At 39.8% G+C, this 60,948-nt stretch overlaps 2 protein-coding genes across 4 annotated transcripts; one reads left to right on the top strand and one right to left on the bottom strand.

Annotated features, from left to right (window-relative positions):
• Positions 1-5,584: 5,584 nt before the first annotated feature.
• On the bottom strand, positions 5,585-27,147 carry armc1 (armadillo repeat containing 1). 3 transcript variants are annotated; one of them, XM_012964565.3, is made up of 8 exons: positions 26,963-27,147; positions 25,517-25,580; positions 21,171-21,368; positions 20,831-20,922; positions 16,509-16,698; positions 12,815-12,931; positions 11,903-11,977; positions 5,585-9,411 (listed from the first exon to the last, which is right to left on the bottom strand). In XM_012964565.3, the coding sequence occupies exons 3-8, from the start codon at positions 21,330-21,332 to the stop codon at positions 9,220-9,222; spliced, it is 828 nt and encodes a 275-aa protein (XP_012820019.1). In that variant the 5' UTR covers positions 21,333-21,368; positions 25,517-25,580; positions 26,963-27,147; the 3' UTR covers positions 5,585-9,219.
• A 372-nt stretch (positions 27,148-27,519) lies between these two features.
• On the top strand, positions 27,520-58,222 carry mtfr1 (mitochondrial fission regulator 1). Its single transcript, XM_002940557.5, has 9 exons — positions 27,520-27,744; positions 42,816-42,917; positions 46,950-47,095; positions 47,544-47,642; positions 51,422-51,531; positions 52,264-52,496; positions 53,512-53,773; positions 54,130-54,292; positions 54,711-58,222. Exons 3-9 carry the CDS (start codon positions 47,030-47,032, stop codon positions 54,774-54,776), a joined length of 999 nt encoding a protein of 332 aa, XP_002940603.2. The 5' UTR covers positions 27,520-27,744; positions 42,816-42,917; positions 46,950-47,029; the 3' UTR covers positions 54,777-58,222.
• The last annotated feature ends 2,726 nt before the right edge of the window (positions 58,223-60,948 follow it).

The raw sequence follows: 60,948 nt of genomic DNA on the forward strand, positions 1-60,948 counted from the left end.
GAAAGAGGAGGGCCTAAATAGAATAAGTATTAATAAGTCATTATAACAAGAGTTATAACAAATATTCTAACAATAAAACTGTAGCCTTATAGAGCAATAGTTTTTTTTGCTGCTTGAGCGAGTGACCCCCATTTGAAACAGGAAGGCAAACAATTCAAAAACTATTTAAAAAAAAAAAATGAAGACCAATTGAAAAATCCATTTCTACAATTCTAAAAGTTAACCTGAGGGTGAACCACCCCTTTAACTATCGCAATGTACATGCAGCCTAATATAAACCTGCTGCTTAATAATCCCTACTCCAAGGACATGCAGCTTTTTGCACCCCAGCAGCCCCACCCCACCACCTTAACAATGCTGACAGCTGTAGTTTTAGCCATCAGCGGGGCTGCTGAAGTTTGCCTGACCCAGTAAGATCATATTTTAGAAGGCCTTAAAGGATTACAGAGACAGAATACTATTGGCAGCATTTGATTTCTAACATAAATTTATACTTTTTAACACTCCAATCTGGAAAAACAGGAGCCTTTTTGTAACATCACCCAGACTGCCCTGGCACTGCCAAGTTATGCCCAGAATTTAGTTTTGGGGTAAAGGTCTGCCTTTAAGACTGCCTGCAAGAAAAGAATCCTCTGTGAGTTGAGATCCTTTTCATTTTTAAATATACAAATATAGTACTTCTCATTACATAGCCCATTTCCTATCCTGCCTTACCTGTTGTTGAGAACTGGGAACTTCATGGGAATTATGGGTCAAACAAGCCATCACTTAGCACTTAGGCTCATTGTTTACCTGTTTAAACGCAAACATCTTAGTTGCTATGGGTTACTGCTCCTGGAGTTTGTGCCCTGCATGTGTGTGGCATGGTCAGGTTTACTTTAACAATCCAGCAGCATAAGTTAGTTAGCCGTGGATGAACAACTACTGCTGAAAAGTTTTTCATTGACTTCTGATTTTATGTGGCTTAATTTTTTTTTGGTCATTTTTTTTGTTAAATGGCACGCAAATTGTAATTGCTGTGATTTTGCACAAAGCCATGTGTGACTAAGATTTTTCATGAAACAGCCCCATAGCCTGTATGCAATTCATTCCTTTATCTGGTTAGGTACAGGGCTCCCTGTGCCTGTAGGTACTGATGTCTATGTACATATGTGCCCATGTCTCACCAATGCGCTGCCCCATCCCCTGCATTTTCTCTAACCATGCAAAACTTTGCACCCCCCCAGGCCTAACACAAGCTCAAATGCCAAACTGTGGTGGCTTTAATTTAAACAATAATTTTACATTGGGAATAAAAACAAAATCATGGCTAATTATGGCCACATTCTTGAATTTTGTGTTCCGTTCATTAAAGATGGTTGTAGACTGTCTCTACTCAATGAAAATGGTACTTTCTAAAACAAATAACCATTTGGAAGAGAGTCAGGTCATTTGGTGCCCAACAACACGCGGCAGTAGACTTGTTTACTATTAAGTATTAAGATTAATATTAACATTTTTAATGTGCGGCTCTTTAGTTTGGATTTACATTTGAGGGGGAATATAGGCTGAATGGAAAGTCAAATTCAAAAACGACAAACCTAAACCTAAAAACTAAACTGCATGTTCCTTAGATTATATTTTGATTGAACTGCTATGGTATAGACATGTCGCCCCCCTTACCATGGCACATTTTCAGTATATTTTGATAGCAGGATATTTGAGTCAACCATCAACTTTGCCAAGAGATCTGTATGTGGGATTAAAGGGCTTTGCAGGGTGAGATCTAAACAAAGGCATAAGAACCAACATTTACCCCCATATGTAACAAAAGGCACTAATGTGCCCAGTAGCAGTAACCCATAGCAACCAATTTGCTTTTAAACAGGTGACAAGTAAATTCTATCAACTCATTGGTGGCTATGGGTTACTGCTCCTGGGCAAACTTAGTGCCTTTTATTACATAATCCCATTAGTATCTAAAATTTCTTCACATTGAAACAGGGTGACTTATACATGTTTGAGGGCATCTTAAAATCCAGCATTATTTCAAACAGTGAATTTATACAATGTATAACAATTGTACTTCTGGGGTCCTGTGGCACATATGGCCTTTTGAATAGCATGGGGCTCCATAAAAACAGTGGCAGTCAAAATCACTTGTGAGTGCTATCATAATGCTCTGCTGTGCATTGGTGGCGTCAGCCTTCCTGTAATGGCAGGGGTCCACCATAAGGAGACCCTATCCTATGATGTTTTATGGGAAGCGTTGATCAAGGGAGTTTTTGTCAGAGGTTCTTCTGAGGCACTATAACTTATAAATGCCACGTGTGCCATAGCCCAAGTAAGCGGTCAGCCCAATAGGTTTTTATCTCCAGAGGTGTTAGGAGTCAGTAAGTATAAAATACTGCTCACTAACTAATTACAGAATTATAAAAACATAATAAAGCACTGCTGCAGGGATATCTATGTGAATTTCCTCCTTTTCCCTACAAATTTCCATTTTGCAGTTGCTTATAAGAACAGGTCAGACTGTATCAATTGCTCCAAATGAGCTGATTTGTCTCAATTACAGCACATTTGCCACAATATTACTCACTGTATATTAAGAATAATTAATGTGAGATGTAAAATGATAACTGCAATCAACTAGAAAGCAGATAATGCACTATGGGACAAGTGGAATGCATAAGCGCTGATTATCACCAAAATATTGATATTTTTTAATGGGGAGTTTTCTGTTAATAGCTATATATTACATAATTACACTTAGCACTATGACAAGGCTCCTAATACTGCCAGCTACAGATAGAACAATCATCCTTCAGATATAAAGGAGGCTGGTGCAATAAAGAATACACAGTATATATATATATATATATATATATATATATATATATATATATATATATAAAACAGTCCACACGACAGCACCACACTCCAAAATCTGCTGCTCTGCAGTTGCCCCTGTGCACGGGATATCATATAAATATCAAAATAAAACAGCCAGCACCAAGGGTCTTTGTGTTTCAAAAAATCTCTCGTGTATTAAAATTGCATGTACAACCGACGTTTCGGTCCCTTTTGGGACCTTTTTCACATATATGGAATTATGGAATCTATGACAGCATATCTGAGGGGCACTGTGGATTGTTTTGTGGAATAACTGGGACATATATTTAACTATGAGAACGTTATAAATATTTTAGAATGTAAAAGGACCTACATAATGTTAGGAAACTATGCTCATCATCAGGGAACAGTGACTCTACATTTGTATGCATACTGTTAGCTTCACCATATACACCCCTTTTTTGTTGCTGTTTATGTATATGCATATAGCCATGATTATTGCACTCTTCATATTTGAATTTTCGTGAATATGACAATGTCCACAACAATGCTGAACTTTCATCACTGGCTGTATTGACTTGTATGAGACTAAAAATTCAATAAAAATTATGTTATAAGTAAAAAAAAAAAAACAACAAACAGTATGGCGCACATATGTATGGTGGGAGCCAGGGGTCCTCAATATTATACTTAAAAACAGGTATGGGATCCCTTATCCGGAAACCCAATATCCAGAAAGCTCCGAATTACGGAAAGCCTGTCTCCCATAGACCCCATTTTAATCAAATAATTCAGATTTTTAAAATTGATTTCCTTTTTCTCTGTAAAAATAAAACAGTACCTTGTACTTTATCCCAACTAAGATATAATTAATCATTACTGGATGTAAAATAATCCTATTGGGTTTAATTAATGTTTTATTGATTTCTAAGTAGACTTAAGGTTTGAAGATCCAAATTACGGAAAGACCCCTTATCCGGAATACACTTGGTCCCGAGCATTCTGGATAACGGGTTCAATACCTATATTAACAAATGGGCACAGAGAGGATAATGCATGAGCCAGCTGTTGGTAGGATGCTGGGGAGCTGCAGGTATGTTCACAATAGCCGGAGGGATGTGGGCTAAACATATACTAATAACTGCTAGCAATATAGTAAGACTTTTATACTTGCCTCCTTGTTTTCCCCCATAGGGAACCCAGTGATTCTGAAGACCCAGGCTAATGTTCGCTACCATATAATAAAACCCCACATCAGGACATACAGGCGTAAGTAAAATAAGTATACACACTATGATGCCTCGCATTAAACCAGTAAACATATATAAATATCATGTGGGAACTTACCTATTCTATGTACTTCAGTGTAAAGCTAAAGGCAGTGATAACAAGTTAAAAAATCAATAGCATTTCTCTGCTGCCATCTAGTGGATTCTAAAGAGAACAAGATGGATTTTTAGGAAGAATCACCAATTAATATATGAAAAACTTTATCAAGTACTATTAGCAATACTATGTCCCTGCTATTGCTAGGATGATTTGGATATGATTGCTGCAATCTATTTTCCTGCATAATGTGTATATAGGCCTCTATGATCCACATATTTTCTCGTGCTGCTTTATGGTGCAAAATAGCTTTAAAGTCAAACAAACTGCTGCTCCTCTCAAGCAATATTAGACTACAAAGTATACGGACACTTGCCTGTCCAACATCTCATTTTGGATATAGTGGCCTCTACAATTTTGGGAAGGCTTTCCACTAGATCTTGGAACAGTGCTGGTGGGATTTGCTCCCATTTACCCCCTCATTAGCAAGGTTGGGCATGGATATTGGGGATTGGGTGTGGTTCACAGCCAGCATTCTAGTTAATTTCACTGGTGGTGTTGGGTTGAGGTCAGGGCTCTGATCAGACCAGTTAAAGGGGGTTGTTAATCTTTACATTAACTTTTAGTATGATGTAGAGAATGCTATTGAGACAATTTGCAATTGGTCTTCATTTTTTAATATTTATTATTTGCAGTTTTTAAATGATTTAGCTTTTTGTTCAGCAGCTCTCCAGTTTGGGATTTTAGCAGATATCTGGTTGCTAGGGTCTGATTTAACCCAGAAACCAGGCTATGGTTTGAAAGAGTCAGAAATAGTAAGATAAGAACAAGAAGTAAGTAACAAGAACAATACATTTGTAGCCTCATAGGGCAATAGTCTTTTGACTGCTGGGGTCAGTGACCCCACTTGAAAGCTAGAAAAAGGCAGAAGAGGCAGGCAAATAATTTAAAAAAAAACACAGAAGATAATAATGAAACCGGTTAAAAAATTGCAAACAATAGGCCATTCTATAACATACTAAAAGTGAACAGACCCTTTCAAGTTCTTCGCCCATCACTGTCCAAAATGATAGGAGGATCCTAAGGGCACCTAAAAACCATCTTCCCACCAACAAGGTGATTTCTTTTTTATATAAAGCTCCTGAAACATGTCATAATAGGCACCAATAAATTGTGAATTGCAGACCTCAGTGCTGCTGCGCCCTGTGTGTTTCTACTTTGCGTGTATTTTACCTTACCCATGCTGGTTGGTACAATTACTTTTACCTTCCCCCGGAAGAAACCTAAGCCACCCCCATCTTCTTACTTACCTAGGATTTCTCTCCATACACTACGGGATACACTGTCGCTGCTTGTTACAGTTCCACCTTTGGAATGCTGTGGGATGCAAAAAGTAAAGAAACACAGAGGGCAGCAAAAACAGAACTTCATTATAGAACAAAACCTTTATTCACGATCAATATGCACAAAATAACAAGTTACCATTATGTATATTAAACGGCAGTGCAAAGTCAGACAGCAAACTGAACGGCTTTTCCAGAGCAAATCAAAGGTAGGTAAATAGGCACGCTTTCCAAAGGAACCGCCACTTGGCTTAAAGGAACATTTCCTTACTTTGTAAAGCCGAGGGCCTTTACACACAGAGGTTTGAATGTGTGGCTACTGCAATGCATACCCAATGTGCCAAAACACAGGTTGTTTATTTTTCTGCACATGCAATTTTGTGCAACATGTCTTCAACTATTACATTATGAATGTGCTAAAAGCATATCAAATGCATTATGTTTTGTTTTAAACAATCAATGGAAAGAGACTGTACTAAAATGCAGATGTAAGGGCTGGAGTGTAGAACTAGAACCAGTAAAGCACTTTTATGTACATCTGAACCTGAAATGCACATCAAACACATCCATGTGTAAGGGCCCTAAAGATACAACTCATGTGCATATTCATTATCTCAACACAACCATTTAAAAAAATCTACACACTGTTTGTCAGCAACAACTGCCAGTGTCCCTTGTCCCAGCTGTTGCCTTAGCAGCATTTGCTAATATAAAAGCAGAGTGGCTGAGAGTTTTAGTCCGGCACTGGCTATCCACCATTGTCCTGTGACATACTACGGCCTAAGGAAACATGTTTGCACATTAGAACTCCAGTGCCATTGATTGTCAGTCAGTGCGGCTCTACACCAAGCATGGCCAACATATGCCAATCCAGATGTCCACTGGCTGCATTGTGGGAACTAGAGTTGCAGTGCAACAACATCTAGAAAACCACAGGCTGCCTTTTGTCTGCTTTACACCCAAACAGAAACACACCACCCCTCACAATGCCCAAACCTCATTCCACCTGCCATGATGTGGTATTATTCACAAGTCTGTAGCTTTCTATGTACACTTGCACTTTAAGGCTGCCTCAAATACAGTGTAATTCATATGCACAGCTGCCTTCTTTACATCTCAGTGATCCGCTGGCTTAATCTATCCAACCATTCTTCTGCCATAATAAAAATGTAAGTACACAAAAATGTGCTCAATGTGACCAAAATGTGGTAAATAAGATAAGCTGCAAGTCAAACACAACCAAATAATACTTGCAAAATCTGTTCCAGGTCTTGACTCCAGGTTAAAATCCTGGACTGACAAATTATAATCAACACAGGATATGTTATTTGTTTATCTATAAAAACTTTGTTTAGCTCACGGGGTGGGGATGACCCCTGTGTACTGCCTGACAGATAAGCGGCATTGCTCTTGGAACATGCCAATATCAATTGCCTGTTAGATAAGAGCAGCAGCTTTGGGCAAAAGACCTGCGCCATGGTCACCCCATTACAATGGAATGCAAAGAGGGTAGCAGGAAGGACATTTCACACTGAGCTAAACAAACTTTTTTTTTTTCAATTTGGGATTCATTTAACACAAGGAATTAAAGGATATCCTATACTACAGCAGATGCAATAGTAATGGCCCTTGCGCCATATAAAAACCGTACTCTATAGCAGACAGAAAGCAAATATAATCATGAGTTTTAGCAGCTTGCAGAGTGACTGAAACGCAAAGGACGGATAGGTATTCCGCTATTTAACACTAAAGGATTTTTTAAGTATTCTGAAATTGCATTTGGTGTTACTATATATACATAATCATGTTGCAAATAGTACAGCAGCTTAATTTAATCAGACACTTTAGCTTTTGGGGATGGATGCTAGAGGTTCGAGTTAAAAACCAGTGTATGCAAGGCAGGTTGGATAGCCCGACTAAGGACATGCTTCTGTATAACAGTTGAACCTTCGGCTTAGTTGGAACGATAAACGTTCCAAGAGAAGAAATAACTATAATGTAGTGGTTTATGAAATAAAACTGCATTACAACAGGGATTTCTACAGATGCAATCTATCTGCCTTATGGGAAAGAGTTAAGTTGAAGGTGCCCAAACACAGGTAGATATTGGCTTCTGAATCGCCATTCTTTACAGAATCAGCAGCCAATTTTCTCATACATGGGTCGATAAATACAGCTGACTCCAGAGTCAGCATCTTATTGGCCTATTTATGGGGTCATTCCATTGTCCTGCCTGCCGGATATCTGTCCAAAAATAAGCCAGATATTTGTCAAGCAAAGGTCACATTGGTGCATGAATTCGGTCCTCTCCCAAAGGGTCTCTGTAAGGCTCCCCTTTTGAGGCCCAATTAAACTTGGCAGACATTGGTAAGATTGTGTTAAAGGCAGATCAACTAAGCACCATGCTGGGTCATGGTTGTGACTGGTGGGTCTACATGGGCTTCATGCTCAAGGACCTAAAATATGCTTACTTATAATTTCCCTATATTCATAGATATATAGCCACAAAGACACCAGTAAAGCACCTTATTAATAAAAAGGTGATTAGCGGTTTTGGTGAACATTACCATGGCAAAGCAAGAAATGGAACCTCAGTATTTATTTTATTTTAAAAGTGTTTTTGGCTATTTTCTGGCCATTTTCTTAAAACTAGGCTACTAGACTCCCTGATGTCTTTACAGATATTTTTATTTAGTGATTACACAGCAGAACCTGTATTGAGCAGCAAGGAAGCGGTTTAACAGAAACTTAGTTCTATGAGTTCTGGCCAATATATAATTTGATATAATAAATAACGGATTATTTTAATCTATGTAAGCATCATATTTCCACAACTGGTTAAATGATTAAAAGGTACATACGTATTTACAATAGGAAGTTACAGCCTACAGCCAACCAACTAATGTTTAACATCATCCCACACGATTTTGGGAGTTGTAGTTTAACATTTGGAGCTCTGCAGGCCAGACAACCTTGATGCAAATCCTAGATTATCTTTATTTGTGCATTTGGAACAATGTGCTTAAAGCAGGCCTCATCATCACTAAACGATATAACCATATCTGTTCACTGCAGTCTATAAATAATAAGTACTTTGTTACGGCACATTAGTGGTATGTAAAGTATAATTTTACATGTTTAGTAATAAAGTAGGCAGAAGCATTTTTCAGTTTAGGAAACTGGTCACTTTTTGTGACATAAAATTTCATTTGCATTGCTCATGAGAATTAAAAAAAAAAAAAGTCACATATACCAGATCAATAACGATTTATGTAGAGATAACAGAATAAGGCCAAAAAAAATCTTAACGGTGTTCATGCACGGCTAATTTAATGAGAATATACGTCCTGAGAATTGAGGTGAAAATGGACTTTCCTGCGTATCAAACGAATCACCGACTTTAAGGCTGTCAGACAGTAACGCGTGTTTACTATCACAATTATTTGGCTTATGACAGGACAGTGTAATAGCAAACCATGGACCCATTTACAAAGTGAGGCAACACGCAATAAAATGGTGCAACATCTCCTGTGCCCTTTGTCCTTGAAGCTGCTTTACAGGCTTGGCTTTTGATGAATAGGAAAACACAGCAGAGTTTGCGTGGTTTAAAATATTTTTTTTCTGGTGGTATCTTATTGCAAGTTGCTCTTTGAAGTTCATTAGGCAGATGGATAACTGTCTTCAAGTCACTGAGCAGTCTTTTCCTTCCAAATTTCGGTCACCAATAGAAGGACCTTGATAAAAAGTTTGCTGCGGTGCTGAGCCAATTGCTTGCACCATCCTGGTGAGCCCCCACTCGAGACACTGCTTTATCTTGTTCTTTCATAGGGCTCTCATCCTCGGGCAAGTAGTCTGGTAAATCTGTATTCTGTTCTACTTCCACAGGAGAGTCTTGAAATGCCACCAGCAGCTGCCATGGTAAAAGCAAGAGCAAGATTACTGTAGCTACTGTCTACTCTCTACAGCCATCCTCTACTATTACAGTGAGATTAGCTTTAGCCAGAAATTATAAATATGAAGAATTATCTTCCTAGAGTGTGTTCTGTTTCTAAGATAAAGCACACCTCAAATTTAGTTGTATCATCCACATATATTGAAGGCAGAATACAATACAATCATTTAAAACTAAAAAGAATAAATAGATCATGAGTATATACACCATGACAAAATATAGCTTTAAATAAAATACTTTTTGCTGTGTATTTTTAATCACGAGTGCAGTAGTTTTTTGATATTCCATAATAGCTAGACAGAGAGAGAGAGAGAGAGAGAGAGGGAGGAAGATTAAGGACCAGCACTCTGTTTCTCATGAATAAGAATTATGTTGTTATTCCACCATCATGCAGCAAATTCCAAAATTTCAGTCCCACTGGGGGACCTTTATTAACATTAACAGACGCAATGAATAAGATCATTGTTTGGTGTGTTTTCCACCAGTGTTAAAGGTGGGATACAAGTAGCACCAGGGAAAATGCCTGCTTTTGCAGAAGGTAATGCTGTTTTCATGCAAGCGACATAGGAAAAGCCAGAGTCCTGGAGTAAATGGAGGGTGAGTAGCTTAGGTCCTCCATTCCATACTCCAGTTTAGTATTTTTGACTTGGCCAGCTGTAGGTAGCTGCCTGATTAGGCTGCAGGTAAGCAGCAAATAAAAGGGCTGTGGGATTACTCAGCAAGGGGTTGAGTTGGGTGTTTGGTTCTTGACTAAGAGTAGGTCACTCTCAGAACAGGGCTCAGGGCAGGAAGGCTACCCGCCTGTGTTAGGAACTCCCAGAGGAGCTGGGGTGCCTTCTGCCACTGAGAAGAGCAGAGGGAGTCCTGACAAGGTGTATGACAGCTGAGAAGAGTCAGCAAGGCTTAAAGTGAAGCCTGAGTGTTCATGAGTGTGAGTCACCGTGGATGTGTCACTGGGGATGGTGAGAAACCCCTTAAAGGTTCCAGTGGAAGTTACCCTGGAAGGTGAGAGCCCTGAAGAAGGGACAAATCATATCCATGAACTGTATGATGATGAACTGGGTTCCTGTGAGCTTTATGTTTGGGAAGAATTTGCCCTAAATAAACCTGTGTTTTTGCCTGAAGAAATGGTGTCCTTTTTCTGAGAAAGTTCCAGGATTTGGCACCAAAACAGCGATTTTTTTTAGCACTAATAAAGAAATTTTTTGGAACTTTTGCTAAGTCCTGTGAGCGCTGTGTCCTATCTATGCCTACATTTTGCTACTTACACCTGGCACCCAGGCATTTTTTGTTCTAGGAGCATGCCCATTTCTATAATCCCTGAGAGTGCGTTTTTTGTGCATTACTATATGTAGGTATCAGACCCCTTATCGGGAAACCCATTATCCAGAAAGTTCCAAATTATGGAAAGGCCATTTCCAGTAGACTCCATTTTAATCAAATAATTCTAGTTTTTAAAAATGGTTTACTTTTTCTCTGTAATAATAAAACAGTACCTTGTACTTGATCCCAACTAAGATATTATTAATCCTTATGGGAGCCAAAACAATCCTATTGGGTTTAATTACTGTTTAAATATTTTTTTTTTAGTAGATCCGAATTATGGAAAGACCCCTTATGTGGAAAACCCCAGGTCCTGAGCATTCTGGATAACAGGTGCCATACCTGTGTATAGCTTTATACAAACCATGTTTTCTCCAGGCCAACATGATTAACCACTGCTTATTATTTGCAGAGGGTTACATTTCCCATACATGGGTCAGTATATTGCCTGCCAATGGGTGGGCAAAACATCAGGCCTCTAGTTGAGGCAACAGGCAAATATTGAGCAGGGTTGGAGGAAAATAGAGTCAGGCGAGTCCTGTATCATGCTGTGGATGCAGAGCCCTACTGTGCCCATAATAATACGGCCACACTGTTACATGGAGATGTTGAGTCTGACATACAGGGAATTAAATTACCACTAAAAGTGAATGAAAAGGAGTGCTGGTGGAAATCTTATATAAAAACTTTAAACATGTAAAGATTAGCTACATCATGTTTTTTACTTTTTGTATATCAAAGCAGTGTCTAAATCAAATAAAACCAAATATTTGTCTCAATAAAGAGTACAGGAAATCTTAGTTATAGTGCTTATGGGAAAGACACTTTTGCATTTGGCATCTTTGCACTGAAAAGTTATACTTTGAGAAGTCACTGATAGCTGTTCTGTTATTTTAAAAGAACACACTTTGTTCATAAAAAGTGTGAGATATGGCCTGTGTAGAAACAATTTTTAAAGTAGAAGAACTTCCGAATGAATCAACTCCCAGCAAACCTTGCATTATAATAAAACATTTTCTATAGAAAAGTTTTCAAAGATGAAACTCCCCCTTTATGTATAATGATTCTTATAAACAGGGCAGGTTCAATATCATGCAAATTTATGACTCATTTAAAAAGTGCTTACCTCCTCGCCGGTTTCACCCTTTACAACTTGCTGAGCTTTCATAACTTTGGTGGATGCTATTGCTGAAGCCAAAGCCTAAAATAAAATGTATGAGTTTTTAATGAAACTCTTATCGGATCAGGCATCAGTTACCAATGACACCCCCATTAATGAAAGTAATTTATTGTGCTTAATTACAGTACAGACTTGTCCCCACAAACAACACACAGGCATCAGACATACACCATCATAACGCATCAAAACCATGCATGGCTCACTGAATTTTTACATTAAAATAAGTGTGTGTCTAATGTTGTGGATAATCTCCTAAATCTAAAGCTGATAACCTATGTGACTGAGGGCTAATATAATAAGCTTTGGTACTTATGTATTTGCAAAGGGAAATGCGGTTTATTAAACAATAGTTTTACTACAATAAAGAATAGGTTGGACATGGTTAAAAAACAGTCCCAGTTCAGATTCTGTCACACATTATCTATGGCAACACAGACAGAGGTTACTTCTGTCCTATGATCCTAGTGAAGTCTCTTTTTGTACCTATTACACTGTGAGGTTGACTTACTAACATAGTTGCTATACTGCACAAGTTTAGTCACCAATATGAACCAATCAGCATACATTTTGATCAGTCTACTAAAATTTAGAAATGAAAAACAAATATTGGTTGTAAGGGTAACTGGTGCATCATACTATAAACCTGATATGCCAATTCACCATAAATTGCTCTTGCACAGAACTGTACAAATCCCTACCCTTACACAGGGTGGGATTTACGGTCTACAATATTAAATCCTTTACATGATGCACAAACCATTTTTGCCTTATTGTACGTCAGTGATTTTTACTTATTTATTTATTTTTTAAATAAATGCCACTGACAGTTCTTTATTAATGAAAACAAATCATTCTTACCTCTGCCTTTAAGTCGGAACGAATACGAACCACACATCTCTGAACTGCCATTTGAAATGTAAAACTAATGACTCCTTTGATTTTCAGCAAAGCATCTTCACATAGACTCCTGCGAGACTGCAAAGAAGACAAGTAGAGAGTGCTTAGAAAAACTTTGAAAACACCTGCTGCGGACATGGTCTGAAAAGCAGAAAAAGTGAAAGGTTGATATTTTTACAGTTATGAAGCAGTTATGTGGCCACCCACAAGCTAATACTGTCCCGCTGCCTTGGTTTACTTCTACAAATCCCTCCTCAGCTTCACCCAACAGCCCAAATTGTTCCTTACTTAATGAAGTGCTGCAGGTTTTCCAACTTACAGTACATAGTAAGTAAGTAAAACTTTATTGTCATCCCAACAATATACTTACAAGTACACAGTGGGACGAAATATCGTCCTCCTGGATCAAAAAAGGTGCAATACACAAGATATACATAGCTATAAATAAGTTAAAAAAATAGTATATACACAGTGAAGAATAATGCCAACATAAAGAATAATGCCAACATAAAGCTGTGCAACACAGTGAAGAATAGTGCAACATAAAGCTGTGCAAAACAAGATCACTGCAGTGATAAAAAGACTTAAAAAAAAAAGTAAAAAAGGGTAAGCAGCATTATAAACATTGTTTTTTCCTTGCCCTGTTTGTGCAGATGGTTTCATTTCATAAACATGTTTAATTACATACAGTTCAATCTTGCAAATAAATTCTGTCAATTTCTTTCAAGGCAAGGTTTCACCATAAAGCTACAAAGCCAATGTCCTTTAGCTTGGCAAAATTCTGACTGTGGAGGATTTGTGCTTACACACAGACTGCAGACTGACATCAAAATCAAATTAACAGAGATGACTTTGGTATTTAGGCTAAAAATTGCAATTAGTAGTAGTAGCGATATGCTGATATTCACATGTTTCAAATGTAGGAAAAAAAAAAAAAAAAAAGTATTTGACCAAACAGTTAGGACAGTGCAAAGTTACTGTATGAGGTGTTCCTTCTAGAACAGAGAAATAGCCCTCACCTTCAGTAACCTGGAATGCAACTTGTGTTTTGTACGCAGTGAGGCGCATTTTCAAATAGTAGGTACATTTAGATGTACAGCACAGGGCACACAAGTACTGCATTTATACAAACAAAACCATATATTTATACACGGAAAGTTACCCACAGCAAACAATCAGTAATTAGTCATGTTTAGCCAGGAACAGCATGAATAATGAAAGCAAAAATAGCAAGAAGTGTGGCCTACAGTCACATTAGTTGTTATTTTAAAATTAATCCACTACCACTGGGTATTTACAGAAAGGGAATGATACACAGGAAAAAAATTGCCGTAGTCAATGCGCGTTGAACATCAGAGTCTATTACCTGAACTCCGATATAGCAAAACTGCCCTTTGCTGAAACAATGCCATTCAGAGAGTGACTGCAGGGTAATGCTTAGTAGTAACTGAATCAGATCCAATCTTATCAATTGTATCGAAGGCCTAGAGACATTTCATATACAAAATCTAGAAGCACTGAAGGCTGCACTGACTATTGTCTAAAGATTTTATAACAAAATTAATATGGATATAAAAACCAGTGCCCAAAGCACAAAAGGCATTCATACAGCTGTACCACAAATGTACTTTGATTGCCATAATAAGCCTGCTGCTCCACAGCATACAACATGGCCAAAGTAAAGGAAGAAATGGCATGTACCGTACTAAAATTATAGCATTTTTCCACGAACACATGCCTATATCAATCAAACTATAAAATTTGTGAATTTCATATTATTGGGGCAACACCACAGAGTGTATTTTGTACTATTAATGGCCTATGGAACAAAGTGCATGAGTTATTTCCCCAAAACATACATTTTGGAGGGGGGGGAGTTTCATGATAAACATTATATTAATAAACACTATATATAAGATAATAACTGTTAAAAAGGTATTTGCAGATACTTTGTCACCTGTGGGAGAGGGGATCACCAGTGGATAACAGAGCACTGCAAAAGGCTTTAGGATGCCACTCCACCCCTTCAGTTCCCAAGCATAGGAAACTGCCTGGCCTCTAGCTATAAAATAAAAATCACTTTCTGCATAGTTTTTGTGATGAGCCTTTTGTGTCACTTTTATCAATTTTACCAGAAGTTGTATCACAGCTGTCAGTATCAGCAGGGTAGATAATAGGTAACTATGGGGGTTGGAAGAGTAATGGTTTCACACAGGGATGATGTGAAGAACTATTTAATCATCGGCTCTGTGCTTTCAGCAAGCAACACCAATCAAATCAAAGGAGAACAGGGGGCCTCGCTAGAACTTCACATGCCACCCATCCCACAGGAAGATTGTCTGTTTTCTATGATAACCTGTGCATTAGTCAAGACACCCACTGAAGAAAGTAGTAATACAAGTAGTATTTGATCTGTTACTTACGTGCAGCCCATCAGTATAGAGAAAAACATTTATTATACTCTATGCCAGTGCTGTCCAACTGGCGGCCCGCGGGCCGCATGTGGCCCGCGACCCCCCTCTGTGTGGCCCCCCACCTGTCTGGCTGCTTTAATGGCTTACTCTTGTGTAAGCTTTAAATAGTATCAGTACTGTGATTAACTGCCCCCCCCCCTGCATGGTTCTCACCTCAGATTCAGGCTGTAATCAGGCTGTATTGTTTAAATATGTAATCCCCTGTGTTGTTCACACCTTTTAATCTCTGCATTGTTCATCCCCTGCAGTGTTCACACCTCAGGCTCAGGCTGTAATCACCCCCATTGTTCCCCTGTTCACACCTCAGGAGCAGTAGAAACCCACAAATAATCCCTGCATACTACAAAAAGAACATATACTGAGGTGGTACTGCAATTAAAAAGTTTTTTTAATATATAGTTATTGTGCAGACTGTAGGATCAGTGCCAGCATTGTGTCACTGTAGGCTGCCTGTGTGTGCCATACACACAGGCAGCATAGGGCAAGCAGAGTATGGCACACACAGGCAGGGTAGGGAAGGCAGAGTATGGCACACACAGGCAGAGTAGGGCAGGCAGAGTATGGCACACAAAGGCCAAGTTTGGCACAAACCAGCCAAGAATGGCGCACACACAGTGAAAGTATGGCACACGCAGGCAGGGTAGGGAAGGCAGAGTATGGCACACACAGGAAGGGTAGGAAAGGCAGAGTATGGCACACACAGGCAGGGTAGGGCAGGCAGAGTATGGCACACACAGGCCAAGTATGGCACAAACCAGCCAAGAATGGCACACACAGTGAAAGTATGGCACGCAGGCAGGGTAGGGCAGGCAGAGTATGGCACACACAGGCAGGGTAGGGAAGGCAGAGTATGGCACACACAAAGGCAGGGTAGGGCAAGCAGAGTATGGCACACACACAGGCAGGGTAGGGCAGGCAGAGTATGGCAGGTTTTTTCTGTACTACAACCATTAATATGGGTATGGTCATGTGATAACATGGGTGTGGTTTCAAGTGGGTGCGGTTTCAAAAAGGGGAGTGGTCAAAACTGGCTTCCATTATCGGCCCTCCACCACGTAGGTCGGAAAAATTCCGGCCCTCGGTACAACAGAAGTTGGACAGCACTGCTCTATGCTATAGGGCTGACACATTGCAGAGTTTACTTTCTGTAGAACAATATGTAACATTCTACTCATACTTACTGTGTCATCTAGGCCATCAATATGCAGAACCACAGTTTTGGCACGTTTATTAGTAGCTCCCAGGAAAAACTGTGCTTTTCGCCTCCTTGAATTCATCTCATTCATACAGTCTCCATCTCCTGTGCTAGTGCCCTGGAGAAGGTCATAAACCTCAGTGGCTAAAAGTTGCGTGTCACCTGGTGTTGTAGTTCTAGGATAAATGAAAAAAGATGTTTTGCTTTATCACAAAAATACCGAAATACATTATACATTATACAAGCAATATGGTAAGGCTGCTCCAGCAAGCACAGTTTTGTAATTCAGGCAACAAATTCTAAAGGCCACTACAACTGGCTATAATAGTTTTGTATAGGCTTAAACAGTCTGTGAGCTTCTATCATATGGAATGCAGTGCTAGAACTATTTGAAACTATTTTGAAACCTGACCAGACCTGACCTGGCAGCCAATGTTTGCCTATGTAAGGCTGGATTCAAGCTTTTATTTTTTCACAAAGGTGTCTTGAGTCTGTTTTTTATAAGATTAATGGGGTGGTTCACCTTTAAGTTAACTTTTAGTATGTTATAGGATGGCCAATTTTAAGCAACTTTTCAATTTGTCTTCATTGTTTATTTGTTATTGTTTTTGAATTATTTGCCATTTTTCAATGGGGGTTACTGACCCCCTCAGCAAAAAAACTATTCCTCTGCGAGGCTATAGTTTTGTTACTTTTTGTAACTTTCTTTTCTATTCAGACCCTCTCCTATTCATATACCAGTGTTTCATTCAAACTACTCCCTGGTTTCTAAGGTAAGTTGGACCCTAGCAACCAAGTAGCTGCTGAAACTCCAAACTGGAAAACTCCTGAACTAAAAATGAAATAGCTAAAAAAACAAAAAAAAACAAACTACAAATAAAAAATGAAGACCAATTGCAGATTGGCATAGAATATCACTCTCTTCATCATACTAAAAAGTATCTTAAAGATGAACAACCCCTTTAAGTGCAGGACATCCGGATCCACAATTCACCAAATGGTGCACTCTATACCTATACAGTTAGCGCAGCAGTCTGTACGGATATTACAGATTACTGTAATACTGTTCCAGGTTCACCGCAGCATCAAAAAGGCAACGAACAGCAATACAAAATAAAACTATAATGCAAAGCATATATCATTCAGAAATAGGAAAATTTAGGTCACAAATTATTAATCCAACACTTCCTTACTTGCCTAATGACAAAATGAAAAGTAGCCTTTGTATTCAATGCAGGGAAAAGGAATTCTCAGTTTAGGAAGCAGAGACTTTATTTGTACCCCAAGCATTTATAGAGAGACATTTATACCTTTAAGGGACAGCTGATAATTAAGGCTGTATTAACTGCCCTAATCATCTTAGATACAAGCTAATTCAAAAGAGCAGACAAATTTTCTGGATTTTGGTCAGTTGGTTATTAGCAGAAACCTGGCAAATATAGATTTTGTTGCAAATATTTTAGCATTTAACAATTATTTCTAGAACTATAGATATAATAACAATTGTCTCTAGAAATACAGACTTGAAATCTCCATGAGCAAGAATTAATAAATAAAATAGAAATAGCACTAAACAAAATGTTGCCCAAGGGAACAAGTGTCCTTCTTTACAGCCCATAAAATCCAATTATTGAAGAAGAGTTGAAGCTGCTAGATTTAATGTTGTTCATATGGACACATTAAAATGTGTGAAGCATGCATAAATACCAGCGCTGACAAACTACTCAGCTCTCTTTTATGCTCAGCATCATATACACTCAGTGTTATTTTAACATGGAACTGTGGAGCATGTCACTTTTAGTCTTAGGAAAAGTCAAGTAAATATGTCTGTAAGCTTCACTTGAAGTCAGACTTGACATTTTATGTTTCTGCTGACAAAGAGTTCCCTGAGCTGACATAAAATAAATTGTCTTGAAAGTTTAGCTTTTTCTTGAAATCCAGATTTCTTCAGAACTGCCAAGGGCCTCAAAAAAGACTTTGTACAAGTAAGCACATGGAGGCCAGTGTCATTATGGGAATAAAAAGGTTAATGTGCTTAATTGTGTGCTTAAGGGCAGGAGCATATATCAGATGCTTTTTAATGTGATCTAATATAAAGACACAATTAGCAGAGGATACATTAGAACATGACTGCTTTTACCTTTTGACCTATATAGCATTTAGAAAAAGAGTTTAAATTATTTAAACCAAAAAAAGTGTAAAAGTTGGTGTTAAAGGGGACATCTTGTTAGTTTGTGCATTATACTTCTCTTAAAATAAAAGGAATGTGCTAAGAAAAGTTGTGTTTTGGGTTGATTTACTAGGTTTTACTGAAACCTTCTCCAGAAACCCTACTGCGCAGGGGCCTGGCGGCACTCAGCACACTGAACTATAGAATAGAAACTAATCCCTGATAGGGAACTGAAGCCTGTCTTTGCTTGCGTGACTGGGGGACTGTGATTTTCCTAACAGCTATTGCTTCTGGCCCACCCCTAATTTGAAACACAGACAAGGAACACAGCAGATTTATAGGAATCTCCAGCAAAGGAGCCATTTTAAAAGAGTAAGTGATTTTTATCCCAGAATAAAACCAGCACCATATAACATTCACTACTGCCTACAAGACTGTGCTATATGTCTCCTTTAAATAAACTGCCATATTTATAAAGCTCTGTTGATGCCTTTACCTATGAATTAACACCATACATCTAGATCACATATATATTTAAACATACTTATTTTGTTTTTATACAATAAAATAATACCCAAACTTATGCTATTCTTTACAGTGCCTCTGGCCAGGCATAACCAACTAAGTAAAAATAAACTATGATAGAAAAAAATATCTTATTTAAATTTCCCATACAAAGGAAGATCATCTACCTGCCCAAACAAGCCGTATAGATAGCAACAGTGGGCCATTATCTGACCATATGGCCTTTGGGTAAATGACTTGATCACACAGAGGAACATGCAGACCTGTTGGTAAAGGACTGCATCTACATCCTGTCACTAGTTGGACAGAATTTTCCAATCTTTCCGATTAGATATTGGTTAGGGAGGCTGTAATTTTGAAAACTGCCATGTTATAGATAAAAGAACTTTTGTTGTGACTTCTCTTTTCCCAATCATCTTACAAGTTATAGAAACCAATCTCCAAAGGACAATTTCCTACCCTATAGCCAACTATAAGCCATTGTGAAAGAGCCAGTTATCAACCTAAGGCTTTATTCATTTGGGTCTTCTTTTCTGTGAATCTTTGTGAATCTTTTGTTGCACAGCAAGTGCAAGAAATAGGTGCTGACAGTTACATGCAGGCAGAAATAGGCCCCTGACAAGTATGCATGCAGCATATCTACATGCAAGAAAGTAGTCTGTGCACTTATGTTCAGTGAATTGGTGTGTAAAACATAACTAAGCAGTTTTATTCGCATGTTAGCTTTGTTATCTGTCTTAAGCATAGGTCTTTTTTTTTTTTCTATCACTGTAGTTTTTCCAAAAACACCTTCACCTCAAATGCATTTTGAAATGCACGTGTAATACCTGTAAACACGCCATATGTAGATAATGAAAACATATTGAGAGATTAATTTGTATTATGAGTAATACTACTACCACAATACATTGTAAAAATCATACCACAAACGAGAACAGCAGGCACTCATGTATAAACAAAATGTAAACTTTATTCTAGGCAAGCAAGAAACATAGCCTTACACGATTTGTGCACAAAGCACTTAATCACAGGCTGGGATTAAGCGTTCTATGCATGAAACACGTAAAGCTGCTTTCATTTGCAATACTACTACTACTATATCCAGAAAGGCAGAATGATCAAAGGCTGGCTTCTGTGTTTATTGCAGCAATGTTTAATTTAGACTTTGCCAAAAATAGGACACTAAAATGTTCCAGAAGTACTAAAGAGAAGAAGTGGTTCATGGGCACCAACCACAGACCCTTAGCTAGGGAAGGAGAAAAAAATTTAATGTACCCTTAAGGCATCCACAAATGCCATAAACAAGAAAATCCTCGATTTAAGGCATCATCTCTGCAGCCATACACATTTCATGCTCCAAAAGTACATAATCATAGGCTCAGTGGCAATATCTTTTTTAAAGGATTTTTTTTTTTTTAAAATACTTTTGTGTGGCCTTCGTGGATCCCTTGAGTGTACATTACCTGTTTGTTTTTTTACATTTAATCAAAGCCCTACCGTACCAACGGGATTTTCAAACCTGCTTGATTGAGTAGCTGTGCAAGATGGGAATCAAACATAATAGGAACACTCGTATTATCTTGTACTGTATAAGAATATGTTTTGACACTTACTTTTGAATGACATTCTGTAGGCTCAGCATCATGCCTAGCTCGCATCGCATCTTTTCTCTGTTGGAGAGGCATTCTGCTAAATAGCGAAGCGCCTTAAAATGAAAACAATTCCTTTAAATATATATGTTGGGAGGAAGTAAATTGGACCATTTCACAGAAGTAAAAAATAGCTATGTGCAGAATATATGTATGCTCTGGTGGCAATGTGCAATATACCTTTACTGAAGGAAATGTGCAATGATTACACAAAGGACACACCAAAACAAAAATCAAAATTATGTAGAGATTTGATCTCTACATAAACAGTAGCTAAATACACACAGGCAACAAGAGTTCTTACCAGTAATGCAGAATAGACCACTTGTGGGTTGGGGTGATCGAGAAATAAAATAAGGCCGGGAAGGCAACCTTGATCCTGTACAATAGCTCGGCGGTTTAGGGGGTCCGACGCCAAATCACGCAGCTGGTTGACAACTGCTAGCGCATCAGGCTCCACGCTCATTGTTCAACAGTGGTTTTTTATGCCATATGCAAAGAACTAGACCAGGAAGGAAAAAAAAAAAACATACAAAAAAGGGGATTAAGAGGTTGACAGAAATTATTAATTGTCCACTGGTTTTTATTATGTCTGCATTAACAACAGTTTGTCTCACTCTTCCCCGTGAAAGGATAACGGTTTGTTCTCACTCCATAATTCCTGACAAATATTTCTGTGAATGTAGCGATACATGTCCCAAGACGTGACCTTCCAACTCTCATCACTGTGACTGCAGTCACTACCATTTGGTAACATACATGTGCCCAACAGGAAGAAGTGTAGAATAAGAAAAACAACAGACTAAAAGGTGCCCATACACTATAAGATCCGCTCGCTTGGCGATGTCGCCAAGCGATCGGATCTTCACCCGATATCCCCACCTACGGGTGGGCGATATCAGGTGGCAAGCTGCTTTAAAAAAAAAAATAATCCGATCGTTTGGCCCTGGGGCCAAACGATCGGATTACATTTGAGCTTATGGGGCAGTCGGTTCGGGGACCGCATCAACGAGCCGATGCGGTCCCCGATCCGACCGGATTTTCTAACCTGGCCGATCGAGATCTGGCCAATTTCAGGCCAGATATCGGTCGGCCAGGCAGCTCTGTTCTGCCCATACAAGGGACCGATATCGGCAGCTATAGTCGGCCCGTGTATGGGCACCTTTAAGGTTCAGAACTCTCAGATAGGTATTTGTTAATGTCAGTTTTGTTTAGTGACTTTGACTCTTCAATACCTAAGTGACCACATTGCTCCCAAGTCATTGCAAACACTTTACCATTGTTAACTACTGTTTTCCCCAAAACAAACCTTAAATTACCATGAATTAATTTTGTCTGCCACACTGGATCTCCACAATATTCACGACATAGTCTTTGTCGGCAAGACATTTCTGCACATCTAGCCCCCACCTGCAGACCCTGACACCAACAGTGCCAAAAGATTTACAGAAGCTAATGATGCTCTGAAATTCTGCACACGCACCAAGTTTAAAGCTGCCTGTGCATTAAGAGAACCGCTTGTTTGAAAACATCAGATCTTTTCCCAATATACCCACATAAGTTAGGTGATATTGGACAGATCCGATCATTTGGCCCTAGGATGGTGATACAGGTCGTCAGAGGGAGGACCACATTAGCAAGCCTATGTGGTCATTGCTCTATTGAGATTTTTAAACCTGTCTGATCAATATCTGGTAGATCGATTTTTGCCAAGATATCGGTAGGGTAGGCCCACTTGAGTGCCCCATACACAGGTAGATAAGCTGCCAGATTGGCAGTAATATATGCCTTTGTATGGCTCCTTTAGTGTGTCTCAGAGACCCAAACATCAGCAGGGGGATGCATGCCCACTAAAGGAAAATTGGAAAGAGCATAAGCTTTATTTGCAATGCAATGATTTAGCTGAACATCATTTCTACTGGAGGTTTTCCCCGTAAAAAACACAGAAAAAGTTACATTTAAAAAGTCACTTCAGCAAAATATTCTTGCTGAATTGTGCTTAGTTGCTTTGCACTCACTGTAGCCATTTGAATAAAACCGTGTAACTTAATAAGCAAGGAATAAAATGCATAGGTTTTTGGGCAAGCAACTATACTTATTAATCCACTAATCACTATGCTTAAAAAAATGACCTCACTTCTACTTCTTAGCAGCATGTATAATATTTTACTACAATACTAAAAAAACATCAGTGCTCTGTACATAGTTGCTGTTTCAGTATTAAACACATTTTGCAAGGGATATGAATGAATCTGCAAGACGAGTGAATATCTTTATTTAAGGAAAAGACCTCCAGCAAGAATCCAATTATGTAACCCCAACATAGGGGTAAAAAATGTCTCCATAGCCTAAATCAATGAGCCACTGTCCTTACCAGTTAATAAAAGTTGTGCAAACCCATGTGAAATGTGTAACTTTAATGTAATGTTAAATAAAAATTAGGCCCATAGACTGCCTATTTGTTTTTTGGTCTGAAAGTAACATATATTTAAACCAGTACTTGGTTGTACAAGTGTATATATGCCCTAATTTAGGAACTGTTCAAGTTTTGCTTGACAAAAACAACTCATTTGAAATAACTCCTGTGGGAGCTAACATTTTCAAAATGCCTCAGTTACCAACCCAATTCAAACTGGGAACTGCAGTTTCAGCAGTAGCAGCTGAAGGCCACAGGCTTACTGGATCATGCTATATAGAGGACAGTATAGTGCAATTAGCAGGAAAACACTGGTCATTCCAGATGTGGGCTGTCCCACATATATTTCACAGCCTCTTGCAGAAAGTCTACTGGCCCTAAGCTATGATAGAACTGCTACTGAGTAAAACACAACTTTACTAGACTTAGAAACATCAAGAGAGCTTTTTTGCAAGCCTTTCTCAAGTTAAAGTAGTCCTCCAGCAGAAATGTTGGTCCTATTGATGTTATATAAGTCCTGTGAAGAAATCATACTTCTTTTATTCTTATTACTCATTACTGCTGGATTATTATCGAAATGCAAACTGCCCCATGCCCAGTGACCCACTTAGTCATGAGTGCTGCATCTATGTGCATATTGAAATAAATTAATTTCAAGGCTCTATAGTTTCAGAGTTTACAGTGCAGCATAATGCACCTTTGCACAGTACCTAGTGAAACAGCTATTCTCACTGCTGAGGGAGCAAGAACCAGCTGTATAGTAGCCCTGTGCCACAAAAACTCAACCCTATAAACTGCATGCCTATAACAATGGGGGAAAGTCCATTTCTACATTACAAAACCACCAAAAGAAGCACTCATTTATACACATCTAGCTAAAGGTATATAACAGGTATTCTGTATTTTATAGGTAAATTTAACTTTGAATGAACTTCGCCTATCCTTAGCTGCTTTTAATTACCGTAACCTTGATTTTATTGTTCTGGAATTGCTATCCTATATCTGCCTCTTTTCAGAACACAGGCTAGATTTTTATAGTTACTGGTACATTGTATAGATTATCGGTCTAAAGTAGCCCTGCCAATTCAGCTTCCACTCAGAATTCTATACTTATTGTACAGCGCTGTGGAATATGTTGGCGCTTTATAAATAATTGTTAATAATAAACTGCTGCCAGGTTGCTAAGTCAAGCTGAACCCCTAGCAACTAGACAACCATTGTAATTCCAAAATGGAAAGCTGCAAAAATTGTTGTTTTTCACTATCATTGTCCATAGCACAATTAAAGTTTATTTTAAGGGAATTAACCCATTAATCAAATGTAACAGGTTTTCTAAAATTATGTATTTAAATAGGCCCTTTGATTTTGCTATGCTAATCATTTTTCTGCTCACCACTTGTCTTTGAGCTGTGCAACTGACCTTGGCAATTGTATTTTCAGAGGAAGGCTAAAGTCACAGGAATGTAAAGCCAGCAATGAGCAGTTGCTTTTATAATAAGATGTGCTGTTTCACAGCAGTAGGTAGGTATACAGAAAATGCCAGGATGCTGGCAATAATAACAAACTGGCACTCACTAAGCAACAAAATACTTGCTGTGTTAACATGACACAGTAGGAGGATAAAGCCAGCATCATACATGAGTGAATGTGGCTCACTAGGACAATCTGTCACAGACTCCTTGTAAGTTTAATTGGTAATGGCAAGTCACCTAGCATGACATATGCCAATAACTGGAAAGGTTACTAGAAGTGTAATGTTGCTTTTTAATGGATTATACAGTTTCATGTGCAATAAGACTTGAATTAATACAGTACACAGAAAATAACAAAAGCATTTTTGTAGCTAGTGGTGAACACTCCCATGCAGGCTAAGGGACACTATGCGGATCTGCATAGGGTGCCCTTAGCCTAAGCGGAGTAAAAAAAATTGAGTCACACGATGTTGTCTAAAATGCTACAGTTTACCTTTACCAGTCCAACTTTGTTCAAGGACCAGATTATATTATACAAATAAATATATGGAGTACTTCTGCATACTGGGGGGCCATAAAGAAAGCCCCGTAGGACCATATCTGGCCCACATACCAACAGCAGGAAGCTGTGATCTATTTACTTTTAACGTGCAGTTCACCATCACAAAACATACTTTTTTTAAAATAGTATACCAAAGAATTATTGTTTGAAGATGCTACCCATGTATTATTTCTTCTGTTTGTCAAAAATTTGCTACCTACCAACAACTGTTCCTTTACTCTTGTGGGCTGTGGGCAGTGGTTTGCCAAACCACCCTGCAATCCTCTGCAATGGTAAATGATATGTCATGTTTGAAAATATCACGTGTTAATGCATGCTGCCCAGTACTGCAGCTACTCATCACCTCCTGCCAACTGAACAGAAGTACTGTAGCGCAGTAATAATCATCTGATTCCATATAATCTGCATACATTTAATACTTCTTTATTTTTCATGGGCAGGTAAGAAAATAAAAGTTACATCTGGCACACAGGCCTCCAATCACATAGTACTGCTCTACAGGACTGGCCAGTGCATGGCCACCTGAAAACCTTAGTTGTAAACACAAACAACAAAGAAACCATTCCTCTAATTATTAATGACTCCTTTTATTTGCTAGTGTTTTGGATCAGACTGTCTCTGTAGCTCGCCATAAACAGGCTGATAATCAGCCCTCCCAATGCGTTGGCAGCTTACTGTATGGAACCTATGCAACAGATACTTCTGGACCCCCAGTATGACGGTCAAATCAGAAAATATCTGCTTGTCTGGCATATGGACAGCTTATACAACATCTTTATGCAGTGGCATCATTTGCCACTAGCTGCTGTTTTTAAAGACTGTTAGACTAATGTCTTGGCAAACCTATTGGCATTCAAGCAAGACAAATACACCTTTTTGGTCAGAATACAAGTTATATTTATACAATACACTTGTTTGAAGCATATGCTTTGTGTTTGTTTGGGAAACTATACTTCATTCACCTGCTAAATGTTTAGCCTTTAGTTACTCAAGTTTACATGGCTCACACAGTAATATCATATGGAACTTTGTACATATATGTTGAGTGGTTGAGCCCATTCTGGCTATATACAAGTACCCTTTAGTTTCTACTGTCACATGTGAGATGTGTATTAATGCTACCCTTCCTGTCTACTGCACCTTTGCCATGGCTGCTCAATGCAGGAAAGATTACAATTCTTACATGTAAGGCCATCTTAAAAGCCAGACATGTAATCCATTCCCAAACTGACTGTGCCCAGACCCAAAGATATCCCAGGCATAGCCCCCAAGGTTAAGAAAGCCCTCACCACTGCTACATAAAGGTCTAACTAAATCCGTTTTCTAATGGAACCAAGTGGTAACAATGCCTGACGTGGCAGACAATTCAACACTGAGCCCATGTAGATTAAAATTCCATAAGCAAAAGCTTTCCCCGGCCTTATCCCCATAGAGAGAAAGGCGCATTCCTGGCAGTTCAGCTTGGTGCTGTTGTCAGACTTTAACTCCCAGCACCTCCTTACAGCCTTTGCTATAGCTGGGAGGTATAGTCATACAGCAAGCCTCTTACCCCTGACAAAAAAACCTAATTACCTAAGGCCCGATGGGCGCACAGAGGGACCACAGGTCCCCGGATAAGCCAAAGGCAGCACAATAGGAACACATACCTAGAAAAGCTCGCAGTCCTCCCCTCACCTACTGCGTCCCCGGCACCACCTCCAGCCTCCCCACTAACTCATTGGCTAACTCCAAACCAGCCGCCCTCCAACCTATCACGCACGCTGTTGTTTAGCCACTTTGTTATTGGTCAGCCAATCGACGCTGTGCGTCTTCACGCTGCGCCACGCTTGATGTGGGTAATGCGCGGTATTATAATGTGTATAGAGCCCAGTTATATAGCAATGCCGCGCTTTGGCTCTCAATATACACGGTTCATTATATAGCTATATATTGCCTTGCTATGCCTTAAAGTTAGAGAGCGCCAATTTCGATTTAGCTGTTCATCACTTTTGATAATCTGATTAATTATGCTTTATTCACCCACAGAGTAAAGACAACCAAGGCACTTTCCAAACATAGTTGCATGAGACGTAAAGCCTCACTGTGTGTTTTCAATCAGGTTGCCCAGTTCCAAAATGGCCGCTGAGCCACGTTTACGTCACGCCCAAGGTCCTCGCTTGGCGGTAGCGCGCACGCCCAACAATGCAGCCAATAGCTGGAGCTTGGCGATAACGCGCACGCCCAACAATGCAGCCAATGGCTGGAGCTGACGTTGACTTTGCTAGGTGAGCGGCGCAAACTGTCACCGGCACTGGGATACACACACGTGACCCGGAGTTGCGCGATTTTGTTCTTGGAATACTGATTGTGTCGGAGTTGTCGTGGGAAAGGATTGGATTCCGGGGAAGAAGATACACGGCTGGAGCTTTAGGACAGACTGTTTCTCCAGGTACGAGTAGTGTGAATAGCAGTGTCCAGAGCGTCCCTAAGGAATATACCAAACCACTGCGGAGGTCTTGCCTATGTGGCTTATAAATGTCACTGGGCTGCCGACCTTCATGTTCAGTTGCCTCTAACTCCATAGTAACTTGGGTTGAAAAAAAAGCGTGAATCGAGTTAAGATTTTAATGTCCTATAGAAAACCTTTGTTATATAAGGGAGACAGTGATCCATTGCTGGTATTTATAAGCCCATGTTCCACGTTACACCATGGGATCAGAATTTTAGTAGTGGCCCATCTCCTAATGGCCTTTACAGCTTCCTGTGCCCCTGTGTTTAGCTTTCCTTTCATTTAGGGAGTTGTAGTTCTACATCAGGCTTAGAGGAAATACAATGGACTCTCCTATGGAGGATTCTGTAGTACCGAAGTTTAACAATATATTAGGTTGGGCATGTTATGCTTTGTTTTGGGCTAATGTTCTAGGCCAAGGCAACTATAGCCCATTAGCAGGGAACATCTGTGCCTACAAATATGCCCCCAGTAGCTCCCCATCTTAAAATTAGCTGACTTACTTCAGATGCCCTGGGCTGCTGTCTGTTACCTTAGATTAAGGGCAAACTTGCAATATTCTCTGTAAATACAGTATAATATTCACAATGTAATTCACTATAAGACCTGAGTTTCGAATCTGCTATGGGCAAATTTGAAGGCCTGGATCATTAAAGAGATACTGACGTCTGAAATAAAGCTGTCTTTAAATATATCATAACATTGTCTTTGAATGATCTTTATAATTTTGCTGTAAACATACTTTCTGATGCTTTTATATAACCTATCTGATCCCCATGTCCCCCTATGAGGGGGCTGCCAAATTTGTGCAGCAGTGGTCCGTTAACATTAGAAGCTATAACTGACAGGCTGAGAAGGGACAGTCAGGTTTAGGAACCTCAAGTAACAATTACTTACAAAAGCAGCCCTATCAATGAAAAATGATCAACATGACCTATAGGGAACTTTTTATGTACATTCATATTTTAAAAAGTATTTTTTTCGTGTCAGTATCACTTTAATCAAAATTAGCAGTTTACTCTCCCTCCAGATATAGTGGCTCCTACTGACTGTTGCTGTTGTTGCTAGTGCCATCGAGCCCCATAGGGTTGTGGTGGGCCCTGATGAAGTGGCACCACTGTGCCCCCCATACCTGAACCATCTGCCACCTCAAGAAAACACAGTATAACGTTTAGCAGGGGTACTCATCCTATATCTCTGATCATTGCAACTTTTGATTTTAAAAAGATATTTTGTTGCAAAAGTGAAACTGCTGATAGTGATTAGTAGCTGAAAATGACCAATTTGCTGGTTTGTAAAACTTTCTCTTAATCTTTAAATTTATGTGGGAAAACTCTAACCCTTAATCAGGTTACAAGGAGCAAGAGACTGCTTGTTTTTGGGTAAGTTATAGCAAGCCAGTACCTATGATGCATAGATTATTTGTACATCAAATGTCTTGGATAATTGACTAGTTATGAAGGTTAAATTATGTAATCGCTGAGTAGTACTTAAATCACATAATTATTGTGACTGTACAGAGGGAATTGTAGGAGAATTCCAAGGTTGATTATTGTAAATATAAATTATAATAGACATCACTGGGAGGTGCACAAGGCAAACTTCTGGCCTCATCTACCCCCTTCCTTTGCCAACACAACTCTACCCTTCATGGAAACTCCTCTCTCTATCTCTACCCTTCTCTACCTCGCCAACACCGCTGTGCAGCTCCTCTCATCTCCCACCTTCCTATACACTGACTGCTGCTGATGTGCAGGACTGGAGTTAGAAGAGATAAGTGCTTAGGGTTCTAACCCACCCTACAACCATTGCACCCTATTCACTTGCCTCTTCTACCCCTAGTTCGGCCCTAATAATGATAGTCCAAGTGATCAGAGAGGTGCTTATGTTTTTAAAAACAAGGTTTTCTTTTTTTAGTTATGATCATAAAGTTCCTAAGCCACAGCCGCTTTACCAATTTAGGTTCACTCTGTATGTTTTCCCTAACTATTTTCCTCTGGTCATCTTTTTATATGCTGGCACCTTCTGGTCATACATTTTGTGACCTTGTAATATAGTAACCAAAGCTTTACAGTAAGTGGTTGCAACTGCAGCATTTAGCAAAGTCAGCCTTTTCACACCATGAAATAATGAATCACTGCTCATCTAAAGCACAAGGAAAGTTAAATATCATGCTTACTTTAGCATCAAGGGCTGTGTGATAGGAGCAAAGTGACACATTCGAAGTAGAAAATGGCGCCAGATAACTCTAATCAGGGAAAATTTTAGGTGAAGTAGTGATGTACAGGTCAGGAAAAATATAACCCGCACCTGACCCTAACTCACAAAACCTTAACCTGCATCCAACCCTAACCATTATAGCAATTGTAGGACATACACCCAACCCATACCCGGAAGCTTTTTTACTGATCGCCACAAGGACCAAAGTACTCCATGCTAAGGTGGGAGTAAGAAGAGCAAGGGAACTGGGTGCATCTAGTTGCAGGGAAACAAGCTCAGGTCTCCCACTGATTTAGTATTACGATGAGCTGTATTATATTTATAATGTAATAAAAAAATAAAGTGCATGCTATAAAATGTAATAATTAAATTATATACTATGCACTGGTTGCGCCACCCCCAATCCTTGGAAAAATTGTTTTTCTTGAAACCGGTTTGTGGTGCAAAAAAGGTTGGAGAATCCAGTAAGTTTTCGTCTATTCACATGTACAATCAGCAAAAGCTAGAGTGGCCAGGAATAGACCTTTTTTTGTGAAAAGTAACACTGGCCCAATGAAAAACTTAGTGGTCTGTTTCACTAGTGGGTGGCTAAGAACTGATCTGGAAAACTACATAAAATATTGCCATCTGACACACCTTGTTGGAAAGGAAAGCTACATGCTGTGTCTTCATCCTACAAGATAAAGTCTAATAAAACTTTGTCATTGGAATACATTGCCATCTGGATGTATAAAAACAAGAAAGCTTATCTGATCAGATTCTGCATTGCAGCATACCATAAAGCCTAAGTCTAATGACAAGATTTTGTGGGACAGATAAGTCTTCTGTGTAGTTTTGTCTTTAGCTGGATCAGAAATGAGTTGCAAGTTATTTATAGTTGGACAATTACAATAGGAGGCCAAAGTGCAGAAGCTCACTCTGCATAAGGAGTACAGTTGCATAAGAATAATGATAAGGAAGCTGCTAATTATTTAAAGGATTTTTAATTACACTGAGCCTTCAAATTCTTTTAATTTTGTGATGTTTGCATGTTGTGATAGACCCCAACCCTACCACTGTTGCCACAGTGGTGCTTTAGTGTATCTCACTCCTTAGCATTGCAAGCTACATGTGTTTTTAATTCATTGATCAACGTAGTTGGTGCTGGATTTAGGCACTGGTAGGTACCATCCTGGAGGCACCCACTGATGTTGGAGGGAGACGTTATGTAAGGAGTGGCTTGCCTTCTTGGTTCAAAACAGAGTAAGTGTTTAATAATCTTCATTTGTAAAAGAAAATTGTGATGCTTTTGCAGAAAATTTTGTATCTTTTATTATAATTTCATAAAATAATAGTAAAACGTGTTGTAGGGTTAGCATTTATCCCCATATGCTGAAAAACAGCACATATAGTGCGCTATATCTTCGTGATGCTGTTTTCTTCTCTAAAAAGTACAGTTAGCTTCAGACAGGTGCATACCCAGGGACTCTTTAGCCTTTGTGTGAAGTAATGCATCTGTAGGCTTATGATAAGGATATGGGAAGTATTTGAACTGTTCCTTTATTTCCCTGCGGAAGCATGCTTCCAGGGGATTCTTTAGTTGCTTTTGTTGTAGCCCATACACGATAAGATGTACCACTTAAAGATGTGGCAGTCAGGATGTACGAGCAACAGCTGCCATTTGTCTGTGTTGTTGAGAAACACTTGGTCACTAGCTGTTTCTGCAGTTTAGTTGTTTATAGTGTCACTTAATGTCCCCACTGAGTAGCCTTTCTTGCAAACATGGTGATAGAATCACACTATCACCCCTCTTATCTTGAGATGTTTAGGCGAGAAAATTAATAGATCGATATTAGCACACGGGGAGATTAGTCGCCCGCCCTGCGCAGTGTGTGCCATCCCACCGGCGACTTACATTTTCATCGATGGGATGGCAATTTGGGGAGATTAGTTGCCCGCGAACAGGAAGATTTGTCGTGGCCGACTAATCTCCCCGTGTGCCAGAGCCCTTACTTAGTATTCGTTCCATTCCTTTTTTTAATTTCTTTACTGAGTTAGTCCCTACCACATCTTAGTCTTCCTATGGACAGTTGCTTTATTAATATCTTTCTATGTACTGGGCCGCCAAGGTCAAGGTTAATATAACGCATATAGGGGCCGATTCACTAAAGGTTGTTAACGCATAGTTTTATGCATTAAAAAGTGTTTGTTCCCCCAAGACGGCTTGCAATTCTTGCGAGAAGCTGGACTTCACAAACTCTCAGTACAAGACCGCGACATCCTTGACGCACCTATAACAAAATCAGAAATATTAGAAACAATCAAAAAACTAAAAAACAATAAAACGCCAGGACCAGACGGCCTTCCAGCCGAATTTTACAAACAACTAGCCCCTGACATAACCCCAACATTAGAAACACTCTACAATGAAACTCTACAGGGACACCCATTATGGCATGAAGCCAATGTTGCTAGAATCATATTAATCCCCAAAGAAGGCAGAGATATAACAGAACCAAGTTCATACAGACCTATTTCGCTATTAAATCAAGACATAAAAATAATATCTAAAATAATGGCTGACAGACTACAACAGATTTTACCAAAAATACTTACCGAGCAACAAACTGGATTCCTTAGACGACGCCACCCCGTCCAAGCCCTCAGGAAAATACTAGCAGTAGTTTACCAAAGCAACCTAGAGAATAGGAAACAAGAAATGTTAATAAACCTAGATGCAGACAAAGCGTTTGATAGGATATCACATGCACACCTACGTCGCTTATTAAAATTCCAACACTTCGGTATACAAACACTTAATCTATATAAAAACCTATACAACTCACCCTCCACATACATAACAGTCAATAACTGCAACTCAAGTAGATTTACCATCGGCAGAGGAACGCGTCAAGGCTGCCCCCTATCCCCTCTCCTATTCAACCTAGCCATAGATCCCCTACTAAGACATATACTAAACTCACCGGATCTGAAAGGAATCCACATAGGCCAAACGACCCTTAAAGTGACAGCATTTGCAGACGATATCCTATTATTTCTCAGTCAACCCCAAACAGAAACACCCATAATCCTGAAGATAATACAAAGATTTGGAAAAGTAGCAGGATTCCAAATAAACTTGGACAAATCAGAAGCACTACAACTCACGCAACCGACACCCACACCATGGCCCAAACATTTCCCCTTTAAAAAGGCAAAACAAACCATTAAATATCTAGGTATAACTATACCTTCAAACCATAGGAAAACATACACGCTAAATATAAGGAAAACAATAGACATTCTACAACAAGAAACACAAGAATGGAAACACGCTAATCTAACCTTCTCTGGCAAAATACATTTCATAAAAATGTTCCTTTTTCCAAAACTGCTATACCCCATGCAAATGTTACCATACTACATAAAAGCAACAGACTTAAAACGGCTGAACAACATTCTTAGAACCTTTATCTGGAATAAAAAACGCCCCAGAATAAGTCTTACTAAACTGGAACAACCCAAACACTTAGGGGGACTTAACCTCCCAAACATCAAAGAATACAACGAAGCGACACTTCTTAGATATGTAGGAGACTGGCTATTAAACAGAGACCACTATACAACAACATCACTAGATCAATATCTAACGGGGGACTATTCTATTAATTATCTCCTACACACACCCTCAATACAACTCCCACACACCGCACGAAACAACCCTCTATTCATAGACACTCATAAAGCATGGTATTCCGTGAAACGAAGGCATGACATATCACTCAACATCTCTCCATACTTGTCATGGATAGGAAATAAAAACTTTCCCACAGGTATCCATAATACCACACTGCTTCAATGGAGCAAAAACAGACTACATAATATCTACGACTTGCAAGGAAAAGACCTAAAAATAATATCGCAGACCGAAATGTCCAAAAAGTATCCATTTACAACCCCACACATATACCTCCGTATGCAAATAGCCCACTACGCAACTCACATCACAAAACAACTAACAGACGGAGACAAAAATAATCCGATCAACCAAATCTGGAAAGACAGGAAAACAATGAAAAACACATCAGCTATATACAAAACCATTAGAACCTTAATCAACCCAGACAACGAAAAGTCACATACCTTTAAATGGACGAATGACATCCCCAACACGAACACATCTGACATTTTAAAATTACATACGGAGGCAATGAAGCTGATCCCCGTTAGCAAATACCAAGACATGTCACTACAAATACTCCACAATTCCTATCTCACACCAGAAAGAAGACATAAAATTGGCAGCCTACCCTCAGACGAATGCCTCAGATGCCGCTCTCCAAAAGCTAATTTAATACATAACCTATGGTTATGTCCTAAAACGCAAAATTTTTGGAAAGAAATAGCTTCATATTGGACACAGGTAACCGGAAAACCTCTCCAAATAAAACTAGAATGGGCACTGTTCAGTACAACTAAGATCTATACACACCTAACAAAACCCGAAAAAATGTTGGCGGGGAGACTGTCGGCGGCAGCCCGGTAAACAATACTTCACCAGTGGCTAACAACTGACACTCCATCCACAGCACTAGCAAAACAAAAACTACACCAAATCTTTTACATGGATTGGTTGGAGGCAACAACCAAAAAAGAACAAAATGCCGCAAAATTCTTTGACACGTGGCTCATTTATATATCCTCCTTACCCCAAACAATCAGACACCTCATAGTCAACACATTTAGACAAACCGCATGGTATGATATGGAAACACTTAGAGAACACCCACTTATAGTTGAAGCATCCCAATATCTCCAAAACATACAAAACCAAGAACTTGATCAACAAAGTCACGGATCCCCCAGGAGTCAACAAACAAATAGAATACTGGCAACATGTTATCAGTGAAAACCTACTCCCACAAGGCCCAGGAAAATAAAAGGTATGAGCTGAAAGATAAAGTTTAAAAGTTATTACAAATGTTAAACCAGATTTATTCATGAATACATATTGTTTATAAGACGCAAATGTAAGACAAAAACGATAACAAAAATGTAACTGATATGTACGATGATGCAAAATAAAAACAAAATTTAAAAAAAAAAAAAAAGTGTTTGTTAATTAAGTGCAGATTCATCAAAGTACTTTCGCATGCGTTACTACTCATATCGCATGTGCAAAAATCTCAATTGTCGCAAAACGTTATGTCCATCGCATTGTGGTAATTATCAAATAGAAATAATAACTCATAATTCACAGACATATTTGAAGCATTAAAAGCATGAAATATTGCGATAATTTGTGCTAATTAACACCTACTAGGAGTGGGTGTTACTCAAAAAACATTGCAGTTCGTGACCGTTTGTGAAGACAAGGTGGAGTTTGCGGTCGGATTTTTGTTAGATTGTAAAGAAGAGAATCAAGTATGTGATTGCCCTAGAGTGATGCGTGCTTGAGTTTTCAGGGAACCTGTCATTTTCAGAACGGTAGTTTTCAGAAAGTAACGGTTACATGCGTAATAGTGTGCGCTAATATCGCGTGCTATGAAATAACGCATAAGTATATTGCATGCTTTAAAATATTGCTTCAAAATATGTCATCGCAACATAAATAACGACAATAAAATCGCATTTTAATTCAGACAAGTGTCTTTTTTGGGAATTGATCGTTAATCAAAATATAAGGAGTGATAATACTTTTAACCCTTGCTAAAAATAACACTTGTATTTTTTTTTTTTGGCCTTTAGTGAATCGGCCCCATAATATTCATTTTGGGGTTGTCATAATGCATGGATCTTTAAGGTGGCTTATTTATATGCTTAATAGTAGGAATGCACAGAATCCACTATTTTGGGATTCAGCCGATTCTTGAAAAATATAGCCGAATACCAAGTCCTAATGTGCAAATGAGGCTACAGAGGGGTGAGAGAAATGCACACATACTGTGTAGTTGAAAATTTTCAACTTCCATGTTTATGTGACAAAAAGTCACATGATGTTAATGATTTGTTTGGTCCAAATCCTGCTGAAAGAGGCTGAATCTTTGCCAAATCTCCAAACCGAATCCTGGGTTCTGTGCATCCCTACTTAATAGTTTTTACTTGTGCTGCCTCATCTCCTAGAATACACGGGAGCCAGATATGCACAAAGTAAACAGGACATTTATGATGATGGACTGATTATTTCCTACAGGTCACAAATTCCATTCTTAGTTCTTGTATTAGGATTGTGCAATGTAATGAAATAGATTACAAGCACATTAACTACATGCCAGTAAGATCACTGCAGACAATGGATAACAAGCATGTTAACTCCAGACATGCCAGTAAGATCGCTGCAGACATTGAACACTGCGTTACCCCAAACATGCCAGAAGCATCACTGTACAAAATAGATAAATTGAAAGCATTTCCTCACCCACAGTTACACAAACAAGTACTACCAATGTTTCTTATCTCCAGTTGCTCATATGCTGCATGTCTTGCTCTGGCTTTCTCTACTTTTCTAAAATTTGTACAAAAAATATGGGTTTCACCACCCAAGCATGGCAATTTTTAATTTTGTTTGAATCCTTCAACAAGGGATAAAGTTGTGTGCAGATGGCTGGTTTACTTGTGGCAGGGATTTTCTGTTATCCCAGTGGGTCAGTCTAACCCTTAGTGACATGTTTCAGCTATAACTTTGGTTCCCAGAGGATGCTTCTTCAAATCAGACATCCGTGTCACATTGTTTTAGTTTAGGATGGCGCTCCTTATATTTTATATGTGTTACCACAACTGTAACTTGATGTTGATATACTCGTTTCTCACTGACATCAGAGATATATAATTGGAGCAATGCTATTGTCCAGTAGAACTAACTGAATGAATATGAGCTAAGTTACTACCAAATATGACCCAACCCAGTGCTTCCTGGCATGACGTTAGTATTGAACAGGTTTGTGCAAACTGTGGCCCTCCTGATATTGTTGCACTGAACAGCACTGCAAGGGCCATGGGTTGCCCATCCCTGGTTGCATAGAGAATGATTGTTAATTAAAATAATAGGAAGGTGTGGAAGCAGCAGAGTAGCAATTACACAGATCATTCCTTCATGCCCAGTGTTTGGGTATCATGGTGTACGTGCGAGAGAAGATAAACTCGTGCTGAATTTTAAAATCATGTTTACTATTTCAAAGTGCAGTTCTCCGATGGTACATTTATAGCAGCCGTGGCAAACATTCTAAAGCGAAAGATTGAGTTTAAATGTTGTACGTGCAGGGTTTTGCCTAGGAAAGAATGCTGTTCCTCCACATTCTGAATAAGGGGTAGCTACAGAGATAGTTGAACAGAGAATATCCTCAATGGGTTATACTGAGAGGCAATAGCAAGGTATTTGCTGCAGTTTATGAATAACTGGGGCTGATTTATCAGAAAACATAGTTGATTTTTATGATTTCGATAAATATTTTAGGATCTATAATCTCAAATAATGAATGTAAGCATATTTGATTTTTTTTAAAATGTTTTATTATATTTGATGGGATTCAGTATTGTTAGATCCTTATGATAACCTTTAAAACTGGCGACACACGTTGCGATTTTCGATCGTTCCAACCCTCCACTGACGTTCATGGCTGAATCGTCAGATATGGATGTAGAAACAATAGGATTTCTACCTCCTTCTGCTGATTCAGGCCTGAACATAGATTTTGCTTGGGCACCTTCAATGGCACCCGATCAAAATCTTTTAACCTGCCCGATCGGTGAATCGTCCGATATCTGCAGCCTTCTGCAATATCGGTCGCCTGGTTTCCTGCGATATATCATGAGTGCATGTATGGCCAGCTTTAGATCAATACGTGCCTAAATAGTTATTTTGCTCTCTTGGTATGAAGAATCCTGAAGGCTTGGACTGTGCATGGATATTCATATCTGCCTGCTAGATCAGTGCAAATCAGTGGGAATCCTGCACGTTTCCCAGATCAGACCCCAGATCAAGTCCCATATATTCTGATGAATAGCATTAGCATTAGCATATTCCAAGAATGGTAGGTTTAATGAACTTTTGTCCTGACTGCTATATTATAGCTCTGGACAATATTTAGAGGATATACATCTCAGTGGCACTTGCACCAGCTGTGACCGGTATATCCCTATAGAGCAGGGGTCCCGAACCTTTTCTTACTCATGAGCCTGTCACGGTCGGCACCCAATACCAGAACAAGTGCCAAGCACCCTGGTCTCGGCTCGTGCTTCACCAGTAGCCCTCAGCTTACTCAGATGCCACCTGGACTTATACGAGAGGTGCAAAGCAGGAGTTCTGGCTAGCAACGGGGCACGAATGTAGATAAGTCTTTAAGGCCGATGGTCACGGTACAGATAGGAGTAGGCTAGTTCGTGGTCAAACAGGCTGGGTCGAGGCAGGGCAGATAACTTGGATCGTCAGGCAGGCAATGGGTCAAAACCGGGTAATCAATCAGAAGGATGAGGCAGAATCAGTAGTCAATAACAGGCACGGATCAGGATACAGATATTCAGAATAGTCAAAGCCAGGCAGGGTCAAAAACAGGAATCAGGAACAAATAGAAGCTTAAGCACAGATACAGGCACCAGGAATAAACCTATCACGGGCAATGAGTTTAATGAAAATGACCCTTTAAATATTTCAAATTTGGCGCCATTGCGCGCTGACGTCATGCGTCAGCGCGCCTGCGCCATAACGTAGAGGGAAGGCGCGCGGCGCGCGCATTAAGAGGAAGCTGGCAAGAAGAGCGGTACGGCGGGCGTTCCCGCCGATGGCGGCGCGGCGGGTAATTTTATTACAGAGCCACAGTCAAATGTAAAAAGACTTGCAGAGCAACACAAGCGCCATAAATGTTCATGGAGGTGCCAAATAAGGGCTAAGCTTGGCTATAAGGCAGCCTCTATGCACACTATCAGCTTACAGGGGGCTTTATTTGGTAGTTATTCTTGTTTTTGTTCAACCAACTTGCCCTCAAGTCAGGAATTCAAAAATAACTCCCTGGTTTGGGGGCACTGAGAGCAACATTCAAGGGGTTGAGGAGCAACATGTTGCCCCTGAGCCACTGGTTGGGGATCACTGCCTATAGAGTAAGAAATGGTAAAATAGGCACCTGCTAATGGGGTGCCTGTTCTAATGTAATTTTGCATCTTCCAGGAATGGCAGATTTACTGAACCTTTGTCCTGACTGCTATTTTATAGCTTTGGATTGTGACTGGCTATTTGGTAGCCCTATGTCAACTGGCAGCCTACAGAAGGCTCTGTTTGGCAGTACACATGGGTTTTATGCAAACAAAACTTGCCCCAAGCCAGGAATACAAAAATTAGCACCTGCTTTGAGGTCACTGGGAACATCTGAGGCAGTAATCCCCAACCAGTGGCTCAGGGGCAACATGTTGCTCCCCAACCCCTTGGATGTTGCTCTCTGTGCCCCCAAACCAGGTAATTATTTTGGAATTCCTGACTTGGTGGCAGGTTTTCATTGAATAAAAACAAGACTTACTACCAAATAAAGCCTCCTGTGTGCATAGAGTAGGGATGCACCAAACCCAGCTTTTTGGGTTCGGCCGAACCCCCGAATCCATCCCGATGGATTCTGCCAAATTCCGAGCCAAACCCTAATTAGCATATGAGAGCAACATATTGACCCCAAGCCACTAGTTGGGGATCACTGGTATACATCATCCTGATGCCCCCAGCCCAGAATAAGCAGTATGCTAGTCCGTGAGGTGCAAAGGAAGTTCCTTATTGTTCTGTTGCATCCATCTGCCCCACTCAGGGGTAAAACCTAAGGCCCCCCCCAAAGCAAGGTCACTCAGGGTCTCGCATGCTAGGAGGCACCAAACTGAATAATGCTGCATTAAAGTCAGACATGCATACAGGGTTGCTTAACATGCCATGTAAATCCTTTTTCTCTTTTTTTAATATTTTGAACTGGTGTATACAGGAGGAATGAAAGGCTGTTATCCCATTTACATTTAAGAGATTTTGTTTCTGGTTGAGGGACTCCACCCCAGTGATTCACGCTGATGAAATCTTTCCATCCTCCCAGTTTGAGACTCATCTTTTCCTTGTTCAACATCAACTTTGTTTTATAGTTACGCTTCCCTCTACTAAACTTAAAGTCAACAAATATAAGTGTTTTCCATTTTTACTAAAGGATGTCTAGGGCTAGTGCCATACAGGGCTGTAAATAAGAGCTTATCCTCCACCCAAGAATCTGCCCGTATGGCACTATCCTTCTGCTACAAATCCATTTCCATTATGCATAGGGCTTCCGCACCAGCTCACAGATCTGACAGGCCTGAGACAGGGAAGGCTTCCATGCCCTATAGCAGGGATCCCCAACTAGTGGCACCGAGGGAGTAACATGTTGCTCACCATCCCCTTTGATGTTTCTCTCAGTGGCCTCAAAGCAGGTGCTTATTTTTGAGTTCTTGGCTTTCGGCAAGTTTTGGAAGCGCAGAGAGAGACCGTTTTACTCCAAGCAGAGCTTCCTGCAGGCCAGCAGTCCGCACAGGGCTACCAAATAGCCAATCACAGCCCTTATTTGGCATCCCCAAGGAACATTTTTATGCTTGTGTGGCTCACCATCACTTGACATCTGAGTGTGGCTTACAAGTAAAAATAGGTTGGGGTTTGCTGCCCTGTAGGGTCAACATGTCTGGGACATCCAGCAGGGGAGAGGGGGAGGTTGGTTGATAGCATTGCCCAGCACTTTACATTTGTTACTCTTGTTCCCAATTTCAAATAAATTGATAACTTTACTGTAGTCATCGTTAATCCCCTTCTGCCCCATTTGTGTTTATCTGCCTCCCTACTTGTAAGGTACTTCCCAACTCTTACTTAAAGGGTTAGTTCAGCTTTAGGTTAACTTTTGGTATGCTATAGCAGTGATCCCCAACCAGTGGCTCGTGAGCAACATGTTGCTCCCCAACCCCTTGGATGTTGCTCTCAGTGCCCCAAAACCAGGTAGTTATTTTTGAATTTCTGACTTGGGGGCAAGTTTTGGTTGGATAAAAACAAGATTTACTACCAAATAAAGCCCCTGTAAGCTGATAATGTGCATAGAGGCTGCCTAATAGCCAATCACAGCCCTTATTTGGCTCCTCCATGAACTTTTATGGTGCTTGTGTTGCTCTCCAAGCCTTTTTACATTTGACTGTGGCTCACGAGTAAGAAAGGTTGGGGATCCCTGTGCTATAGGATACCCTATTCCTAACAACTTTGTAATTGGTCTTCATAATTTATTTGCTGTAGCTTTTGAATTATTTGCCTTCCTCTTCTACATCTTTTCAGCTTTCAAATGGTAGTCAGTGACCCCAGCAACCAAAAACTATTGCTCAGTCAGGCTACAAAGTTATTTTTTTTTTCTTATATTTCTATGCAGGCCCTCTACTATTCATATTCCTATATTTTGTTCAAACCATGGCCTGGTTGCTAAGGTGAATAAGACCCTAGCAACCAGATGAAACATAGTAAATAAAAAATAAAGACCAGTTGCAATTTCTCTTAGAATATCTGTCTATATCATACAAAAATGCAAAGGTGAACTACCCCTTTAACCCCTATGAGCAAGCACTCATTAACAGTACAGGCTTCCTGACCCAGGGAATAGCCTGTCCCTAATGAGAGGGCCAAGGTGCACATTCATGTCTGGCATAGCTCTCATTATTGATGGAGTTACTAACAGTATATGGTTATAAAGTCTTGTTATTAAAAGAAAGACCACTTTACAGATCACTGGCAGAGGTTACAGAGCTATTTACTAATGTGTGCATTTTATTATAGTGAATCATGGCTTCTGCTGCCGGACTTAATCAGCTGCCTTCCTTGTATTTAGTCATTAGATCATGAGAGTAACCAGGTTAATCCTAAGAGCTGAACAGTTCCCACAGGAATAGACTGGGAAGGGGGTAGTTTATACTGACCAGCGAATATAAGTTGGGGGCGTGGGGCCAATAAAGAACAAACTGGACAGTATCCTCTAGTGTGATTGCAGCTAAATAGGCAGATCCCAAGGGGGCATCCTGAGAAACCGCTCAGTCAGTGATTGTGTCTGTACATATATACTAACTTTTTTCAATATAAGCAAAATAAATGTAATAGAATGCTGCAACTACATTCTGCTAATTAATTAAATGCATATTTCTTTGTTTATTTTTATTTTAAAGCAATAACACACTTCATTTGAGTATCTGGTTCTTTTAATTTCTCCAGATGTGAGTGGAAATAAACAGCTCCTCCTGACTGCTGCAGCCTTGAAATTTTTAACGTTTGGTCAATAGTTAACTAACTAGGTTGTACTGTATAATGGTGCCATTATGCTCTTCTGCCTTAGAAACAGAGTATAATCACAGCTTTCCTTTATTGCAGGTATCTTTATATTATACTTTTAATGCTGTTTTTGCATTTAAGAGAAAATATATCCTGCTGTTCAGTACATTAATGTTACATTTGTTTCCTACAGAAATTAAGTTTAAGGGCACAGTTTACTGCATGTACTGAATGTTCCTTCTCTGCATATCTGAGTGGACCCAACAATATTTTTCCTGGAAACCCACATTTGTATGTTTCATAAATTGACCTTCCTTGCGTATGACTTTGGGCCATAAACATCCCAGGAGAGCTTTGTGCTGGTGGGACTAGATGGACGGGCGGCAGTAGCACATTGTGGTGCTATTGAGTGTAAATAGGCCTGAGCTGTTACATTGCTCTTAAGTTAGTTCCTTAGAAATCCATTCTAATGAGATCAAACATGAAATGTTGCCCAGAAAATGTAAGTGGGTTTATTCTTTTTGTTTTTTAGGTAGCGTTGAACATTGAGATGAGAAATGTGTTCCTGCTGATTTCTATCCTTGCCTGATCAGCAATGTGGAGCTGTTGATGTACATGCCTAGATTCAGCAAAGGTATGCAGCACTACTTAATACTTATATTAATGATGCCGTTTGAAAAATCATATTAGAGTCATATTACACAGAATGGGACCTTAACATGCCGTGGGCCCATGAAACTACCTTTGGGTGCCTTTTCCCAGAACGTTTACATTTTTCATACTTAGGAGGTCCATTTTTTTTTTTTAACCAAAGTCTAGGACTGTGGCACACTGGGTGTGTGTGTGTAACCCTTCACAGGGGTATATTTATTATGCTGTGTAAAAAGTGGAGTGAAGCATTATCGGCGATGTTGCCCAGGGCAACCAATCAGCAAATAGATTTCAACAGTTAGAAAATCAAAGCAAAGTATCTGATTGGCTGCTATGATCAACATCACCGTGATGTTTTACTCCTCTTTTTACACAGCATGATAAATGTACCCCTTAGTGTCATTGATCTATCTTCATTATGTGATGCCTGCCCATTCAGTTCACACCCTTGTATCCCTAATAACATGCACATATATAACAATTCCATACAACTTTTTCCTCACTATGTGTGGATTGACCCCTAGGTCCAGTGGCTTAGGGTCAGGCAGGGGACCCTAAGTTTCCTTGTCTTGCAAGCACAGAAGTTGCATACAGAGAGGTAAGACAGGGGTTGGGTGCGGGTCATAAAATGAAAACATTTTGCAGGTTACGCTTGGGTGTGGGTTATGGTTTTGCAAGTTAGTGTCGGGTGTGGGTTGAGTTCTAGCACTGGGCATATACAAATTGTAAAATATATGGATTTGGCTAAATGCCGAATCCTCAAACTTTTCAGGAAAATCAACACTAGTTCAATACTAAAATATTCAATTACAAAAAATAAAAATCTAACAAATGCTACTGTTAGTTGTCAGGGTTTTAAAGTTAGGCGGGATGTTTTTAATGGACGAATAAAGTTGTTTTTTAAAGTGGATATCCTCGCTTCTCCTGCATTTCTTGGAGTCTTCAATTGTTACAGAGTTTTAAAATCACATGATGAACAAAAATTTCTGGAATTTGGCCAGATCTTGAGCTGAATCCTAGATTTGGTGCATTGGTTACAAACACTCCTTTAGTTATAAAACAGGCCCTGTCATGAAGCCTCTTAGTACCATTCTGTCATTATAGGGATTTAAAATGAGCCCAGCAATTCTGCACTTGTTTTGCAGGCCAGTAAGTGACCCCTTTGGATTTGCACAGACATACTCTATGTGTAGTCTTTATTTCAACCTATTAATACAGTGGGAGCCACTAACACAAACTCTTTGGCAGTTTGGATCTCTGTTATATATGAAATGCAATAGGAAGCACATTATTCTCCAGCAGATCAAATATCACAAATGCTATTGGAAAATTGCAACCAGCTGTAGCTTTCTACAGTTTTGTATTATGTCGTCCATGTAATTTTGCCATAGAAAGCAGAGCAGAGGCCTGCTCCAAAAGATTTATTGCTGCTTTCACATAGTGAGCCCTAAATAAGTTATCCCTACTGTACTGATTCTCAGAAGCACTCTATTGGGCTTGGGTTGTCACACTGCAATGTGGTTATGAGCAAGCCAGCTTAATAAGTGCCTATTAAAATTCCATTTCCTTAGGCTCAGAGTTTTGTTTTGGTTTATGATTTTTAAGTAGCCCGACGCAGCATGATTGCCTAGTGATAAAGAGTGTCTTTCACTTTCTTTGAGAGCTTTGTAAGGCAGCCCTTTCACCTAATAGTTTTCCCATGAGTTTATTGAGCCAGTTGCCGCAGGGTTTGTTGCTCTGTAACTTGTTAGAGTGTGGACTGTATTGGCTGTCTGTCACCTCAGTAAGGAGTGAGCTGCTGGTTGTGACTTCAGTCACGCGTGAGTTTTATCTTTGTGTTGGTTGAGAGAGGTGGTGGGATTGTTACCTTTTAGCTATCGCTCACTGTAGTAGGAACAAAGTCAACTTAGGTGGGGTAGGGGGTGAAATCTACCTTTCTAATGCATGACTGATGCCTGTAATGAGATGCCCAGGTAAAGCAGAATGAAATATAGCTGCAACTTTCAGTTGATATTAGCGATTAGCATTTTTCCAGTAAAGAGTGAATGGTTGCTTGATTCACATGAATTGCTGCCATGAGTTGTGCTTGCAACACCAGTGAGATTGGTTTCTGGCATCTTAAGGCATAGTCATTCAGAGGCACGATGCATGGGATTTTGGAGATTTTCCCCCATTAAAGGAACAGCAACACCAAAAAATTAAAGTGTTTTAAAGTAATTAGAATATAATGTATTGTTGCCCTGCACTGGTAAAATTAGTGTGTTGGCTACAGAAACTCTACTATAGTTTATATAAATAAGCTGCTGTGTAGCCATGGGGGCAGCCATTCAAGCTGGAAAAAGGGAGAAAAGGCACAGGTTACATAGCAGATAACAGATAAGCTCTGTAGAATATAATGGGGTGTTATCTGCTAAGTTACCTGTGCCTTTTCTCCTTTGAATGGCTGCCCCCATAGCTACACAGCAGCATTGTTTATATAAACTATAGTAGTCTTTCTGAGGCAAACACACCAGTTGTAGCAATGCAGGGCAACAGTACATTATATTGTTATTACTTTTATACACTTTCATATTCTGGTGTTACTGTTCCTTTAAGTCTTAAGCAGGGTGGCTTCAATTAGGATTTTTTCTTTCAGTGTGTCCTGTTGCAGTTCCAGCAGCTCCCTTGTTGGCTTTAGCCAGTCTTCAGCCAGTCTGCCACTGGGGCTTCATCTCCTAAATCTTGCTAAACTTGTCTGTTCACTTTCTCAATACATATTTGAAATGTTTTGCTTGTGTGTGTGTATATACATATATACATTATATATAATATGCCACTGCAAAGAAAACAGGCAGACTGGACTGATCACCCTAGCGCTCAGTATTAAAGATAATGTAAGTTTAGCACTACTTACTCCCTTTCAGATTGCCAAATTCACATGGGGGCTTGGTCCTGGCCGTGAGCCCGTTGGTTGTTTGGCCAGTAGTATAAGGTCTGACTCCATAAACATACTCTTGCAATGCCAGATAGGTACCAGATACCATAAAGATAAGTTACCAAGCATAAAGAACAATAGGTTCTGTCCCAAGTTAAGTATAGTGCAGATATAGGACCGGTTATACAGAATGCACGGGACCTGGGGTTTTCCAGATAAGGGATCTTTCCATAACTTTAGTCACCTAACTAAAGAATCATTTAAACGTTAATTAAACCCAATAGGATTGTTTTGCCTCCAATCAGGATTAATTATATCTTAGTTGGAATCGTGTACAAGCTACTGTTTTATTATTATAGAGAAAAAGAAAATCATTATTTTAATTTTAAAAATTTTTAATTATTTGATTAATATCTGAGCTTACTTGTGACGTTTTCCCTTCCTCTTTAATAATTCCGATGGGTGCTGATCTGGAAATCCCTAGCATAACAATGTTTTTACTCTATAACCTTGTTATTATCCAAACATCTGCCAAAAAAAGGTGACCAAAAGGTGCAGTCAATACAGCCCTGCAACATGCATTTATTAGAAGTGTCTGAATTTGAAAGTGATCTGGTATCCTTAGCCTAGCAGTTGGCTGTCGCACAAATAAATGTGAATTTGACTAACTTACCTAGTCATGGGACAACAGGGGTTGGCTCCGCCAATGTGTTTCTGCCAGATTGTAGCTTTAAACTGTTAATTTGTGCTGTTTCCATCCCACAATTTTTCTCCACTGGTGGGGCTAACGCTTGGCACTCCTTTAGCCTTAATTTCAACTGACTTTAGTATGATAGGCTTACAGTTATGTATATTTTTTTATGTGGTTCGTTTAAAATGTTCCTGGTGCACAGGAGTGATTTCCGTAGTAATCCCAGAGAATATTTCTTGACATGAATAGAAATTATTTTTTTCCAATCATAAAAATAAGCCTGTATTTTCTCTATAGAACTGGTTCATTTATGTGGAGCTGTTCTGCTTCTTGTCATGTATAACATCCGTCTCATTCTCCCCGCTCCTTATTCGGATAGCAAATCTAATGGTTTACTTTTCTTTTTACAGCCTGAATATGGAACATCAGCTTCCCAATAGACCTGTTATGTTTATACAGAGGCTTGTGTGGACATATTTAACAGTATCCAATGCTACAGAAGCTTTTACGTTTCATTAGGATGGTTCTACAACAAATAACGAATAATATGGAATCAGTAAGTAAATACATGCAGCTTCAGCTGGGGTATCCAAACCAGGATTTGGGTTTTGCTCTATAGACTGGGAACTAATTCCAGCAGGAGGCTGTGTTAGATTCCAGTGTTTTTCTGCAATAACATCTAGGTATAGGCTTTATCTCCTTCCCCAGCAGAGAAGGCTTTGAAGGCCTCAAGGCTATAATGGGAAAACAGAAATAGGAATAGGTTTCCTCTACCTGCCATAGTTGGTACTGACTTTTTTAGAACAGACAATAGAATCATAAGTTGGGACCAGTGAAGGTTTATAATGCCAGTACAATTATTATAGATTTAAATTGTGATAGTGATCCCTTTGAATAGAAGCAGGAGACAGCCAGAATTGTGTTTTTCTGTATAATATACACATATTTGTAAAACTTCCTAGATTTCATGTCTGTAATGTGCTTTGATTTTCCATTCTTTGTAGGCACTTTGGTCAGGAAAACCCTATGGCTCCTCCCGCAGTATTGTAAGGAAAATTGGCTCAAACCTTTCTCTCATTCAGTCTCCAAGAGTCCATTTCCAGGTATGAGAGAGAAACATTGTTTTAATTTGAACACATACAAATGCAGTTAGTTCTGTGGTTGCATTGCACCCAGGACTCCAGTGGGGCAATTTCTAAGGAAAACCTAATGATCATTGGCTGTGCTTCTCTGTATTGTGGGAATCGGTGTGTAGGTGCGGGAGGAATGTTGAGAGCAGACATCTTGCCGCAGTGTTGAAGTACTGTGCAAGCTGTTCTGTGGCTTAATTCTAACAATAATCTCTTTGTACATCCCAACCAAATTTATTCACATCAACAAACAATAGCAGCCCAGTACAGAAGAACAAATCTGTGCATTAAAAAAAGCCAGATTTATCTCTTGTTATTAATATCTCTTGTTATTAATATATGTCAAAGACGGCAGTATTACATGCTTCACTAATTGAAAGAAACTAAACTGTCATTATTGCTTATGTTTAATAAAAAAGAAGTTACAAAAAAAAAAAAAAAGAGATGAATTTTACTGGGGGTATTTACTTTTGCAAGGGGTATATAATTATGATCTGCTGCACTCTGCATTCTTGATATAAAATGGCTGAGAAAGTGTAATTTCACCATAATATACAGCTAAACACAAATAACCTTTAGGGCAGTGTTCCCCAACCAGTGGCTGGTGAGCAACATGTTGCTCCCTGTGGCCTCAAAGCAGGTGATTATTTTTGAATTTCTGGTAAGGGGGCAAGTTTTGGTTGCATAAAAACCAAGTATAATACCAAACAGAGCCTTCTGTTGGCTGCCAGTCCACATAGGGGCTATAAAGTAGCCAATTATAGCTCTTATTGCTACTCCTAGAAACCCTTTTCATGCTTGTGTTGCTCCCCAACACTTTTTCCATTTAAATGTTGCTCACGGGTATAAAAGGTTGGGGATCCCTGCTTTAGGGCAAACAATAGGCTACCTTATAATACTTATACTGTTATTATAAAGGAAGAGACATACAGCAGCTCTGTGCAATAACAACTCTGCAGTGTTTATGTAATGTTACTAAAACACAAGCCTCCTCTTACTGGAACTATTTTCTCCTCCATATATCTACAGTGCCTTGGCCTTGCTAATCCCTCCTGTTCTGTCACACCACATAATATTTATATTTGTAAGTAAAACCTTCACCAAAGCTGTAACTCCCTCAGTTACTCTCGGCTCACCTCTAATCCCTTCCCACTGCTGTGTGCCAGCCATGTTTATAGAACTGCTGCCCTGTCTTCCGGTATTTCCTGATACCAGATATAATAACCTACACACTTGCCAATTATATTTCTGTTTCTAATTACATTTCTGAACTCAGAGAAACAACCCCTTTTTGTGTGTATGAAGAGAGTGAGGATGGTTACTTCAGACCTCAGTCTCCTCCCTTGGCATTATGATTGAAAGTATGGAGAGCAGTGAAACTCAACTTCACTTGTCTTTATACATCTCTGCCTATTGCACATGGGCATGACTATTCCCTGAAAGCACAGAGGCAGGAGAATGTGCCAAACGGATACACCCATTGATCAAAAGCAATGTTATTTGCTATCAGCCCAGGCTGTCAGTGTATAAAATCCAGGCAGCAATAAAGCAGTAGTTATAGCATGCTCTATACTGTCTTTTGAGGGACTCTTATCCCTTCCTCAAGAGAAAAAAGGTGGAAGATCCTAATCTAGGGACAGGTGCCCTCTAGTGACGAAAGTGAACATATATACATAGGGCAATGTAATAAAGGTCATTGGGGAATGCTAACTGTTCTACCCTTGTATGTATTATATGTGGATTTTGAGAATTTAAATTTATTTACAAATCTGCCAGAGGAAAAAAGGCAGAGAATGTTAGTGTTTGCACCATTGTGCTGCATATGGAATAAAAGTTTGTTGCTATTTTAAATATATTATTAAATGATTCCTTCAGGTTGCTATAGGCTATAAGAACTGTACCAAACTTGCAACTTATACTACATAACCCTGTTTTATTACATTTTCCGTACTGTCTTCACATCTGATTTTTGTCAATCAATTGAAAGTGTTATACTACTCCAGCCACCTTGCTCCCAAACCAGCCACCCACAAGCTGCTCCTAACTGTCTCTTAAATCATTTACCTATTTGCTTTGTGCAGTTGGACACCCACTGAAAAGTTACAATTATGCCTGATGCCAATGTTAGCAATTTGGATAAAAACTAAAATGCCAGGAACATCCAGAAAAGATAGCATTCTGAATAGGACAGCTGCTATTAGTGTATCTACAGTGAAATGGGCTTCATCCACAGAGACATTGGGAGTGGGATCATACACTGCTAGACGGGGCAGCATTAAACTCTGCCCAGACATGGTTGTTATGATAAGAGCTGCCCATAATGGCAGATATCAGATCAGGGAGATTTACAGAAAGGAAGGCACCGTTTTTATATTTTTTATTCTGCACTTTAGTAAAACTACTGCACAGTTTATGGGGGGGCTGAAATGACAACTCTGACCAAGATCAGACCCAGTTTTTAATGTTATCTTTAATGTTACACCTGTCTGTCTGTTTGTCCTGTACTATAATCTGCTATTCTTTCTTTCCTTTCTTCCTTCTGCTGTAGCCTTGCTATGAGACGAGCAAGAGGCTGAGCTCCTGTAGGTCAGTCCCTATCCAGAGAGCTGCGTGCTTGGCTGCTTCTGTCTGTGTGTGTGAGACTGCTGCACGGTGCCTGCGCTCTATCAGTAGCGCTGTTCTCATTCCATAGCACAATATTATTATGGCTTCTATTGGAAATTCTTTTTTCCTGTTGCTTTGGTATTTACTGAGCTAAAGAGCCCAAAGTGGTGCATTTAGATTTGATCCTATCTACTTAATATTTGAGAGAATTTGTGGGAGAAGTATTAAATCAGTTTCCTCCTTCCAGTTATAATGAATTATGCCTAGAAGATGGAAACACAGAGGGGCTCATTATACAGAGCTTGTGATGTAACCCAAATGTTTTCCAAATAGAAGCCCTAATGTGTTATATTGTAGAAATTTAGTTTTGGTGGGAGTGGGGATGATTTACTTTAAAATGAATAAACAATATAAAGATTTTAAATCTGAGCATGTAATGCAACCTTTAAAGTTAAGAAAGGGGTTAATCATGAGCTGACCGTTTTCTATCATCCTCATTCATCAAAAACTGCAGGGTTGCTTGGGAGTAAGCCTAAAGCTAGCCTCCTTTGGGCCTTATATAAACTGGCAGCGTATTGGCCTGTCCATGGGGACTTCTCCACCAATTTTTGCAAAAAATCCTGATGGGTGAGCATTGCATCAGCTGGTTGATGTTGTTCCTCTTCCATTGGGCATAGTCATGCTAATTTCCACCTTCCCAAACAACCAGATCTTTAGGTGCCCAGCTTTAGGCAATGTCAGAAACTGATTATTGCAGTTGTGCTTTAGATACATGTACGGCACCCTGCACCCTGGGAGTTCAGGATAAGAGTTCTCTTGGCTCGACGCTCTGTTGGCCTTTGACAGAACTTATTAAACATCAGTTTGTCAGGTACTGTCCCCAGCTCTTTTTGGCTGGGACACTTCTAAAACAATCCAGCTATTAGGGCTGAACTGATTGCAGGTTCTTTTATATTCTCTGCAACAGGAATTAGGTTTGAATTTAGGATTGAATTTCTGATTGCCCTAATTTTGGGGACTGCTCATGCTGCCTCTGGATCTAGATATATTTATATATAACTGCTAATTATATTACAAATGGGATGATTGATGCCGTGTGTAGTGTTGTTATGCATATGTTTTTTGTTACATGTATATTTTTATTTCAGCTTATACCCTACCCAGTGGAAATAAATACTCAGAATGGGAATGCAGTGGTATCATTTGCTGATGTTGGATGGGTTGCAAAAGATGAAGGGGAAGCATTCGCTAGGCTGCGGTAGGTAACAGATAACCGTTTCACTACTTTCTTGCCCTTACCGATCATACCTGTCTAAAATCCATGTTCAGTGATTTGATAGTGACTAGATTTCCTTCATTCACAAATATTTTTTTGAAAATAAGATTGCATATCAGTGCGCTGTATTCCTTTTACAATCCATAGTGTTGCCTGTAATTTCCCATGAAGCTGTAGGCACATAGTGCTCCTGTGTCAGTCCAACTCCAAATAAACCAAGTCCTTTTTCTTGCACTTGAAAGTGAGCAGAACAAACCACTCAGTGAGTGCAGTATAGATGATTATCGTTCAAGGGTCCATACTTCGTATCCCAACCTCCCATTATTTTCTTTCCTTTGAGCTGGCAGATGAGAACAGCAAAAAGTAAAAAGGAACTAGGTTTCCCCTCATTCCTCATCTGCTGATGCACTATACACTGGGCACGTGGCGTATCTGCAAACCAGCCTGTATCCATGCTCCATTGATATTCATAGGTATCATCCAGCCAGCATTTAGATTCCTATGATTTTCTTGTTACCCATATTTAATAGCTTTAGTTGATGACTGGTAGAAGTAAAGCATATTTTGGGTGGTTTGTTGGTTGCCACATTCATACCTTTGGATGCAAATTGACACACTATTACTGTAGCTATAAAAATAACACCACAAATAGTACCTGAATTGCATTGAAAACCTGTAACCAACCTAAATGTGTTATTTTTATTTTTTTTACAGTTCAGAAATCCGTCCCAACCAAAACTCACCTGTGTTACCTGAGCCAAACCCTATGGAGCGGCCGCTCATCAGACAGACCTCTTTACCTGTGCTGGCGGAGGAGGAGGTTAAAACTCAAAATGTGGCCAATGAACAGGCAATGCAAAAAATTAGTGCCCTGGAGAGTGAACTTGCCAGTCTGAGAGCCCAAATTGCAAAGATTGTTACCCTCCAAGAACAGCAAAATTTAACAGGTATAAAGTGCTTGAATGGAGTATGGTATCTCTGTGTAACCTGCGGCACGCTGGCTCCACTTGTGCCATGTGGCAGGAGGAGGATTTCACATATTTTACGCACAGCTGACATATACTTAGGGATTTTCTCTGCATTATTAAGCAAAACATTGCAATATATATAGACCTAAAGGGGTGGTTCATCTTAGGATGTTATAGAATTGCCTGTTCTTATTTGCCTGCTTTTTTCTGGCACTTTCCTGCTTTCAATTGGGGGTCACTAACCCCAGCAGCCAAAAAACTATTGCCCTGTGAGGCTACAATATTATTATCAATTTTACTTTTTATTACTTATCTTTTTTTTTTTTATTTATTTTTATCTCATTTCAAATTAGACCCTAGCAAGCAGATAGATGCTGAAATTCCAAACTGGAGAGCTGCTGAACAAAATGCTAAATAACTAAAAAAAAAACGCAAATTATAAAAAATGAAGACCAATTATAAATTGACTCAGAATGGCACTCTCTACGTCATATTAAAAGCTAATTTAACAGTGAACTATCCCTTTAAGGTGCCTGTTTGGTGGCCTCCAATGGGCCTACCTGAAAATTATCTGGCCAGAAATAGGGCAGGTGTAAAGTCTTACCGGGGCGAGGAGTGCGTTGGCTTATTGATGCCTTCCTCGCCCTGACGGCCTGCATCCAGTCAATATGATAATACTGTTTGTAGTGAGGGCTGAATGATCAGATCACTCCGATATCACCCACCCTGGGCATATCGGGGAAATATCCGCTTCTTTGGATCTTTCAGTGTATGGCAAGCTTTATTCATGGCTGCATTGGTATGTTAATGTTACAGAATAGGCCAAATTTACCACCTGATGGTGTGCTCTTTATACTGTATAAAAATCCACATTATAGATTTAATGTCGGCACATCTGTTCCTTTGCCCATGTCAGTCATTACTGAGTTATATTTATCCATTTAATGATATCCTTCCTCTTTCTTCTTTATCACTTGTTATTTTGGCTTTCTAGGTTCCTCTACAAGCACAGTCAATGGTAGCCTTTCCACCTCCCCATCATCAGCTCCTCCTCCGCCTCCACCCCCTCCACCCCCACCCCCAAACCCTGGGCTCCACAAAAGTGTCTCAGCCATTGACCTTATTAAGGAGCGAAGGGGTAGGAAGACCAGCACAGACATAACCCTCACAGACAGCGCACCAAAGAAGCCTGAAATTCCGAGTATGTTGGATGTCCTCAAAGACATGAACAGGGTGAAACTGCGTTCTGTGAAAAGGTAACTACCTACTGTGTAGTGTTATTCCTGTCTTATGTACAGGTGTGGGATCTGTTATTCAGAAAGCTCCAAATTACCGCAAGGTCATCTCCCATGTACTCCATTTTAATCAAATAATTCTAATTTTTAAAAAATGCTGCAATAAAGTTTTTTGCTCCAGCGCCAATAATTGTTTTAGAGCTGTGCATAGGAAAGTGATGGGAGAAGGGAAGGTTACCTCCCAGGGGGGCGCACAAGAATGGGGAGAAAGGCGATTGATGGGTGTGAGGAAATGTATGTAACGTTAGATCTCTCTGCTGTGGGTAGGAGTGTTCAGAGCTAAGTTCTTTTTCATAGATAGACATAATCTCTTACAGGAGTCCAGATGAACAAAAACACAAGCCAAGTGACCCAGCCGACCCAGCTACACTGATAGCAGAAGCTTTAAAAAAGAAGTTTGCTTATAGATACCGAAGTGACAGCGAATCTGAGAAGACCATCTCCAAAGCAGATCACCAACAAGCCTCAGAGATGCCTCTGGTACGGGTTTGGGGTCTCTGATAACTGTGTGACACTGACACTTAGCTTGCACTCCTACCTGTAAAGTATTAGGAAATGTGCTTTAGTATGTCCATACCCTTTCTTATCGTGTATTATAGGGGGATAACCCCCCAAACTAAAAACACAGAATGCTCAAATAGTTGCCCATGATCATAGGATTCTTACAAAACATGAGCTTTGATTGGATTTGCCATATAGTTGGCTGATTAGGTAGCACACTACATGTACTCTATGGAGCTTTTAAAGGCACTTGGGTCCCTAAAAGTCCCCCCAGATCTGGCCCACAGGTCTCCATTTGAATTTTTAGGCATAGAGCCTCCCTGCGGTCACATGATATTCCTAGCAATGTAACAAGAAGAGCACAAGGTAATTGGTCATTTTCTTCCTTTCCCTTCAGTTTGGACCTCATATGCTGAAATCTACAGGGAAGATGAAGACTCTCATTCAAGCATCACATTCATGAGAGAAGAAAAAGATGTTTTATAACTTCTATAAAATGTTCTTCCAGCAAAACGCCATTTGGGAGTTTGGACTGGTCTGTATTTATAGCTTTACCAAAATATCTGGTATGGCTGTATGGAGAGTTCTTTTAAAGTCTTAACTAGTCATAGTCAAGTGTTTAATGTGAAATAGAAGTGTGACACCAGTATGTTTTTTTGGGGGGGCAGTATTAGGCATAGGGCTCTCCAGCCAGTTGTGCATTTATTGGGGTTGCTCTTTAGGAGACCACTGCACTGGGATTGGAAGAATTGATATATAGAGTTGCAGTGGCTGAACACATTGCCTTTGTCTGCATTCCTTTCACTTATTTTCATAGAACAAAAAGCAAAGGGAACCTATTTACCCATCTTAGGGTATCCAGTGTTCTTTCCCAATCATTGATTCTAGGGGCATGTAATGATTTCTGCCAACCACAAACCTTGAAATACAGTTTATATCTAGAGTACAACATGCCAGATCTTATTTAATAACAAAAGCATTTGTGCTTTTATTAAGGTGCATTATGTTAATATTTAGGGATGTACGAAAGATTAATTTTGGGATTCTTTCCCTTTTTCAGGGGATTTGGCATATGCAAATGTGGTCCGTTATTTGGCCAAATCTTTCACAAGGGATTTAGGGTTCGGCCAGATCCAAATATAGTGGATTCAGTAAATCCCTATTAATATTAGACATGTAAACTACAGTACTGAGCATCTTTAGGCAACTGTTAGATCGGTTTCTGAGATGTGAGTACTGTAAGTTAGTTGTCTACCCCCCCCACAACCCCCCCTCCCCAAATTTATTAAGATGCAGAGATATATTGGGAGCATTAGCACCAATAGAATACCTAGCTTTTTAGGTAAAAAAAAGAAAAAAGTTGCAAATTATGTTAAATGTAGGTCATTGCTATGCAACTGTTATACTGTGGTGCAATTGTGAGCTGCTGCAGGTCATCCACTGATTGGCTTCAGGGCTCAGGAGCCTGAATGGTCATCATTCTTCCCAAAAACTGCGAGGGTTTTACATGCCCTCAGTTCAGTAGTAGCTGCCTTGCCAGTGTCTGTTTATTGTAGGTCAGTGGTTTTCTGTATTGGCCAAAATGTTCAACTTCAGTCTCAAATAATCTGAGCAGAATAATAACACTAATCATTCTATGTAGGAGAGGCCATTGCTGGGGTTTGTCATGGTTTCTTTCTAAGAACCTAAAGATTAGAGGAAGTGTGGCCTTAGCAGGAGAGGTATACATGGGTGCCTTAGCAGGAGAGGTATACATGGGTGCCTTAGCAGGAGAGGTATACATGGGTGCCTTAGCAGGAGAGGTATACATGGGTGCCTTAGCAGGAGAGGTATACATGGGTGCCTTAGCAGGAGAGGTATACATGGGTGCCTTAGCAGGAGAGGTATACATGGGTGCCTTAGCAGGAGAGGTATACATGGGTGCCTTAGCAGGAGAGGTATACATGGGTGCCTTAGCAGGAGAGGTATATATGGGTGCCTTAGCAGGAGAGGTATATATATGTTTATATAGAAACAGCTGGCCAGAAGAATACCCCAACAGGTGGCTAAAGTATGTTTAGAGAATGGTTTGTTCCCCATTCGGTGGGTATGTACAATCGGGAGACTGCGAAAGTGAGAATTTGAGCTGCATTCGCACTGGCGCTCCTGTCATTGCTGGGCAAAAGGAACTCATCCTTTACAATAGAGATCCCTCTAAACAAGATGCCAGTATATGATAAATGTAATTAAAGGAGAAGGAAATGTACAAGTACTGGGGGGTGCCAAAATGTTAGGTTCCCCCAGTGATTGTAATCGCTAACCTTATTCCCTGGACTTTTAGCAGAAACCCACACCAGCCCTGGGTAGCTGCAAACGAATGTCTCCTCTTCCTTCTTCTGTTTTTGCGTCACTTGGGCATGGGATTCGGAAGAGCGAAGACAGACAGAAAGGCTTGCTGGCTCACAGTTACCCTGGCTAATGTGGTTACATGGGGAGATTAGTTGCCCCATGACAAATCTTCGTTGTCGCAGTGCCATCCCACCAGCTAAAATGGAAATGCAGGAAACTTCGGGCGACTGCGGGACATCGCAGCGGCGCTTATGCCATCCCACCGGCGATTTACATTCTAGCCAGTGGGATGGCATTGCGGGGAGTTTAGTCGCCTGCGACAACAAAGATTTTTTGATGGGCGACTAATCTCCCTGTGTACCCCTGCCCTTATGGTGCCTTTAGATAGTCCATGGGATTTTAGTCACAGGAGCTTGTAATCTACACATTCAAAGCTACAGTTTTATTAGGAAAATAGCATATAGCTTATTATGTTACATGAGCATCAGGATTAGTCTCATTTATTTATTTGCATTGTAAAAGGAACTTGTTGTTCTGTTTATTAGTATTGTTGGCAGAAACCCCTGATTGTGGCCGTTCTGTCTCGACCTTCTCCTCACAAGGGACATGAATGTTTAGAAGCTCCTGTTAGTACTGTATATAGTTCTCTCTCTGACACGATTTTAATGGAAGCTGACAATGGTTAGAGTTTTAGATTAACAGTTGAATACTAAACTGTGTTATCGTTAATGGTACTTATTTTGTTATTTAAAAAGAAACCCTATTGTAGTTGCTAATTTTATTGTATTTATACTAGCTAATTGAATTCTCCACTTGAAGGGAACCTCAGCTCCATTTTGGTGAGTGAGTTTTGTATGTGTGGGTATGGGAGTATGCTGCCTCTAACGTCTCCCCCCGTGGGAGATTCACCCTTCTACCTGTACAATGAGTAGCCATGTCAGTATATATCAAGTCACACACAGGACTCTACTGTGGAACTTCACTACTGCAATGTCTTTGACAAAGTATGAAACAGATGGTTTGCCCCAATAAAAGCCTTTGAATAAATGTGTATGCAATGCCTTAGCCAAAACTCTTTCATGTTCTCAGTGTTAGAATGTTTTTAATGTGCATAGATAACTGCAGCTCTGTCGTGGGGGTTTAAAGGAATCTGAGGTCTGACCCTGGCCATGCCCAGACCTCCGCAGTATGAACCCCACAGCTGTGCTACAAGTGCGCAGTTGATCAAATGGGTACTATGGGGACTTGTGGTGCCAGTTCTGCCCCCTAGATGGAGCCATTGTGCACAGACTGGGTCATTTAGGGCTCTGCCAGGCAGATTGTTAGATGGCTGGGCCTGCAAATGGCTTACTTTTTTTTCTTTCACCCCATAAAAGTGCCTGATTTAACTATATTTAGCATTAAAATCAATAGTTATTTACATCATATCCAAACATGAGTTTATTATTACATTGGGGTTTAAGCTTTATTTGTATAAATGTCTGCAAAGTGTACATTTAAATCCTGCCTTTGCTTCCTCCTTTTGTATGCTATATAACCGTACATCTATATATACTGAACAAATAAAAGTAAAGACCCGGATGGTTTTTTTTTTGGTTTTTTTTGAGGGGATCTATGTTCAAAAAGAAGATAAAAGTAATATTGCTGATTAAAAAAAAAAAAAGCTGGGGAGCAACACAAGCACAAAAACGTTCCTAGTAGGTGACCAATAAGGACTTGGTTAATTAGTAGCCCAATGGGGACTGGCAGACTACGAGAGGCTCTGTTTAACCGTACCCATGGTCTTATTGTCTCTAAAATACACTGCTCAGAAAAATAAAGGGAACACAAAAATAAGACATCCAAGATGAATGAATGCAATATTCTTATTAAATACTTCATTCTTTACATAGTTGAATGTGGTGACAACAAAATCAGACAAAAATTATCAATGGAAATCAAATTTATCAACCCATGGAGGTCTGGATATGGAGTCACACTCAAAATTAAAGTGGAAAAAACACTACAGGCTGATCCAACTTTGATGTAATGTCCTTAAAACCAGTTAAAATGTGGCTCAGTAGTGTGTGGCCCCCACGTGCCTGTATGGCCTCCCAACCACAATTTACGTATTGACTTTTATTGGTTTAAATTTAAACTGCTGCCGTTCTTTAACTATTAATCCTAGGGTCCCTAAACTTTGCAGAGTTAGTCACTGGGTTACTGCAGTTCCAGGTTAGAAAAAAGGGGGTGGAGCAACCAACCACCAATCAGATGTCACTCGTTGACTTTCAGCGGGGAAATTTAAATTGCTGGGTCCCCAAACTTTGCACAGTGGTTTTACTATATAACTGTGGTCCAAGGTTAGAAAAAGTGGGCGGAGCCAAATGATCAGATTTCATTCAGTGACTTCACATTTTTCAACCCAACATGAAGTTTGTTCTCAAACCTCCCTTTCTAGTTTCCACCTGTTGCCTATTCCATTTGCACAACAGCATGTGAAATTGATTGTCAATCAGTGTTGCTACCTAAGTGGACAGTTTGATTTCACAGAAGTGTGATTGACTTGGAGTTACATTGTGTTGTTTAAGTGTTTGTGTAAGTATTTTTTTGAGCAGTATATTTCAAGTCAGAAATTCAAAAATGGCCACCAAAAAATGAGGCCACTGGGAGCAATAACAAAGGGGTTAGGGAGCAACATGTTACTCCTGCGCCACTGGTTGGGGATCCCTGCATTAGGCGGTGTTGCACCTACTCACAGGAGCACAGTGTCTCACATGGCCGGTGCTGTTGGATACAGCCTGTATCCCAAAACCAGATCTAAGAGAGGGCAAGTCTTGTACAGTCTATACAATTACGGCCCATAAGAGGTTCCATGATGGTAAAGGATAATGCAGCAGCCAACTGTCTACATTGTTTCTGTGTAGAGCAATATTGAGCAATTATGATTGATGGGTAAAATGGGGGCTTTTAGCTTTAGTTCTAATGCAATGACCAGGATCCATTGTGTAGTTTCTATTAGGTTTAGCATTTTTTTTCTGCTTCTCTATCATAACCCTACTCAAGACTTCCCTCCCTTCTATCTACAAACCATATTATATATACATATATACAGAATGAAGGTAATTGTTCCCTTAAAATACTGTACTTGCAATACTGCCTTAGAGCACTGGGGCCCGGAGTTCATTTCCTACCTGGACACTATCTGCAAACAGTTTGTATGTTCCCCCCGTTTGTGTAGGTTTCCTGTAGATACCCTGGGTTCCCCCTGCATTCTACATACAGGCACATTAATTGGCTTCTAATAAATCTGCCCATAGTGAGTAGTAGGATACGAGATGCAACTGGGGCTCAGACTTCAATGAAAAAAGGGAATGATGCACCAAAATAAAGGAAAAAAAAAAATTACACACACACACACACGGCTATACATGAAAGTGGCGGTCCATGCACTGGGCTCTTGCTGTGCTTAGCCACTGGATTTTTTGTCTTTGCTCGATCAGCTGCCAGTCATGTACATATGTAGATACAAATCTAAATTCAATATCCAGATACACGTGTAACAAATGAGTGTATAAAAAGAAAAAGAAATACTTCCCCCATACCAGGTCGGTCTGTAGCACTTACGCTATAGCTAGTCCATGTATTCTTAAGAAATAGCTATATATTCTATTGATTAGCTTGCATACATATATAGAGTGACTACAATTTTATTGTACAAACAGTAGCACAAGTTATTGTTCCAACAACGATTCTTTATAAGTTATACAAAAGGCAAATGGTAGTTTTATAGGAATAAAATGCCCTAACGTTATTGTTTCACTACAATTCCCAGCATCCCCTGCCAGCTCACTTGGTATGTATGTTTCAAATTGCTGGGCCTTTGTGCTAAATAACTTGATTGCTGCTGCTGAAAAATACATGTGATATGTGGCTCATTCACTTCTCTGCTCAGAACACAGGCTGCCAGTCAGTACTGAGCCAAGTTAAGCAGATTCCCATTCATAATAATTCCCATTTAAGTCTCCGTAACATGTGGCTAGTGACATGCTCTCTGCCAAACCTTACATGAAACCCAGCCAGGTGAATCTGTGGATGTGCCATGATGGACAGATGCACAAAAATAGCTGCTTTGTTTATGATTTATAGAGGACATTCTGGTCTGCGATGTTTTACTTTCACCTTTAATGTGGCCAGGCAGGAGTAGAGGCACGAGCTGCAGGCTCACCAGCGATGCACCAAATCCAACATTCTGTTTGCCAGTGGGAAGACCCCTAGCATTTCTTGCAAGATTTGGATTGGGAATTAGTTTGGTTGATACCGTGGGC

Source organism: Xenopus tropicalis, chromosome 6, assembly GCF_000004195.4.
Source record: "Xenopus tropicalis strain Nigerian chromosome 6, UCB_Xtro_10.0, whole genome shotgun sequence".
In the NCBI taxonomy this organism is placed as follows: Eukaryota; Metazoa; Chordata; class Amphibia; order Anura; family Pipidae; genus Xenopus; species Xenopus tropicalis.

Excerpts from the sequence above, each read along its gene's own strand:
- armc1 (XM_012964565.3), bottom strand. The coding sequence starts at position 21,332 with ATGAGCGTGGAGCCTGATGCGCTAGCAGTTGTCAACCAGCTGCGTGAT. Across the intron at positions 20,923-21,170 it reads TGGTCTATTCTGCATTACTG|GCGCTTCGCTATTTAGCAGA; the intron begins GTAAGAACTCTT and ends TTTCATTTTAAG. Across the intron at positions 11,978-12,814 it reads GTTCCGACTTAAAGGCAGAG|GCTTTGGCTTCAGCAATAGC; the intron begins GTAAGAATGATT and ends ATTTTATTTTAG.
- mtfr1 (XM_002940557.5), top strand. The coding sequence starts at position 47,030 with ATGCTACAGAAGCTTTTACGTTTCATTAGGATGGTTCTACAACAAATA. Across the intron at positions 47,096-47,543 it reads TAACGAATAATATGGAATCA|GCACTTTGGTCAGGAAAACC; the intron begins GTAAGTAAATAC and ends CATTCTTTGTAG. Across the intron at positions 52,497-53,511 it reads AGAACAGCAAAATTTAACAG|GTTCCTCTACAAGCACAGTC; the intron begins GTATAAAGTGCT and ends TTGGCTTTCTAG.